The sequence below is a fragment of the Pseudonaja textilis genome, chromosome 4, assembly GCF_049901715.1.
Source record: "Pseudonaja textilis isolate UNSWEBS1 chromosome 4, rPseTex1.2, whole genome shotgun sequence".
Lineage (NCBI taxonomy): Eukaryota > Metazoa > Chordata > Lepidosauria > Squamata > Elapidae > Pseudonaja > Pseudonaja textilis.
The window spans coordinates 24,251,982-24,324,070 of NC_141993.1; the positions used below are offsets into that span (position 1 = coordinate 24,251,982).

The 72,089-nt window shown below is 40.2% G+C and overlaps 1 protein-coding gene across 2 annotated transcripts; it reads left to right on the forward strand.

Moving 5' to 3' along the window:
* The first annotated feature begins 541 nt into the window (after positions 1-541).
* On the forward strand, positions 542-27,959 carry FAS (Fas cell surface death receptor). Of its 2 annotated transcripts, XM_087932387.1 has the most exons (10): positions 542-614; positions 4,749-4,854; positions 14,917-15,054; positions 15,966-16,077; positions 20,077-20,153; positions 22,233-22,304; positions 23,471-23,529; positions 24,947-24,971; positions 26,908-27,208; positions 27,438-27,959. In XM_087932387.1, the coding sequence occupies exons 1-9, from the start codon at positions 579-581 to the stop codon at positions 27,201-27,203; spliced, it is 921 nt and encodes a 306-aa protein (XP_087788513.1). In that variant the 5' UTR covers positions 542-578; the 3' UTR covers positions 27,204-27,208; positions 27,438-27,959. The 2 variants fall into 2 exon arrangements, with proteins under 2 accessions (XP_087788513.1, XP_087788514.1); XM_087932388.1 differs by lacking the exon at positions 20,077-20,153.
* Positions 27,960-72,089: the final 44,130 nt, after the last annotated feature.

A 72,089-nucleotide genomic window follows, 5' to 3' on the forward strand; every position in this document is an offset into this window, starting at 1 on the left:
CTAACCTGCTTTCCAGCTCTGTTCTGCTGTGCAGGGCAAAAAAGAAGACCCAGCCAATCAGCTGGGACTCGGGAGGCAGAGAATAGATGGAGGCGGGGCCAGTCAGAGGTGATATTTGCTGTTTCTCTGAACTACTCTAACTTTCCGCTACCGGTTCTCCAGAACTGGTCAGAACCTGCTGAATACCATCTCTGATTTCTATTAAGATCTATCAATCTAATCTATAAAACCCCAAGTCCAAGTTACATTCTTTCCCACATCAAGCACGAAATTCAGAAACAATTTCCATGTGAAAACAAAAGTCAGAACAGTCAATTTTGCCATTTCAGCCAACGGAACAAAGGAATTCACCCATGTACCTAGCAAAGAAACCTGTTTTTGCTTAGGTACACGGGTGAATTCCTTTGTTTGCATTGATAGTACTGTTGGGCAGAATGGAATTTCCCTCTCCTAGAAGCACCGAAAAAAAGGAAGGTGTTGCCTTGTTGGTCTTCTACATCAATAACAACAAATGTTTCATTCTGGCAACACACTTCCTCGTTTTGCTTTCACTTTAGCTTAAGAGCTAGCCAGAAGACATGTTCCAGCTGCTGCTTTTCTTGATCATCTCCCCTGTAAGTATTTATCCATACGTAGAGCTTTTCTACCCAAAAGAGTTCACCTGAGGGGTATTCTTTTGGTAGCAGAAATTCAATTGCTCCTTTTGACATATCTGTCTGTGGAGTTTCTCTCAGGCACCCGGGTCACAGTTGTCTCAAAGGTGCTTTCCCTCCCCCCTTCTTCTTCTTCAAACAGCAACCTGACTATTCATTTGTTTTTTCTTGAGGGAGAAGAAGGAAATGTTTTGCTTCTCATCCAAGAAGCTTCATCAGTTCTGATCGCGGGTGGGGGGGGGGAATGGAAGGATAGGTATGGAAGGTTGAGACTGATTGATTGATTGATTGATTGATTGACTGGATGGTGGGGGCCTTGAAGGATAGGTTCTGACTGAATGGAGGGCGAGTTTACAATCTTTCCATTCCAGTCATAACTGTCAGTATCTATCCTTCTGTTCCCCTTGCCATCACCACTGACGAAGCTTCTCAGATGAGAAGTAAAACATTTTCTTTTTCTACCTCAGTGAACGAACAAACAAACAAACCAACCCAGTCCAGTTGCTTTTTGAAGGGGGGGGAAAGTATCTTTGAGATTTTGACCTATCATGTAGCTGAAATTATTCTATCTGTTGCTTTTAACAAGAGTGGTAACTTTATACACAAAAAAACATGTTGCATTTTTAAGTAGAAAAGAAAGGCGCTAAGAAGTCTCTATGTAACTCTCTATATGTTCAAGAAGAGGTAATTAAAGCTTTTTCTCTTTCAATTGTAGAAGTAGAAATTTACAGAGTGTCAGATATAGGCAATATATCAAATTGCCTTTATTACCTCAATTGCCAGCAAACTAAAATCATTTGACAATTTTTGATCCACCAGGAGGTTAAAACCTTGAAATATTTCAACTGCAATAACTTAAGATGCCATTCTAAGTTCATTCTCATAAACAGAAACTTTTTAAATTATCCTGCATCTCAGCAAAATATCTTTCAGAGGCATGACAATACTGAAGTTTCCTGTTCAAGGTGCTGCACGTTCTGTCTGCATAGGATATTCAAAGCTATAAAATTTTGAAGGTCTTTTTAATTGCTTACCATGCTAATTTCCTTTTTTTAAAATTAATTCTTTGGATAGGAAAGATATAAAAAAATATCACTACCAGTTCTGAGGATGTGCCGTTAAATTCAAGTTGACAAGAAAGGACCTCTTAATCTTTTTTGGTTCAGTGGTTCCCATTCTTGATCTTATTTTAGCTGTTTCTGGTCAACCAATTCTAATTTCAAATGTGAAACTTTTGACTGATCTTTCATGTGAAAAAGTCCCTGCAGTTTTAAACAAAGTAGCACACCTGGGAAGCTTTTTTGGATGAACTAGATTTTTATGAGAAAGGAGGTTTCTATTCGGAGGAGCAGTGTAGTATTCAGAAATGCATTTCTATCTAACCAACTTCTCCCTGCTTTGAAGTAATGTAGCCCTATACTAACGAATTACCTGACATTCTGTGGGAAGGAAAGCTCTTATACCTGAACAGTTCTCAGCTTAACTTCACCTTACATGAGAAAATAAAAGAGATCGTGTTTAAATGAATGAAAGAAAGAAAGAATTTTGTGTTAGCCTGTTGACTGAGGAATTAATGATGTCCATGATGGTGCTAGGAATAAGGAAAAAATGAGTGAGCTTCATCGCACTGCTATGGCCATTGTCTTCATACTTTAATCATATCCCCCAGGCCCAGACTTCCCAGAAGGATGAATTTGTACAGAATGTGCTGTGTACACTTACCTACCTCCAATACTGCTAGAATAAACACACAAAGATCTGAAAGGAGAATACGTGGGGGAATAAATACATGGCCAAAGGACACAGAATTTATGAAGAAGGACTGTGCAAGCCCTTGGGAAGAAATGTTTGGCATTTCTTTTCAAATAATTAAAACAGCCGGATTTTTTTTTCCAGGCTGTTGCTACTGGAAAACTGTTTCTGGGTGGAGTCGCGTGCATCTGAATGCAAAACCACTTCCTTTATATTCCTCCCCCCCACACACACACCCGAGTAATCTTTCAAAAGTCCAGAAATATTTCACAAGAAGAGTTCTCCACTCCTCTACTCATTGCAGAATACCTTATGCCACCAGACTTGAAATTCTAGATCTAGAAAACTTAGAACTACGCCACCTTTGGTCAGATCTAAGTATAGTATATAAAATCATACATTGCAATGTCCTACCTGTCAATGAATACTTCAGCTTCAACCATAACAATATAAGAGCACACAACAGATACAAACTCAAGGTAAACCGCACCAAACTTGATTGCAGGAAATACGACTTCAGCAACAGAGTGGTCAATGTCTGAAATACTCTACCTGACTCTGTGGTTTCTTCCCCAAATCCCAAAAATTTTAACCTTAGACTGTCTACTGTTGACCTCACCCCTTTCCTAAGAGGTCTGTAGGGAGCATGCACCAACGTGCCTACCATCCCTGTCCTATTGGGTTTTTTTCCCTGTGTATGTATCCATTTCATGTATTCATAACTATGTTTATTCTTATACCTGTTTTCTTAAAATCGCTTGACAAATAAAAATAAATAAATAAATAATCATGCATATGGAGATAGCGGAAGACTGTTATCCTGGGAAAAGATGCAATTACTTTAATGATCCAGAAACCAATTCTTTATATGTGCTCTACATATGTTGAAGCACTTTTTTTGTAAGGATATGCACAGCCATACTACTTAAGGACTAAAACTTGTCCTTGTTTATTATAAGGTTCATTATTGGTTTCCACAGTGAGCCATCTCAGAATATCCTAGAGCAGTGGTTGTCAACCAGTGGGCCAGGGACCACTGGTGGTCTGCAAGAAAATGTTGGTGGTCCGCAGAAAAATGTCACCCCCAAAGCACCCCCCAATTAAGAAAGACTTCTGCTGCTTTCCTTGCATGAAGCCAGAAGTCTCTCTCTCTCTCTCTCTCTCTCTCTCTCTCTCTCTCTCTCTCTCTCTCTCTCTCTCTCTCTCCCACCCTAAGAATGGAGCTGGAGACAGTATCCTGCAATCCCAAATAAAGAATGATCGATAGGTAGGAAAAGAGGGTGGGGAATTTTTCTGCAGACTTTTTGGGGGATTTTCCCAGGGTCTCTGCTGCTTTCTGCAGAGACCCTGGGAAAACATCAGTAAGCCACCATTAGTCAAAATGCATATTAGTGGTCCGCGGGATTTAAAATTATGAGTTTGGTGGCCCCTCAGCTCCAAAAGGTTGGCGACCCCTGTCCTAGAGACTGACTACCCTCATGTCAGGAGCTACCAGCCTGTCTGTTCCTTGGGCACTGATATACCAGATGACCACACTGGACCCAAGGGAGGGATCAAATGAATGAGTCTCAAGTCCCTCATGCGAACAGATCGAAGTCCAGCCCAGCTTGTATTCCATTGACTCTTATCAATTGCCAATTGGCTTTGACCATTAGTAGTTCAGATTTTTGTAGAAGGCATTAGCACACAAGAAACCTATATCCATTTGAACCGCCTGGACTCCTGATTTCCTGAGTTTGACACTTTTGGGGTACAATGTGTATGGCAAACCATGAAATGGCACAGCCAAATGCTGAAATTCACACACACACACACACACACACACACACACCAGTGCTATTATCTCACAAGGCAGGAAATTACAACGTGTTTATTCTTTACAGCAAAAAAGAGGTGTGCTCTCAGGATTACATCAGAAATTGAAAGTCCCCCCCAATACACAAATCAGTATTGCTTTTATGTATATTTGTATATATATTTTAACCTGGAAGTTCCCATTATCATGGAAAATGGTATTGAAGCATGTTTCTGTTCTTGGGATAGTTGTTATCTTATATCATGTTCTTTTAACTTGTGAAAGTGCCCAGAGCCATTTTGGAAATTAATAAATGAAATAATGCCATCAGAATCATTGTAGCCATCATCCTATTTCTATCAGTGTTCTTATCATCTGCTCATATCACTCATTTTTCTGTTTCTTATTAACTCTGCTAAGGAACTCCAAAATAACTTTAGAGATAGTTGACACAGAGTACAATTAGTAACACAGCACTAATCATCTCTAATAGTCTCTAAAACCAAAAACTGCAATGCAATAATACGTTGTTTTCCTCTCCGTTACAGATTCTTGATTTAACCGCTGCCAGATCCTTACACAATAGTTCTAACCAGAACTGTCACAGTGGGCAATATGAATTCAATGGTATCTGTTGTGATTTTTGTAAGCCTGGTAAGTATGATCAAAGAAAAATAGGGAAAAAAAAGATTAATGTCACTATGGAAAGGTGAGATGAAATCTGGATTTTGTGATTATTTTGCTATTAAGATATGCTCTTTTTAGGATGTCTCGGAGGTGCTTTTGAGAATGCATGAAATTAGTTGGAAGGCAGAGGTCACCAACAGCAATAGGTCTCCACTGCAAAGATGAACAGGCCAGTCTCTGATCCATTGATGCACCATTGTCCAGTTTGGTGTTCCTCAATATTGGCTCCATATTGTAGAAGTTGAAACCCAACATTTTCAAGTTGCCAGGTTTAAAGCTCGGGTCCTAGTGATGGGTTGCAAAATAACATGATGCATTCCACTTTCTGTGATTGCAGAAACTCTCCAGTTTTCAAGGTTGGTTGCAGAATTCAGGGGAGTTGAAATTTGTTGAGGTAATTCCCTGTTAGGAGAATGAGCGCATACAAGGAGGCGTATTTGAGAGAAGTGTTTGAATAATACACACACAGCACACAGATACACTATACAGTAAATGTGGGTTTTTACTTCCAGAAAGGTTTAAGCAAAGTTCAAAATACAGTCCAAAGTCACTCTCAGGTAAATCAGTCAGTTTTCAATCCAGGGATAATCCAATAACAAAGTCCAATGTCAAAAGCAGTTCGGTATCAGACTTACATCAAATCCATGAATATCAGTCAATTAGGAAAAATGGAGGAACGGCAATACTTTCCAACAGAAGGAAACAGAGATATACTCACACTCTCTTCTGAGACTAAAGCTAAGATAACCCAGGTTTCTGGCTCCATCTTATGGCCGTTTGAGAAACCACACCTAATTGCTCTTAAAGAGACAGTATTAAAATGTCTATCCTGGTTTATATATTTCTAACCCAAATACCTGTTAGGTGACTTATATTCCTAACAAAATCCACACTTCTTCAGGCAGCCAAGCTTGAGAAAAAACCAGTCTAGCTGAAGCAAAATCCTAATGAAACTATATTCCAATAGCATGCAGACTATAAAAGTCTTCTGAACATATTTTTCACCAAGTGCAAGAGTTAAACAGAAAAAATACACAGGGCGACTCCATATGGGCTGCTCATATGCATCCTCTGTGTACTTCTGCTTTGCTTTCTTAGTTTCAGATCATGACAGGATGGGTCTCAACAGTTGAAATGTGTTTCTGTTTAGTAGAATGGGAGTTAAAATTCCCTCCATGATCCATAATTACAAGGAATCTTCTATTTTCAGTCAACTAATGGAGTAGTGATTCCTTTTGCTGTTGTTTTCCTGCCAGCAAATAATATCTGGAGGCTCCCCTCATCACTTTCCTCAAGTTAATCCCTATTACTTCTCTAAGAGCAACACCCATTACCGACTTAGTCACTGAGGCAGGATAAGGTTTGGTCTAGCGAGCACAGCACAAAGTGTGTTGCAATATTTTTATATTGCTTCAGGGATTGGAAGAAAGTACATATTGACACAGCAATAAAGAAGCCGTGCTTTTTGACTTTTCTATAGTTTCAGGCAGCTCACACAAAAAGAAATCTTTTAAAATAATAACATAGCCTAAGTTACTTTAAGGACAAAAACTTGGAAATTCAATTTAGCCATAGCCAAGTTTCTAGCGAAGATCCTGGAGAGCATTTAGTGGTGTTGAGATGGCCCGAAAGCTGAACAGTACCACAATGGTGTACTTTGCACAATCAAAAGTCTGCTATGTGGTTTTCATTATATTAACTAGAAGACTGACCTTCTTTATAAAAAGAGCTATTTATTGCCGCTCTATCTTCTCATTCTTTCTCTCTTCTCACCAGAAGAGAAGCATCCCCTGCCAGCATTATCCTGGTTTATTTAATGACTATCAAGGTGTTTCCTCAGAGCATCAGAACATTTGACCATTCCAGAGAACTGCAGCAGCTCCATATCTGTCTTTCTCATGAGCTTTGACTGATATACTACAGGGGAAATGTGTCTCAAAATATTTAAGGTGGCTTACTCAGGGCTCTAATGCCACAACTTCCGTCTTTATTGTCTACCCCATCCCTCCCTCAGTGCTCATTTATGTTATTCATGCACACATGCAATCTCTCATTCTGACTGAAGACGGTGTGGCATTGCTTCAAAGGTAACCTGATCACCTATGTTTGTTTTTTCTTGGAGCAAACGTTTTGAGGAATCGCTCCTTAAGACAGTTCAAAGCTTTTCTCAAAACACTGAAACATTAATACACAACGTAAATATGTAGTGCTGTGAATGGAATGTAAAGATGGAGAGAGAAGCATGCTGGTGGCAGCATATTTTTCCTCTTCTGTTCTCCTGACAGGTCTATGACCATTTGCTGCAGCCAACTTGCCATGGCCAACTCACTATGGGGCAACTTAGAGCAGGACAAGAATTATGCTAATATCAAAGAAATGGTGGAATAGAATAATTCAAGAAAGGATGAAAAAGGAGGGACAGAATGAAATGTGAATGACAAAAATTAAAATAATTTTTATTTATTTTAAATAATTAAATTCAATTATTAAATTGTCCTATGGCACATTGTCCCATGGTGACTTGGCCATGGCAAGTTGTCTGTGTTGAGTTGGCCATGGTGAGTTGGCCACAGAGAGTGGTTGCAACAAGTTGTCACATTTCATCTCCTGACAAGGAAATGGGAATAGGAAGTAAATGAGAAGACCATCATACTCACTTTTCATCCTAGTGGATAAAGTGTCATTCCCACAATCTTCTTAAAAGAAAATATATAAGTAAATCTTCTTTTGCAAACTTAGTTTAAGTCATGTGGTCAAATAAGATACTAACAAGTAAGCTGTTTAAGCCCCATGTATTTAATAAGCCTTCTTCCAACAATGTATTCCATTAGATGATTGTGCATAGATCCAAGTGAGTCAGGAAATCCAAAATGGTCAAGAAGGGGACATTCTTGGACTTGTACTCTCACTTGAGGCTTGCAAAACTCCATTTTTCTACAGATATTATTTCTTTCAAATGCACATTCTTAAAATAATAAATGGGAAGCAAGCACTAAACAATGTATTAGTTTGAGGTATCATTTTCATTTTTCAGAATGCCTCTGGGTCTTAGATTAAACCCCAGTAGAGGTATGTTTAGAAAAGGAAAAACGTGGATATTTTTTTCTAAACAGAGCAGACCAGGAAATGAATGAATGAATTAATGAATGTTAACAGCCTGAATTCAGGGGTGGGATTCTACTGGTTCTGTCCACCTCTGTAGAACCGGTTGCTCTGAAGAGCAGCAGACAGAGAGCATACATCGAACCAGTTCTATGTCTGCTGCTGTTTTGGCCTGCCCACCTACCTGAGCTCTTACCTGACCTTTATTTCCTGCTTTTTCAACCGCAGCTGCTTTGCGTGACACAGCTGCAGTTGAAAAAGCAGGAAAAAAGGGCTTTTTCAACTGCTGCGCACCCGCATGCAGCACTGCTCATCTGTCCAGGTAGCTAGCTGATGACGATATACACGATATACATGAAGCATGCATGCACATGCAAAATGTAAAATCACCGAACTGATAGTTACACTGGTGGGATCCCACCCCTGCTTGAATTGCAAGATGAAGGCCACTGAAGGACTCAGTGATCATAGTCTACCATAGTCTACCATCCTAGTCTATTGCAAGTTGGTAGACATAGGTTTTTCAACTTCTGTCAATCTTTTGAGATAGTCCAGATAGGAAACTAATACTATGAGTACTAATACTACCTTTCTTTAAGGTTACTGTTAGGAATGATAGTCACCTAACAGTTGGGTTGGAAATAAATAAACCAGGATAGTAATTTAATGTTGTATCTTTAAGAGAATGCTGTAATTGTGATTGGCTGAGGTTCCTCGAACGGCCATAAGATGGAGCCCGAAACCTGGTTTCTTTCTTCTTGCATTTCCTGTTTTGCCATATTGCCTGATCGTCGTTCTACTTGGATTGCTGTGAGTCTTGCAACTGGTAGCAAACTCCATTTACTGAACTTTGTTTATGATACTTGACTTCGTTTTTGGATTATCCTTGGACTGATACTAACTGCTTTGACCGTGTATGATTTGGACTGTTCGTTAGACTTTGTTTACCTGTTTACTAGAAGTAAAACCTACATTTTACTATTTAGTGTATCTGTATGCTGGTTGTGTGTTATTCAACATCACTCTCACTACATTTCCCTGAGTGCACTCATTCTCCTAACGGGGAATACCTCAACAGTATCAGTATCAGCAGTATCTTGCAAATCTAAAACCGTATCTCTCTCACCTTGCCTTTACTTTCCAGAGAACTAGGGAAAGTCCCTTCTGAGGTGTTTTCCACGCCTCCATTCTTTCCATGGGGTGAGGTATTTCTAATTTAAGAATTGCCTTAATTGCAGCTGTTCCTCCCCATCTTTTGAAACTATACCCAAGGGCCATTGTAGCTTCTCAGTGCAAGGGTAAGAGAGGATGACTGTGCCAAAGTCACCTAGATAGTTTCTGTGCCTAAGGTCTTTCCCCACCTAGCTCTGCACCATTATACCTACACCATGGTGATTCAGACTGACTACTGCCCCAACTCCTTGGGTCATAAGGCAGAAGGCAGGGAAAACATAGGCAGAACTTACAAGACTCTGTAACCATAACCTATCTTGATAAAGAATAATGTACCCAAAGCTATTATATCAGTCATTTTGCTCATCTAATTTTCCTCATAGGGCTGAGACACATAATATGTAAACTGATAGTACAGAAGTCCTGTTGATAGACTGTTGGAACAGTCGCATCAATAATAGTACCTGTTAAGTTTGAGCAATGAGAGGCTGAACCAGAGCATGAGTGCAACAGTACTTTATTTACAAATAAAGGGCTGACCGTGCTTGCCAAGCCTGGAACTGGCTCGCAGCAATCAGCAGCCAGTTGGACCCCGCAGCCTGATTTTATAGCTGGCTGCTGGGGAGAACTGACCAATGGGAATGGGGGAAATAACGCCCACACAAGTGAGTGGACCTGAGTGAGAACTCCTTGAGTCCTCAGGACATAACACCCCTTCCTCCCAGATGCGAACACGCATAGTCCTTGAGGTAGATGGGGGGTTTGTGTTGGCGCCCGGAGCGGCGCAACTCGGGAACATTGTCTGACTGTTCGGCATCAGTCTGTGACGGTTGAGCTGGCATAGTGTCACCAACACTCTCTCTGGACTGGGCATCCTCGGAAACCACCGGGTTGGTTTCTGGAGTCAAACTCTCGTGGGTTGGATCCGGTTGATCAACTCTCTGGGCACTGTTGTCCGGGTTTGGGCTGACCGGAACGACTGCTGGCGCAGACTGGTCACTGGGTGCGATGTGGCTGGGTGGTGGATGGGACGGTTCCCCTTCGACTGGAGACTCTGGATCCTTGTTTGCGAGGTTGCTGAGGCGCCTTCTGAGTTGGTCTATGTGTCTCCTCCAGACGCGACCATCCTCCAGCCTGACTCTATATGATCTCGGCCCGGTGAAGGCGATGACTTCGCCCGGAATCCAAAGTGGGTCCCCAGCGAAATTCCTGGCGAATATCGGCTCCTGTAACATAAAATGTCTAACCCCCGAAGTGGAAGCGAGGGGAGAGTCAGGGCAGTATTGTGGGTGCAGTCTATCCAATACAGTCCTCAGGCGTCGGCCCATCAGAAGTTCCGCTGGGGACTTATTGGTGACTGCACAGGGGGTTGAGTGCTGGCTCATCAGGAACCGTGAGAGTTTGTGGTGCCAGTCATCTCTGCCAAACCTAGCGAGGGCCTCTTTGGTGGTCCTGACGGCCCTTTCAGCCAACCCATTACTCGCAGGGTGGAATGGGGCTGTTAAAATGTGGCGAATGCCTAGGTTGGCTGCAAAACGGCTGAATTCTACTGATGCGAACTGTGGGCCATTATCGGAGACCAAGGAGTCGGGTAGTCCATGGGTAACGAACAGGCGCGTTAACACGTTGGTGATTGCTAGTGTGGTTGTCGTGGATAGCTGCGCCACGTCTATCCACTTGGAATAAGCGTCCACGACCACTAGGAACATCTTTCCATGCACGGGGCCGGCCAGATCGATATGGATTCTAGACCAAGGGGCGCTGGCGCTCTCCCATCTGGTAGGGGTGGCGATGGGGGGAGCAGGACGGGATTCCTGGCAAATGCTGCAGGAACTTACCCAATTGACAATGTCCTCGTCTAGACCCGGCCACCATACGTAGCTGCGTGCCAACGCCTTCATTCTCACAATGCCGGGTGTCCTCGTGCAACGCCTCCAGGACTCGGGTACGCAGCGAGGTCGGAATGATCACTCGAGTGCCCCACAGTAGACAACCCTGCAAACTGGACAGCTCCTGCATGCGAGTCTTAAAGGGTGCGAATTTGTTATCAACATTGCCTCCCGGCCACCCCCTCCTCACCCAGTCGAGCACCTGGGCGAGTGTTTGGTCTGCCTTGGTTTTGGCGGCGATGTCAAGGGCGGTGATGGGCAGGTCCAACTGGGTGATTTCAAAAATGGCATTGACAGGAGCTGGGTCTTCAGCCGGAGCGGGTAAGGGGCAGCGACTGAGTGCGTCAGCGTGGGATAGAGTTTTGCCCGGGCGGTGGATAAGTTTGTATGAGTAGGCCGCTAGAAAAAGCGTCCACCGTGTCATCCGAGGGGAGAGGACTTGAGGTGTCTGTTTGTCGCCGGCCAATAGGCCCAGGAGGGGTTTATGGTCGGTGACCAGTTCGAAGAAGTGGCCAAAAAGGAATTCGTGAAACTTTTTCACGGCTGCAACAGCTGCTAGGGCTTCCTTGTCTATTTGGCTGTAATTTCGCTCCGTGGCCGAGAGCGTCCTGGAGAAAAAGGCGATGGGGGCCTCGGCGCCATTGGCGAGTCGGTGACTAAGGACCGCCCCAATTCCAAAGGGGATGCGTCTGCTGCCAGTACTAAAGGAAGGTTGGGGTCGAATTGGATGAGCACTGCCTCTGACGTAAGTAGTGATTTGACGGCGTTAAACGCCTGGTCTTCTTTGTGCCCCCAGTGCCACGGTGACTTTTTGTCTAGTAATCTGTGTAGGGGTTCGGCTACTGAGGCTTTATGGGGCAAGAAGGATGCATAAAAGTTTAGGAGTCCCAAGAAAGCTTGTAGCTCCGTTTTGGAGGTTGGTGTGGGAGCTTCGTGGATCGCCCTGACCTTGGACTCCAGGGGGTGAATGCCAGAGGCGTCAATTTTATAACCCAGAAAGTCCACCTGTCTAGTGGCAATGGCGCATTTTTCTTTTTTTAACTTGAGGCCATGCTGTCTGAACCTCTCTAACACTGCTCGCACTCTCTGGAAGAGTTGGGGTCTGTCCCTGGCCGAGACCAAGATGTCGTCGAAGTAGGGTACTACACCAGGGAGGCCCTGTAAAATCCGCTCCATGAGGGATTGAAAAATGCCCGGGGCAACACTTACGCCAAATTGGAGACGCTTGCATCGGAAGGCACCCCTGTGAGTGACGATGGTCTGAAGTTCCGCTGTTTGGTTATCAACAGGGAACTGTTGATATGCTTGAGACATGTCCAATTTAGCAAAAATACTGCCCGGTTCGAATGTATGCAATAAATGCTGAATGACGGGCACGGGATAGGCGCTAACTTGTAAATATTTATTGATTGTTGTCTTGTAGTCCGAGCAAATTCTCAGGCTACCATCTTTTTTTAGGGGTGTGACAATGGGCGTCTCCCACTTGGCGAAATCTGTTGGCTCAATGACCCCTTGTTTTAGTAGTTTATCCAATTCAGCGTCTAGTTTTGGTCGAATAGCAAATGGAACTCTACGTGGTTTTAATCTGATTGGGGCTGCCTGGGGGTCAATGGTGAACGAGATGGGGGTTCCATTATAACACCCCAGCTCCTCGCTGAACACATCTGCGTAGTCAGCGAATAAGGAGTCAGTGTCTGAGGTTGAGACAGCATGGACTCCTGTTAACCCTAGGCCGAGGTGGGGAAACCAATCGAGCCCCAATAAGGTGGGTAGGTTGCCGTTAACTACCACTAGAGGTAGGTGGCCTTTAAAAGCTCTAAAACTGACAAAGAACTTGCCTCTGCCGATCACGGGAATGGCCTTCCCTGGTAGTCCTTCAGACCGAACTGGCATCTCTGAAGCCGGGTAGTAGATAGGCTGGGGTGGAGTCTCTTGAGGGTGTTCCACGAGATTATTGAGAGCGCGGACCCTGTGTCAACCTCCATGTGGCACGGTTTACCTTCTAGGGAAACGGAGAGAGAAATTTTACTAACAGAGTGGCAAGTCGCCTGGCAAGGCGGTGCGTGCGACAGTTTAATACTTGCCTCTGTGGTCCCGAGTGCGAGGACGGGGGTCTTTGTGCAGCGCTTTGGGGGCTTGGCAGACTCTCGCAATGTGCCCCCTCTTATGGCAGTTGTTGCAAACGGCTCCTTTAAACTTGCAGGTGGCCCTTTGATGTGATCCCCCACAGGCTAGGCACAGGGTGATGTGCTTGGGTGGACCGGTGTATTCTTGTTTGGCCCCTACCTGCGACCGTCTGTCATTGGTGAGGCGATGGACATCGTTCTCATCGTTGTGGCCTTCCTCCGCTTCCACCTCTTCGGAATGGACTGGGAACGCTGCTAGCTTGGCGCTTGGGCCCTGAATTTCGGTGGCTGAGTTCGTAGCTAGCTCGGCTGCTAGGGCCTCCTCTACGCTTGCGCGAGGTTGAGGTCTTTCTTAGCTAGCAGTCGCCTCTGTAGGTTGAGATCCTTGACCCCACAAACCAATTGATCGAGGAGCATGTCCTCTAGGTATGTTCCAAACCCGCAGTGCAGGGCTGCTGTTCTGAGGGTGGCCATATATTGGTTGATGGTCTCCTTACTTGATTGCTTCCTCATTCGGAACGTGAACCTCCTGGCGATTTGTGAAGGTCTGGGAGCGTAGTGGTTTGTGAGGATCTCAAGCAACTCGGACCACGGAACATTTTTAATTCTCTCGGCGCCACGAGTGCTGCAGCGGTATCGTAAACGGTGGCTCCACAGTAGATTAGGAAATAGGATTTTTTCCGATGCTCTCCCGCATCCGACAGGCCGACCGCATCGATGTAATGATTGAAACGGTTCTTATACGATTCCCACTTCTCTTCGTCTGGTTTAAACGCCGGGAATACTGGATTGGAACTCATGGTGCTGGAACGGCTGGGCTACCTGCGGAGAAATCTCTCTGGGACTACGAACGCTCGTGAGTTACAAGTGATATCAGCTCTGGAGAGGTTTTTTGCTACCCTCTCTTTCTCTCTCTCTGGGTTACCACGTTGGCTGCTAGCCGTTGGAGGTGTCTTGATTCGCGCCAAAAAAGTGGGCGTTAGTGACTCTCTACAGCGCTGTGCTGTGATTCCTACTGGCCCGAAATTCAAATGACACCCGTTTGAATTTCGCACCAAATGCAGAGCGGCTGCGGCTCGCAGCGCTTCACTTTCCCCGTAGCGAGGCTAACAAGCGGCTACAGACGCTTCTAACTATTTGACTCAGACCGCTTTCCTGGCTGCGGATCTGCGTTTGCTCTTTTTGATCGCTCGTTTCGCTAGCTGACCGCTCTCTCTGGCTGCGGATCAGCGTTTCCCTTGTTGCCAACCGATCGCTCTCTCTGGGCTGTAGATCGGTGGCTAGTGACTCAGCGGTTGCAAGGTGCTTCTGGTAGCCATCCCATCCTCGTCGCCAGTGTTAAGTTTGAGCAATGAGAGGCTGAACCAGAGCATGAGTGCAACAGTACTTTATTTACAAATAAAGGGCTGACCGTGCTTGCCAAGCCTGGAACTGGCTCGCAGCAATCAGCAGCCAGTTGGACCCCGCAGCCTGCTTTTATAGCTGGCTGCTGGGGAGAACTGACCAATGGGAATGGGGGAAATAACGCCCACACAAGTGAGTGGACCTGAGTGAGAACTCCTTGAGTCCTCAGGACATAACAGTACCATTTGTAGTTACCTATGGATTTCACAGTAACTAATCTATGAAAATTCTTACAGGATGTTCTCCATGTTTCAAATGTCTCCCCAGGCCAAAATTTGCCGTGTTCCTAATCAGAAGGATTTTACTGGCCTTTTCTGAAGCATTTTCTTTTACAGGTTCTGTTGCCAAATCATCAGATTGCACAAGGAATCCTAAAACCAATTGCAAACTTTGCACTGAGGGTAAAGATTATATGGATAAAGACAATTATATGTCTACTTGCCTACGATGTAATTACTGTGATGCAGAACATGGTATGTATGATCAACAATATGTTATTTCGATCTCAATGTATTTCACACAAGAGAAAAGGATATTTAGTTCATTTGGCCCTCACAAGCTGCCAATATCTGTGAACACCAACAGCAAAATAGATTGTTCTGAATACAACTTAAAAACCTGTAAGCATGTTTGTGTCAGTGGTGGGATTCAAAATAATTTTATCACCGGTTCTGTAGGTGTGGCAGGGGAAGGATACTGCAAAATCCCCATTCCCTCCCTACCCCATTAACCTACTTTCCAGCTCCGTTCTCCTGTCTGGGGCAACAAAAGAAGACCCAGCCAATCATCTGGGACTCAGGAGGCAGAGAATAGATGGGGGCGGGGCCAGTCAGAGGTGGTATTTGCCGGTTCTCCAAACTATTCAAAATATCCACTACAGGTTCTCCAGAACTGGTCAGAACCTGCTGAATACCACCTCTGGTTTGTGTACTGATGTATGATAGCTGGAAAGAAATACAGTCTGATGTTTGGTGCAGACTTTAGCATTTTTTAAAAACCTGACAATCCCAGAATTGGAGACCAATTTGAAAACCACTTTGTTCAAGCCCTGGTTTGATGCAGGAAGTACAGAGTTAAAGGACCTTCATGAGATATTTTTCCAAACACACAGGCATGTTTTCAAGTCGAGATTGGCTTTGTGGATGACATGTTTTGGATTTAAGAGTTTCTCTGAATGTTCAGTCAAACATCTATTACATTTTACACAGCCAGTGGATGTGCAAAGAATAACCTTATGTCTTTTGTTTGAAATTCTTTCATGAATTTGAAGAAGAGTATTATTTTCCTTGAGAGGGTGCGTGGTCTTCAAAGCTTGGCAGGCATTTAAAAATGGTTTTTTTTAAAAAAAAATATTTGAATAACAAAATATTTCCATTTATTTTAGGGATGGAAACTGAAAAAAACTGTACCATCACCCAGAATGTACAATGTAGGTGTAGGATTGGTTTCTTTTGCAATTCTCCTAAGCCGTGCCGCCACTGTGAGAAATGTGATCAGTAAGTACACCTACGAAGTGTGACAAAACTAGATACTCATATATTTCAGTTCAGATGTGACAATTTATCTCTGTTCAACCTACCTGAAGGTTCACCTCTTGTTTTGCTTATTGCAAACAAGAAGTCCTAGAAAGATTTCTTATTGCAGAACTCAGAAATCAATCTGATAGATCACGGGTGTCAAACTCACCACGTCACGTATGATGACTTTTTTTCCCCTCTGGCAGAGCTGGGGTGGGTATGGCATGTGTGTGATACATCTGGCCTGTGTGCCACCAATTTGACACCCCGTGATAGATGGACATGTCACATCCACATAACACTCACACATATTCCATAATTGTGTGTCTCCCCCCAGGATTTAATCTCTAAACCATTTCTTTTCCCCTTTCTGAGTCAATGGAAATTTGGCTATTCTCTATCAGGCTTTGATATTGGGAAGAATCTGTTCAATCAGGTGAGGATAGTAAGGATCTTATTCAATCAGGAAGAGGTAGGTAGGAATACCAGAGGAAATCTATAAGCTTCCGAAGAGATGGAGATCTTCTTCATCCCTTGCATTTCTCAGGCTGAAGGAGGGAGGGCTATGAAACCTGAAAATATTTGGGAGGGAGGGGCAGGAAGCACCAGTAGACAAGGAAATGGAAATGTGGAGGATGACCTCTAGCTGCCTGTAATCATTAGAGGAAGAAAAGGGAAATAGTAAGGAAACTCAAGCAGATGCCTCAAAGATGCTTTTTCAAAAGGCACTGGGCGGTGTTTTTCTTTTCCTTTAGGAAGAAGATGTTTCGCTTCTCATCCAAGAAGCTTCATTGGTTCTGGCAAAATGGTGAGGGAAGGATTAGTTGGAATCTTCCTGGAACTGCTGAAAGGACTGTGTGGTAGACAGGAGATAGGTAGTGTTTTATGCCTTCTCCTGTTGAGAGAGGGCTGCTTCCAATCCTTCCAGCAGTTTCAAAAGATTCCACCCCCATTTGCACTCTGATATAAGTGACCTTGAGTGCACGGATAAATCCCCAAGTGGCCTCAAGAGCTCTCAGCTAATGTGTCAGTATTCCAGAAAAACTCCACTCTAACAGATAACTCCGAACCAGACATTTTCTCAAAGTTCCCTTTTATTAGAGTAATAAACTGGCACATCTGGGAAATCCCAAATCTGAAAGTCCCGGGTTTCCCTCCAATAAATAAAATATTACAAATCCACCCCCTGCATTCCTCATTGCATTCACATGCCCCAATCACCATCCTTCCCAACTTGAGACGTCCCTTCTACTACTCCTCAGCCAGGTGCAGGAACTACATGACCTTGATTCTAAAGAAGAATGCTATTATTGTATCTAACCACATACATTCCATGAAATTCCCCCCTCCCATCTTCCCACGCTCAAGAAGATGGCAGCGTGGAAGCTTCTGGTGCTAATATGCCTTCCAAAGCTGACATAATGACCAGATGACTGCAAAGAAACATGATCCTTCTAACTCCACCCCATCCATCCTTCCATCACCCCCACCATCGCGCCAGAACTGATGAAATTTCTTGGATGAGAAGCAAAACATTTTCTTTTTCCTCAAGGAAAAACACAGTCCAGTTGCCTTTTGAAAAAGCATCGTTGAGACAACTATGACCTGGATGACTGAGAATCTCCACAGACTGAAGCAGATGGGTGAGGGATTTTGATATCCACACATTTAGCACAATTATTCAGACTTCCAAAAAAGCTGAACAAGTATTTGTAGAACCAGGCCCCACACTTCTGGCCTTTGCAGTATTTCCATAGTCATATGATAAAAAAAAAATTATATCAAGAAATCAGAACTTGAACAAAATTAAATGTTTGAAGCATTAAGATGTACTTGCAAGTCATGAAAATTAAGCCATAGCCATATAAAAGTAACTTCCTATAATAATTATACTCTCAGATATATGTATTATCCACATGGGAAGATTGTAAGATAGGTAGATGGCCCTAGGTACTTTTTCTGACTAAGACCTTCTACTTCTATAGGCATTTCTGATAAGGTGAATAACTCGGTTTTCCTTCAGCATCTTCTATTACATTAGACTAGTGTACATGGTATAAAATAACCATCTAATACTCTCCGTATTGGAATTCTTCAACTCCACTGTATAACACTAGTGCCTCTCTCTCTCTCTCTCCCTCCCTCCCTCCCTCTCACTCTGTCTCTCTCATAACTACTGCTTTACTTTCTCTAAATCTTAAATGTTAATGTCTTTTCTAAATCCCCAAGAACAGTAGACTTTATGAGATTCTGTGAGATGCCTCCTTCAATCTGTCATTACCTCTGGGACAGAAGATGCACAATAACTTATCAAACACCAGGAGGCGCATTATGGTTGAGAATTAATCTCACTTTTGTGTCATGTATTTTACTATTTCAGGCGAGTCTGTGGTTTGGGGTTGTTGAATTGTTGTTTGAAAAAAGGTTATTTAGGTAGTTCTCACATATGGCCACAAATATGACTGAAACTTCTATTTCTAAGTGCTCACATTCAGCGAGTCATGCCTAGCTTATGACTTTTTTGCTGAAATACTTAAGCAAATCACAAAATTGTTAAGCAAATCACAAAATTGTTAAGCAAATCACAAAATTGTTAAGCAAATCCAGCTCCCCCCATTGACTTTGTCTGTTAGAAGCTTTCTGGGAAGATTGTAAAAGGAATTCATGTGACCTCAGGACATTGCAAATGCCCTAAATGCATGCTGGTTGCCAAATTTTGATTACATGACCATGGGGCACTGAACAGTCAAATTCAAGGACCAATCATAAATCAGTTTTTTCAGCACCTTTGTAACTTCCAAGGGATCATAAGGACTTCCCATATCTACAGCTGTGCAAATAGTTATGATGGAGATTAAAGTGCAAGACAACTTCATTAAAAAGAACCAGGTGATTGAACTGGAGAAAATTTATTCTAATTGATGGATTGAGTGAGACACCTCTGCACAGACACAAAGGCATATTTTCCTAAACCAAATCAGCAGTCAGAATCAAATCAAACCAATGTCATGTTTCAGTTTGAAGTTTTAAATCAAATTGGAATCAGTTTTCTGATTCATATTATTCAATGTACAAATTCAATTGTATCATTGTAAAATCTGACAAGATTTCCCATTGGCATAATCTGAATTTTCCTCTTTTCTTTTATCATGTGAAACCTGGAATGGTTCCATTTTGGGAAATTCCAGATATGTCACCTGATCTTATCCGTGACATAAAATCTGACTCTGGGTTGCGAAGAAGTTGCTCATCTCCATTTCTTAGCCAAAGGAGCCAGCATTTTTTGAAGAATGTCAGCGGTCCTGTGACCAGCATGATTATATGCTGATGGACATAGAATTTTGTTACTTTCCTACCAAAGTGATACCTATTTATCTACTTGCACTTCCATTCTTTCAAACCCACTAGGTGGGCAGGAGCTGGAGCAAGAAATGGGAATTCACTTCCATTTCTTATGCAGCACTCGGGTCTCAAATCCGGACTGTCAGCTTTCCAGCTGACAAGCTCAGCATCTTTAATAGTCATGGGTTATCACATGCCTCTTCTCTGAGTGTTGCAAGTTCCTTCTTGTAAATTTAAATGTAACATTTTTATGGCAAAGGCTCTGATGTAACTTTTATAAATAAACGTTACTTATCTATTTATTGAATTTATACACCACCAAATCTCTTGACTCATATCAGCAACTGACAGGATAAGCCAAATCCTAAGGTTGATTTTGGATGCTCAGAACCTTTTTTTTAAGCTGAGAAGGCAAACACAAGCAGAGTGTACAGTCTTCACTTTCTTTTCTTCATATATTCACATTGTGGGAGATTGTGGGAACCTTCCTTGTCAGCAGGCATTTCATTGTACCTCTCACCAATTTGATCCATCAAGACTGCAGAATACAGCAAAATTCAAGAAGGAAGCATTGGATCAGATGAAAAGCTTTCTCTGTTTGGACCTCTTCATTATTATTCACTTTTTTATTTGAAGGTGTGAAAACGGGATCATTGAAAAAGACTGCACCCCAACACAAAACACGGTTTGTGGAAAAAAAGATAGCGCAAAAGGTAACTTGATTTGATTAATGAACAATGTTTAATTAATGCTCCAGAAAGGAAGGGATATAAGGGGTAACTGAGGAGGTTGTGGCAGCACAACTACCATGACGGAAACCTCACCTCTTTTTGTGATTCATGTGATGGGTCTTTGATTAATGATTGTAACTTTCATCTTGAGTTTGTTTGATACTCCTCCCTGTTGAAGCCCATGGGAAAGAACCTAATTTGAACGTATGCAAGGCCATGTTTCAGCTCATTGAAACTCTTAACAGCTAGTCTGCCCAAAGCACTTTCTCTGCTGTTACTTCCTTTCAGTTCATCTACTTAGCAAGCAAAGGGGACCAGGAAAGTAATGGAGTCCAAAATCAGTTTGTCTCTAAAATTGAATAATATGGTTGGATCTAATCTTGTGCTGGATTAAACCTGGTGTTGGATAGACTTCTGCCAGTCTGAAGACAGGGATGCCTTCCAACATGGCTTCCCACTAAAGACCACTGGAATGACCAGGCAGTGAGGCGAAGGCAGAATTGATCAATTGTTGTGCTGCCTCTTCTCTTTGGATGGAAGCCTGGGTCCTTTATCAATCTTTCCCAGAAGGCATCAAACCCACTCTTCAATATCAGTAAGCGTTGAATAACACTTTGCATAAATAAATGTTTATTGAGGTTCAACCTCCATCTCACCTGCCTTTGATTCCTCTTCTGATCATTGACAATTGCAGAAATTTGGCCCCTCATTATTTTTGCTGAATATTCAGCCTGGGTGAATCGAATGGAAGCAAACAGTTTTGACCTAGTACTCATTTTTGAAACAATTTAAAATCTATTAAGAGTTAAATGACTCTTTCCATGACTCTTTCCATGGTTGTAAGTACGAGGGCTGGTCATAACTCACCTTTTTCAGTGCTATTGTAAGTTCGAACAGTCGCTTGTCAAGGTGATGAACGCCCAAATTTGGATTTCACTAAGTATCTGGATTTTGCAGATACTTGGCCAATTGTCAGAAGAATCACTGTCAAACTTGCTTCATCTTCCAAAGAGTTTGAGTATGTCTATAGAGTTTGAACAACATTATAACTATCTAGGATATGCCTATGAATCATCAAAAATTAGTTCAAGTCAAAAGAGATCTTACCTATAGAACAGGAGTGTCAAAATCAAGGCCTGGGGGCTGGAACCAGCCCTTGGGTTGCTTAGGTCTGGCCTGCAAGCAGTGAAGGATTGGCCCACGGTGCCTCTGCCAGTGAAAATGGAGCTCGGAAGGGCCACTGTTGCAGCCAAAAATGGAGCTTGGGAACCCATTTTCTCTGGAAGAGCACTCAGGCCACCACAAGTACCCCCAACATAAGTGACGTCGAGCTGGCCATGCCCACCCTGACCATGCCCACCCCAGCTCCCTGAGGTCAAACACAACCCTAGATGAAATCAAGTTTGACACCCCTGCTATAGAATGTATACTATCACTACTATATGTCTGTTCAGCACATAATTGGACATCAGCATGGGATTAGCAAATGCTCATGGTTTGAAATGGTAGTATAAATGGGTAATTAATTATACCATTAGTCCTTGACTTAGAACCTTGACAAGTGGCTGTTCGAACTTACAATAGCACCGAAAAAGGTGAGTTATGACCAGTCCTCGTACTTACAACCAGCATAACATGCCCACAGTCACATGATCAAAATTTGGGCACTTGGCAGCAGCCTCTCAGATTCATATGACTGCCATTTGTGACTCTCCCAGATGGCTTCTGACAAGCAAAGTCAATGGGCAAAACCAGCTTTGCTTAACGTCTACATGATTCCTTTAACAACTTCAGTGTTTTGCTTAATGCAAAACTGATCAATTCATTTTACAACCCCCTTGCTTAGCAACAGAAATTCTGGCCCCAAATTCTCTCTGTAAGTCAAGGGCTACCTGTATTCTGTTTCATTCAAAGGAATGTTGACAATTCTGCCAGGTGTGGTTTCTGTTTCCATTTTTAGCACTGCATTTGTTGCTTTGTTTAACAGAACAGATTCAAAAACCTGCACATTGACCCATATGGATTGGAAAATGTGATGTTATTCAATATTCTTCTTCACAGACGATTTGCGATGGCTTTGGTTAATTCTGCTTCTTGCAGTGATTGTGGGACTGATTTTATGGTGGTGCTGTTGTAAGTGGATATCACTTTCCTTTAAAAAATGCAATATAAATTTTATTATTATTTTAAGTCAGCAAATATGCAGAGGAACAACTATCTCCCAAAGCTTTCATCCTACATTTAAAATCCAATTGTTTCAACAATTTTGGAAGTCAAGGTTCTTCTTTAAGGTAGAGAAAAAATTCTTATCTTGGACAGCAAATTGAAGGGAATCCAAGAATATTGTCTACTCGCTTTATCCTATCCTTTGGCATCACCTGATTTAAAAGTATGGTCCCTTATGGAATGAATAGAAGATTTATCATGGCAGCATTTGAATCAACTGTCAGATCTGCCTGCACTTTATCCTCTAAATAGAAATGATCCTTGGCTCCATTTGTTGAGAAAGATTTTAATTTTATTAGTAGTCAAGTGTATTGCAGTATGCCAGAACTGAGAATTGCATGCCCAAATCCCGAAGTTCAACATTTCCTTCCCTTAACTGTCTCCTATCGCTGATCCACCCCGTAACCAATCAGGTTCAACCACTTCAAGCATAAGTTGGTATTCAGCTGCCTTCTTCTCCCAGCCCGGTGACTTTGAAGCAGTGTCTCAGGCAGATACAGCAGTTACTTTCTCTTTCCCTCAAGAATTCTCCTTCCCATCCACCCTCGCCAAAGCTCATGGCAGACTGTCACTGCCTGGTAACAAAGTATACCAGCACCCATATGTGGCAGCAGATATTTGCTTGAAGGCAAAATTTGGGTCAGATACTTGTTGCTCCTATTCTACCAGCTCTCATGTTTGTATACCTTTATTGTGTCAAGACTACACCAACCAGATTTTGTAGCTTGTGCATTAAATAAAAGATGGAATTAGATACAGACAACATCCCTAAAAAATAGGAGTCAACCATAAGCTCCTTGTCAGGCACTGGCAACTTGAGATCCCAGTGCCATATACACCATCTCAGTTCTATGTTTGGGTGCCTCTTCCAACATCCTTTTTGAGCATCCTGCCATTTTAAGGTGTCAAATAGAAGTAAATTAAAAGTAAGTTTAAGAAATCCAGTCATCATAAATTCCAGAAATTTCACATGAAATTACTGCATTTCATACTTAATATAAGCACATTCCTAATATGCCATTTCTGGTTATTTGAGGACTGTCTAGAAAATAATTCTTTGTGTTCCTTTGTAGGTCCAGGGTACAGAATTCAAAGGAAGCGAAATCAAAAGGGCCCTAACGATGAATCATATGTGAGTCTCCTTTTTTGAAGTAATCCAGAGAACTAAGAAGGGTGATAGAGACTAACCCAAGGCATTGAACCAACAAGTACATAAAAGTTTCTGTCGAGCTCCTAATGATAGTAATAGTGTTTTTCCACTGCTAATGCTTCCTTGTGGTTCTTATCTTTAAATTGCCCAGTGGTTTGGGGAGGAGGTTTCCTCCAGATATCCTTACTAATCCTTGAGGTAAGGTATGAGACCCGCTTAGTAGAAATGATCATCTGTGCAGGGACATCTACTGAAGGGTCAAAAAGTCAAAATCATTGCTATGACCATGCTATCTAAGTGCCCCATAAAAATAACATGGGTCTCCATACACATCCCAAAACTGTAATACCCTTTTCTTTGTCAAGAAAAGAATGGGTTCTGTCAGACATTGAGAAAATTTTGAACTACATACTGTACCTACTATGCCTGTATGCCTGTATGTATGTATGTATATGTATGTATGTATGTATTTGTTTTTTATTTGTGTGTTTATTTATGTATTTAAGCAATGAGTTTGTTTTTTTAACTTTGCTGCTTGTTTTGTTCAATGATGTGACATTTTAAGGCCATAGTTATTATTTTGAATTTTGTTTCTCATTTACTTGTGCATTAGTAACCTCATTTACTTATGGGTAAGAGATGTGTGCATGCATAAAATAGGATGCCAGAAAACAAAATAGAGACCTTAACTTCAGACATTTTGTCTCTGCTGGGACAGTCCTGACTTAAAATTATTCCTGAATGTAAACTAGTACTTGTTTCAATAAACTGTTCCCGTCTGTAGAGATTCTTGTTGCTTATTTACTTTCCTCGCCACAAATTGAAAATTAATTTGATTAAAAAGAGAAGTCATCAGTTGAACATAATGGGTACAGGCCAATAAACACACATGTGGAAATCTGATGAAATGGATGGGAATGAAGTATAATTGTTAAATGTTTTCAATTTCCTGTGAATTCAAAGCCATCCCTTATTTGATAATGTTTGGTTACATCAGGACCCATCTCCTTTATTACAAAGAATAAAATCAAATTCAATCCATATATGCTGCTTTTGCTGAAGTGTTCTTTAGATATGATAAGAAGCTTCACCGTTTGGGAGCAAAAGGTATATTTTGCCTCGTGTTAATAAAAAGTGCCATTTGCTTTACAGAATTTGCACTAAGGAATATTGGAAGATGCTTCTTCATATTCTTTCTTGTCTGTTTTTCTTTAACCTTTTTCCTTTTCTTGCACCTTTCCCCTTTTCTTTGATTTCTTCTTCCTGACTTTCTATTAATTTATGTTAGCTTCAATTTTCTGGTTTAAAAGTTTTAATAAAAATTAAATATTGAAAAAAAAAGAAAGCAAAGCTTGGTGGTGTGAATTTGGTTCATCTTTTTTTAATTGTTTCCTTTTAGGAACTTAAGAAAATTGAGTATCCAGGTACGTAAAAAACTAAAACACAATCGTTGCATTATATATATATATATATATATTTATATGCTTCTCTGCTTGGGCTTTATTGGGCTATAGTAACAGCTCAGTTATGTCATTCTACCTGTTGTTTTGCATGCACAGTGAGAGTTTCTACACAAGAGACAAATCCTTGTGTGTCCAATCACACTTAGGCAAATAAAGTATTATATTGTATCATATTGTATTATACTGTACAGAGTGGCATTCTACTCTACTTCTATTCTATTCTGTTAACATTTGCTCTGTACTGAATGGTCTTTCATTGATGCAAAATGTAGTAATTGGGTTGTTCGTCCCACTTAACTTGACTAGGGCTAAAGGTCTAGTAATGCTTTGCTAGAATCTCACGATTCTATTGATTTTTTCCAATCCAAGTTTGCTATTCTAGCTTGATAGAGGCAAATAACTCTAGCATTAATTGGTTTCCACTTTCTTTCCAAGTTCAATTAATACATGGCTTGTGGTGACCTTCTAATATAATTTACAACTTGGGACCAGATGAACCCAAGGGAGAAGTCCTTCCGAGCCCTAAATGAATTGGCTGGCTTGCTAAATTTGACATTGCAGTTCTTCCATGGACATGGCTACTCTTCTTGGTATTCTTAATGTTCTAGGCTCTAGAATTTGCTCCAGATAAAGCATTTGCTTCCTCTCAACTATCCCACTGAGCAAAGTATGAACCACATGCAGCATCTAATACCCATTTTGCAGCTCAGCAAAGATTATCAAAATTTTCTCTCCTTTCACTGACATTGTCTTGCTAAATGCCATTCTCATTTCCAGATCAGATCTAGAAAGAAAGCTGCACAGAAAGTCGCATCCAATATAGCTTTCAAGTTTGTAATCTTGCACAATGTTATTTATTGAACACATGGGAATGCTATATCTAGGCCTTTGCTGCAAATATTCTATTATTCAGTTGCCTCTGATACTTCATTAGCTGATAAACATTATTTCAAAAGTATTTCTGTCAGAGACTGCTTTGAATTCTTTTAAGCTCATTCTTCAGCCGTCAGTGACAGTATCTAGCTACTGTCCTTTATTGGGTATTTTAAAAACTGCTGTTGGGTCTTCTCTAATAATTATTAGCTTGCATTGGGTTTTTGGAAAATATTTAAGCTTTTGTTTTATAGCTTTATTACCCATTTTCTCCAGCATTAGCTTTGTTGCTGCTACTATTGTTCATCTTTCCTCATGGTCTAGTTTCAACAGCTATATGTTACATTTGCAAAAATCATGGCCTTAACAATACATTCTTCTTCCCTGCCCCAAAAGTGTTTGTTATCTATACAAGTTTTAATATTAATTAATGTTAACATCTCCACTGTATTTATACTCTATGTCACAGGTGTCAAACTCTTGGTGTCACATGATGTATCACAACATTTTTTCCCCTCTGCAGAGCCGGGGTGGACGTGGCCTGCATGTGAAATGTCTGGCCCGCAGCCTGCCAGTTTGACACCCGTGCTTTTGTTCTCATTCTCTCTCTCTCTCTGTGATAATAAAAAGAAAAATAGACTAATGGAGCAAATTTAACAAGGATTAAAATACCACAAGTAGAGAAAGAGAAAAGAAGAACATTAAAAAAAACCTGAATAGTTTTCTAACTTCTCCTTTTTCTATGTCTGCTAATTTGCAATATTTGTAGACATTTAGAACCCCTTAGAAGCTAAACTGTAAGAGATTATATTGGCTATGCTGTGTGATACATTCTATGTTTGGGAACCATTTTTGTTTAAATTTAGCTAAATATATAGCCATAAATACCTTGGTTGTTAGAGTGATGTCTTTTCACTTCCTTATGTCTATGGATCACACTTAAAATTGATTGAAGACAATGTTTTTACTCATTTGTACATCATTGATTATCATAATTGCATGCTGTTCTTATTTTCCTTTGCAGATATTAACTGGAAGCCTCACATTCCTGAAATTGTATGTAATATGGAAGTGAACCAAGTCAGAAAGCTTGTTCGGAAATTGGGTATTTGTACAGCTCAAATCGATGAGATCTCCCATGACAATGTACACGATTCTTCTGAACAAAAAATAAAATTACTGGAACGTTGGCACGAAATGCATGGGATAAAAGGTTCTCTTCAGACTTTAACCACCAGTCTGAAAGAACTTAAATATTATGATGCAGTTGATAAAATTAATGAACTAATTGAGAGAAAATTGAGCCATCCAGAAGATTAAAAGAGGTAATCTTTAAAATGCTTATCAAAATGTAAGGCTTTTCAGATAAAAGCCACAGTTGTGTTAATTTTTTTAATTATTAAATTTATATGCTACCCATTTCATGATCAAGCAACTCTGCTACTCTTATGTAGTAGGACTGATTCAACAGATGGTTCTTTGGGGAATGGACCTCACATTCCCATTTTTTTCAGTCCTCTATCTGAAAAGAAAAACTTTTGTTTTGTTTTCCAGATGACACTATGTGATCAGATTGGACTGTTTATGTTGACATGGCATATTTCGGCATGCATAACATCAGCAACAGGACTAGTTGATACAGCGGACAAACGTCCTTCAAAAATTACACTTTGCTACCTCAGGCGTTCTTTGTCAATTGCAATATCACTGCTTTACCAGAACATAAGACATTACACAATTCACAAAGGACTTCTTCTAATTGAAGTATGATAGTGTGGTGTGTAGGCAAACAAAATAACCTCCACAAAACTTTTGCTGGTGGCACATTGATCATGTTTCAGCAGGGGGCAGTGTCTGATTACAGGATCGTGTCTGGGCTCAGAATCTATGTACAAAGATGGAAGATCTCCAGTGATGTAGACCAGGGGTCAGCAATCTTAAATACTCAGAGCCATTTGGAGCTGTTTCCCACAGAAAACACCAGGAGTCACAAAACCCTTCCCATGCTTGACTATTTCCTGAGTGGCCACAAAACTAGCATCTGTACTTGAATTAAACATTCTGTTTTCTTCTGAAGCTTTTATTTTCTTGGATTTATTCATGGTTGGCCTACTGGGGTCAAAAAGCTCAATAAATCATGCGCCGGCAGGTGTCATACATTGGCAGTTGTGACACACATTTTGAGTGATGGAGCTGCAGCTGAGGGATGAAAGAGCCACATGTGGCTCCAGAGCTGTGGGTTGCTGACCCCTGAGGTAGACCATGGTTGTCAACCATTTCTTCATCACAGAGCCCCTTTAAATAGCTTTTGTGTCCATGGACCATGGCCAGGACCCCCAAAACTTAACTCAAGATTTAAATCATAATATTTCCTCAAGCCTTCTCAGACCCCCTACGATGAAGTCAAGAGAGGTCCACGGTCTACAACTTAAGAACCACTGATGTAAACTAAACTAGGAAGTTTTTAAAATCCAGCAAAAGGGCAATTGTAAACTGCTTTTGTACTGTTGCTAAGCATATGCTACATGGTTATGTTCATGAATTCAACAACAGTTGAGCTAACTTGAAAAAGCCTAGCTTATTCCCTTATAAAATGCTTTCTCTGCAAATAGTACCATTTCTGGTATTATCCATATACTTCATGAATTTTAAATATCTGGTTTTAAAAAAGAAAATCATCTTTAGTTCCAGTTCCTGCTGTTGAAATGTTTATTTTTGTATAGTTTTGTTTGGTGTCATGGTAGGCTTTGCACAGAAAGGATTCTATAACTGAGTAGATATTAACAAAAATGAATGAATGTAGAGCTGTAGTGGCACAGTGGTTAGAATGCATTATTGCAGTCTAATTCTGCCAACTGTCAGAATTTCGATTCTCACCAGCTCAAGGTTGACTCAGCCACGCAAGGAGTCTAAACTCGCAAGTCTTTTCACTCCTCTCTTCACTGGAGCTGGAGATTCCATAATACTTTAGGATTAATTTATCTGTGGAAAATAAATTTTGGTATATATATTATTGGCGTATAAAATTAAATATTTCTCATAGGATGTCAGCACTTCAAAATAGTCCAGATAGAAGCCAAATTTATGATGCAATTTTATTACTAATGCAATTTTATCATAAGTTGTACTATGCACAACTAAGTTGTACTATGTACAACTAAGTACAATATACATAGTTACAATAACAGAATACTGCAAGTCTGGGTTTAAGTGTTTTATTAGTTTATCAAAATCAAAATGTAAAATACAGAAATAAAAAGAAAAATGAAAATAATGGGAAAATAGGAGGAATGGGGAGAAAGGAAGCAATGTAGATAGTGGGAAAGGAAAAAGAAAAGCTTCGACTTCCAACTCCCTTTGTGCAATAGAATAAGGTAATAACATAAGTTTATATTCTGTGGTGCAGTGGTTAGAATGCAGTATTGCAGGTTAATTCCGCTGGCTGTGAGCAGTTCGATCCGCACTGGCTCAAGGTTGACTCAGCCTTCCATCCTTCCGAGGTCGGTAAAATGAGCCAATTGTTGGGGGCAATATGCTGACTCTATAAAACGCTTAGAGAGGGCTGTGAAGCACTGTGAAGTGGTATATAAGTCTAAGTGCTGTTGCTATCAGTATGTCTTGAAATATATACCTCTGCAGCTGGGATCACATTATGGTTGGATTGACACAACATGCTTAATTTGATTTCACAAGTAGCCCATTTTCTAGATTGCACAATATATTGAAGCATAAACTAGCCTGGGTTAAAATAACCAAGGCTTGCACCCCACATGAAACCACACAAAAAATCTACCACACATTAAAACTAACCACGTTTAATATGTGGAGCAAATATAGCCATTATGTTAGTTAATGACTTGGTTAAGCATGTTGAACAAATACATACTAAGCAGATGTTGTATTAGACCTATGTATAAAATCTTCACAGCTATATAAGTGCTCAGAAAGGCATTCTGAAAACTAAAAAGAGTTAAAGTCCCTCCCATAGCAGCTACTGAAATTCAATTGCCAGCAATTCGATTCTCACCACTCAAGGATAACTCAGCCTTCCCTCCTTCCGAAGTCAGTAAGATGAGGACCCAGATTGTTGGGGGCAATATGCTGACTCTGTAAAACCTCTTAGAGAGGGCTGTTAAGAACTGTGATTCTGTAACAACAAAGCTATCTGATCAGCAAAACCCAAAATCAAAGTTTCATTTTTCCCCTCCAGTTCAAGCACAAAGTCCAAAAGAGGTTTCCAAGTGGAAACAAACGTAATTGTATTCTTTTCTTTAATCAAAACTGTCAATAGAATCTTGCAAGTCTGGAAGCACATTCTGTCCCTGTTAAGTATGGTCGGTGGGTCCCATAAGAACGAGGCTTGAGTAGTGAACAAACAGCTCTTTATTTAACAGGAAGAATTCTGAGACAAAAACCCTAGCGCGCGGCAGCTCTTCTTATAGAGCCAGCCGTGGCTAGGCAGCCAATGACAGTTCTTTGAGTTTGCCGCGCTTGGTTGTAGCCAATCGCGGCAAGCCCTATACAAGCCAATCCAGGGTGTTTAAGACGTCCAATCACGGTCCGGCTTTTCTGGACCAATAGGAATGCAGGTCTTCAAGCCGGCTAATATGGAACAGTCCCCTTACCTTTATTTTCCAGGGAATCCCTTCTAAGATGCTTCTATTACTTCTGTGGGCTGAGGTGCCTCTTATCTGATTGTTGCCCTAGCTTCAGCTCTTCCCCCTCCTTTTTCTCAGGGATATTCCCACAGAAAATTACAGAGGACAAAGAGCCCCTACCTCTTTCTTGATGGTTGTGATAATGGGCACTGATTAAGTCTTTTGTAAAACAGAGTTCTAGCACACTTGATTTTTCTTATGTGTTATGTCAATATTTCTCTAGACAACCACAAAATAAAAATGCCCTTCTTTACTCTCCCCTTCCTTTCATAAAAACTGAACTCCACTTGTATTTGCCTTGTGCAGTGAACTACATCTCTGTGCATCATGATAGATTCATGCCCTGGCCTGAAATAGATTCAGAGCTGTGTGCTGTAATTTCTACATGGAATTTCCCTATCAATTAACTGGTCTTAAAATATTTTGTTCAAAGAAAAAAGAGCTTTGATGTATGACTCATGCCATCTGATCTCACAAGAGCCATTTCAGGTAGAAGAAATAAGTTTTCTATACTTAATAAACATTCACAGAGGGGAAAGTTGTGAGAATCACTTAGATATTGTGTCTATCAATGATTTCTTATAAAACTGGAGCTTCAATTTGGCGCCACAAAGATCAATCCTCAATCTCATAGTCTTTTTTTTTCTGTTGGCCTAAACCAGGAGTGGGGAATTATGAGACCTTTACAATGTGTTGACCAGCTCCCAGAATTCCATGCTGGCTCAGGAATTCTGGGAGTTGAAGTCTACAAGTCACAAAAGGGTCATAGTTCCCCACCTCTGGCCTAGACAAAGAGGTGGAAGAAATGTTTACCAATCTTCAAGTAACAAAAGCCGGGTGGGAGCCTTAAAAGTCGGTGGGTGGGAATTCCAAACAATCTTGATATATTACAAAATAGCCTGAAAATAACAGAATGAAATATTGCTGAGACAAATGCAAAGTTATGTAGTTAAGATACAGAATTCAAATATGCTGGTATGAAGTGGGAGATAGTTGACTTGGGGATGATACTTGGGAATATATAGAATATACACTAAACTGCAGACTGATGTGGCTACGGGGAAAATGAAATTATGGACCAAATTGTCTACAGTGTAGTTTCCAAATCTCAGGAAATAATTGTTTCACTTTATTCTGTGTCAGTCAAGGTCTACTTTGTGTCTTGTATTCATTTTTACCGTGCTTTAAGAAGATTTCAGAGAAAAAAGGAACAGGTTTAGAGAAAGGTCATAAGAAAGAATGATCAGGAAAAAGGAAGTCCTCTCGTGAATTTCTGAGTTCCATTCTTGTTGGTTGTAATAAAACCTCCTTGGCTATGAAGTCAGATGGGAAGACTTGAGAATGATTAAGTCTTGAAAAATGAAAATGAAGGAGCGGAGTTCGAACACCTGAAAAGGATTGAACAAGATTGAGAACTTTCTGCAGGGCAGCTCATTTAAATTATAGGCGTGGAGTTTCCAAATGTACTTTAAAAAAGTCTTTCTGAACTAATTATGCAGAGAGGTTTTGGATGCGTAGCTCAACAGATAGCATTAGACAAACAATGTAATAATAAGTGCTAACACATCATGGTGATCAATCTTATTTTTACAAGGAAACGTTTATTAGAATAAAAGAAAACTGACACTTCCTGTTCTAAGTAAGAAGCATAGAAGTCTTCAACAGAGAAAATGATTCACTAGGGGAAAAAAAAACAAAAAACCCGGAACTATGTTGCAACATACCAGCAATTCAGCATTCCTTTTGGAGAGCGAAGCTGCTCTTGATGAAAACACAAAAATGGAAAAATCATTAAGAATTCCCCTCGCCCCGCCTCCCGTGGAGTTGGACTCAGATTCCACCCAGAGAGTTACAGATGCTGACAAAAGGAAACATGTCCATGAAGATTATCAGTCATCCATATGTAGAGTTACCTGGAAGTTGAGTCATGTCAACTGGATTACTTTCCTTTTTGGTTTGAAACGTTTTGCTGCTTGTCCAAGCAGCTTCTTCAGCCTGCACAAGTTGGTCAGGGGGACACCATAGATGTCCTCCAGAATGGTTTCATTCCTCACTTTCCCAATCTTTTCTCCTAGGTTGGATTGTAACGGGAACCTGTGAACTGGTCTTGATCTTCCTGGAGACTGATGCAAGAGCAGCATAAAAAAATGGGGGAGAGGTTGTGTCTGATGTCTTCACCACCACTACAACTCCTCCTCCTCCTCCTCCTCCTCCTCCTCCTCCTCCTCCTCCTCCTCCTCCTCCTCCTCCTCCTTCTCCACATATTCCTGCAAATGCAAAGTCCACTTTTCAGATCACTGAACAGCACTTTGTACAGTCAGCTGCATCTCTGGGGCGCAGGCTTGCATGTCTTTGTTGATGGTGTCTCACCATCTCTGTTTTGGATTCCCGTAAGGTCACTGGCCATTGACTTCTAGCTGGTAGGCTGTCTTGGCAAAGGTCCCTGTTGTTGCTGTCCAGCATTCAGTGCCATACAGTGCAACAAGACAGATGGTTGTCTTGTAAATCTTAGATTTAAGACGAGTTCGCATTCGTCCGTCACATAACACACCGTGAGTTCTCGCCAACACATCCAGGCTGCATTTACACTTGCTCGCACCTCACCATTGCCTTGGAGATGGGATCCCAGATACCAAAAAAATGTCCACCTTCTTTAGGTTTTCTCTACTGATTTGAAGTGTTCCAGGGTAGTAACAATCTCTAAGTACTCAGACCTTCACTTTTATTGAGAAAAGGATTTTCCACTTTGGCATAAATGGATGCCTTCATTCCCCTCTCAAACCATCTATCATCCTTGTCCCAAATATGAATATTATTGTTCTCAAAAGAAAATCTTTTTTTAAAAAAAATGAAGGAATGTCACTGATTCTGGTCCTGTGGTGTCATTTCTCCTATGCTGAGCCAACCTGTCACGTAAAGGTGGCTTGGTTTCTTGAGTGTAGCTGTAGTGGGCTGCATATACCCATTAAGGACATATACTGCATTAAGGACATGATAGCCACATTCAACCTGGATGAGGATCAGAAACGAAAAGACGGTGTGAGGTCTGTGGTTCCAATGTCTAATTAAGTTAGTAGGTCTGTGTGGTTTAGTTGGAACAATGAGACTGGGAGACAAGAATTGATCTGTCCCAAATGACTTTTTTCTAGTTATACCGTTCAACTGAAATGCTCTCCAGCTCCAATGTCTACTGTTTACCCCCATAAAGCAAGGGACTGAGTGGTTCTTTTTTTCTGTAGGGTTTAGTTGGGAACAGGACATTTCAGCGAGAAAAGTTTGATGGGAAAGGAAGTACTAAATCATAATTATACTTGCTTTTTCCAGAACAACTTCCTTCCTTCCTTCCTTCTATCTAGTCATCCAACCACCCATCCATCCTTAGATTTTCTTACTCATTGTTTTTATTATGAACAACCATTGCTTCTGTACCCTTTTTTTGTTTGTGTCAGTGTTTTTGGAATTCACATAAAGGCAAAAAAGGAGAAGTAACTGAGTAACTTTGTCTTTTTAACTCTGTTTTTTAATTTTGTATCTTTTATGGATTTTATTGTTTTTTAACTGAAAACTGCCCAAAGTCATTTCAATAGTGAGATGAGCTATGTACTGTATAAATGTGATAGATAATGATAGGAGGGAGGGAGGGAGGGAGGGAGGAGAGAGAGAGAGAGAGAGAGAGACTTTGAGGGCAGCAGTACTATGAAAGTGTTTAAAGAAATTCATGCTGGCACCAGCAGCTCTTGATAGAGTTCTTAACGATTACAGAGAGGAGCAATTGGCCTGCAATTCCTAAAATTTTGAGAATTAACTGGGAATGCTAAGATTTACAATTGGAGGATCCCTGACTGGAAAAGACTGGTGTTACATCTCACCAGTCATTTGGGCATCATTCACAGAGTCCTGAGAAATAGGTTTCAAATTCCAATGCATACTAAATGTTGGGACTCTTAAGGATTAGATCATTTGCATAAAATATTGTACAATGGGCAGTGAAATCCAAACTTCCGGTTCCAAATCATTTTTGCTGTCAATTCAACTGACCAATACATCACACCGCATGTAGCTGGCCCTCTGCTTTCTCTAACAAAAGTGCACACATGAGAGAGCTCTTGTCTAAGTGATGACAGCATTAAAACTTTCCTGGGCTGCTTTATGAAAATACCATTCCCACACACATACATAATGTGCCAAGTGAAAAAAAAAATTTTAAATTTATGTATAGAAGAAGGATGATGACAGGAATTTTGCAGAGCAAGTGACTACAGGACCATTGGCATTTCTATCTGAAAAATGGTTTGCATATACCTTCCAGATGTTTGTTTTTGTATTTCAGAAAATATGAAGTAGATTTTGCTTCCATTGCAGAAAGCCTATTTCTGACCATTTCAGCCAGACATCAACTGTCTCAAAAGTTAGAAACAGGAATTGTGCTTAATGCTCAGAAAAGGTCTACAGGTTAGGAAAAGCTGGCTGTAGATACTCTTTGAATAAAACCCCGCATGGAGACCAAACATCCTGCAATAAGATCCTTGATCCTGTTCTACTGAGTGCCCAAGAAACATCCTTGCATTATATAAAGAGGTTTTGAAGGATGGGTTATTATTAATTTTAAAAAACAGCATTGATCTGGAAGCTCCTATTTCAAGTTTCAATCTCTCACAATTAGAACCTTCAGTTTGAAAACTGTATAATTTGGAATTAAACCTTCATGTTGTTCAAAATTTGGAACATTTTTTTTTAAAGTTTTATCATTAAACAGTTTATCCTTTTGTACCACCTTCCGGGAATGTGCTCCTTTGAAGATTCATGAAACAGATCCATGTATATTTGTTGCTTAGGCATGCCAAAGGTGGTTTTTCAGGAGGCAACTGGACCTTCTTATTTTTCCTTTTGAAGACATTTTGCTCCTCATTCAAGAAGCTTCTTCAGCTCTGACAGTGGGGAATGGAATCCTGAAAAAGCAACTTTAGGTCCACCATGACTTAGATGACTGAGAATCTCTACAGACTATTGCTTAGGCACTTTCCACAATTAAATGAAGATGGCTATTGCTATGTGTGCTCACACTCAGCCATCCCTGAGACAATATAAAGCTTCAGTATTTTTATTTCAGTGCAACAGTGGTTGGATGATCATGCCCACATTGATGTAGACTAAAAGACCCACCAAAATCAAATATTAAATGGGTACTAAATAAACTGTGCCCTGTTGGGTTACTATTTCAGAGACATTTCCTTACCTCAACAGAGAAACAGAATGAACACAGGTGTATTGGAAGCAATATCCTTCTGGGTTTAGTTCCAAGTGGGGGAAAAGACACTGAAAACATGGAGGCTGTTTGGGAAGATGGTTTAATGGTGGACAGGACCATATGCCTTGGAGCTCCTGGGCAAAAAGGGTAGAGATGCTGAGAATCCCTTGGTTTTACACCCTCTGTTGGGCCCCACCTTAGTGTTTCCTGTTCCTGTGTAAGAAATGTATCCCATTGGCTGTCAAGACTCCCAGGGGCGGGGGTCTTAGCTAACTTTGTAGGCTTTGTCTGGACCACATGGCTTCACCTGAGTGCTGGCTGATGCAATCTTCCCAGGTGCCATGTGGTGAGATGGGTAATCCTATCATTTCCTGAGGGCCAGGTCTTAATCCCATCACCTTGGAGCTGAAGGGGGTGGGGTGGGGCAGGGAGCTGCTTTGTCTTTAAAACATGTTTCTCCTTTCCTCATCCAGGGAAATATAATATTCTGCCTGTTTAATATTTACTAGAATACTAGAATACTTCATTCTTCTAGGAGAAGGGTGGGTGCTAACTTTCTACAGGTGATTTAAAAAGAGGTGGAACAGAAGTGACTTCTTACAGACTTCCCTACTGAGCTTCCTTACGTGAAGATGGCAAGAAATATCTGAAATCTTCCTTCCTTCCTTCTTTCCTTCCTCCGTCCCTTCCTTATTCCCATTTCTTCCAGCGTCTGCATTTATTTTGCTTGTGGGAAGCATTTTGTAAATTAGTCCAATTGAGTTACCTTAGTTCAAAAATGGTTGCCCTGTGATACACTGTTTCAGCCAGTTAAAAGTCATGACAAGAAAAGTTCTAGTTACTATGTAGGTAAGATTGATGTTACTGAATCTTTTTTTTTCCATTCACAGAAATAGCCAATAGATGGCAGGCAATCTACTAGATTTGCAGTAATCAGGATGCAAATGAGGACATCTGTATCAGAGCTGTCAACTCAAATACTTGGTATAAACTTCTTAATCGTCAGGAACATTATGAGCTCCTCTTGTGCAATCAGTTAATGATGTAAGGCCTACCACCTGATTGAGAGGCAAATTTCCCAGTCAGTAGCTAAGAAGATGGCTCCATTTCCACATGACTTCAACTTTAATCAACATGTTGAAAGAAGCAAAGTTCTTGCTTTGCTTTTTCAGGGGGCTGGACTAGAAGTCCTCCAGCTCTGTTCTGATTCCATAAAATAAGGGATATGAAATGCCTCATGAAAGGCCAATTTCCCATAATTCGAAGGCTGTAGGTTGGCTAAAGCCTTATCTGGCATCCTTACAATTTTGCCCTGAAATGTAATTTTTAAAATAGTGGAGAAATTATTTAAAATGATGGAATCTGTGGAGACAGACTATACTAACTGCATTAAGTCAACTGAAGTTTGGAGAATTATTGCTGGCACGTGACTCAAAAGGTATGGCCGCCTCAGACAGAAGGCTGCAATTTTAACCAATTGAGTGGCCTGATAGGATGGAGATATTTTCATCCACATGTTTCCTCAATTAAGTGAACAGCAGATTTAAAGGAAAGGTATTTTAATCAAAGGAACAATGAGAGCTGGGTTGTTTTGATATGGATTTCCTGCCTTGGCTGCGATACAGGAAGGACTACCTGTGGTAACAACAAAGATTTTTCAAATGCTTACTTATTCATTTACACTATAAATTCACTCACCAAAACCAACACCAACCATAAGAACCTCCGTTGTCACTCTGACCTAACCATACAGCAACGTCCCCGTTCCCGTGTACTCCGCACTGAACTCAAAAAACGTCTAGACAATGGAGAGAAGGACCTGTACATTGACTACCATGCTGACTGTATCAAAAGTAAGTCACACAACCCGCAACTCAGTTTTAACCTTCAACCACAACCCTATCTCAACCAATCCACCATCACCCAAGACTAGGCACGCATGCCCCTAACTACCTCAATTCCAACTACTGCTGGCCTTAAATGCAAGCTACTCAATGCAAGAAGCCTTGCAAATAAAATACCCGAATTTCTCCTCTTACTAAATATGGTTAAATTCGACATCATATTTATCTGTGAAACATGGCCTCGATCTCATCTTCTGCAATAGTTTGAATTTAATTTACGGAATAAAAACTAAAGAACCCTTTTCCACCAGTAACCACAATATGATTGACTTTTGTATCAACATACGCCCACACAAAAATCATCACAATGACGTAACCCCCAATTATAACTTCAAAAAGTAACTATGATCTTATAGACAACGATCTCTCATCCCTTGATTGGCAATCTCTATTCACTGGATGCAATACTGTTGAAGACCATTACAACATATTTTTACTTGAAGTCAAAAGAGTCATCAAACTATATGTACCAACAACAACTCCCAAAACAGAAAAAAACAGATTACCCATAACAATAAGGAAACTTTAATCCAAAAAGAGATCACTCTGGCGGAAAAACAAATCTGGTCAAGTTGCCAATTTCAAAAGCTGATACAAAAATTTATGCCACCAGATAAAGACTGAATACACCAATTATCACATTAAACAAGAAGAAAACCTTCTATGCACCAATTCCACCGGCACTTTTTACAAGTTTGTAAACAACAAGCTAAAAGACTCAAGGTCCATCCCACCCCTGATAAGACCTAATGGTAAAGACTGCAACGATGACACCATTAAAGCCAATATCTTTAACACATGCTTCGGCTCAGTATTTGTAAACAGCAATGGATCATGCCCAGTATTTCCTAGCCGAACCACAGATAACTACAATGATCTGATACATATCGATTTTATAGAAGACAATGTTGAAAAAGCACTGCGCAATCTAAAACTATCTCTATCTATTGGACCAGATGGAATATGTGCCTACTTCTTAAAAAAGCTATCCACTGCCATAGCCGAACCTCTAAGCATAATCTTTGAAAAAATTTTCAGGACCAGCTCCTTACCTAACCTATGGTCACAAGCCACGGTCATCCCCATCTTCAAAAAGGGAGACCCCAGCCTAGTTGAAAATTACAGACCAATCTCCTTATGCTGTGTCACCTGTAAAGTCATGGAATCAATTATTAACCAATCCATTATCCTCCATTTAGAGACAAACAACCTACTCTCTAATAAACAATTTGGTTTCAGAAAAAAACTATCCTGCAATCTGCAACTCTTACACTGCAAAAACATATGGACTACACAACTCAATCAGGGCAAAGCAATAGATGCAATCTACATAGACTTCTGTAAAGCCTTTGATTCAGTGGTACACGACAAACTACTCCTAAAACTAAAATCTTATAGTATCTCTGGACACCTGCATAACTGGATAAAAGCATTCCTGTCAAACAGACAACAAATGGTCAAAACTGGGAGAGTCTAATCAAATTCTGTACCTGTCAATAATTATGTCCCCCAAGGCAGTGTTCTAGGACCAACTCTCTTCATACTCTACATAAATGACCTCTGTGATCATATTAAGAGCAACTGTGTTCTTTTCACTGATGATGTAAAGCTGTTCAATACCACAGACAATACTGCTACCCTTCAGAAAGATCTTGACTATGTATCAGAATGGTCAAACAAATGGCAACTTCAAATCTCAATAAATAAATGCTCTGTCTTACATATTGGCAAAAAAAAAATCAGAAAATAAAATAGTCAAGATCTTGTTGATGATCCAAGCTCTGTAAAGGACCTTGGAATACTCATCTCAAATGACCTAAGTGCTAGAGCCCACTGTAACTACATAGCCAAAAAGGCATTAAGAGTTGTTAACCTAATCCTACGTAGCTTTTTCTCTGGTAATATCACACTACTAACTAGAGCATACAAAACATTTGCTAGACCAATACTTGAATGCAGCTCATCAGTCTGGAACCCACATTATGTATCTGATATTAGCACAGTTGAGAAAGTCCAGAAATATTTCATAAAAAGAGTTTTCCACTCCTCTACTCGTTGCAGAATACCTTATGCCACCAGACTTGAAATTCTAGACCTAGAAAACCTTGAATTACGCTGTCTTCGGTCTGATCTAAGTATGGTATATAAAATCAGTTTGAACTTTCCCCCATTACAGGAAACTGAGAAATGTCCAGCTAATATGGGGGGAGGGAGGATTTTTTATACTCCAAATTAGTGACAGCAAGCAAGTCAAGCTAAGCCATGATATTTTCTCGTCTCTTACTATCAGCATTGGCTTGGGATTCATTGGGAAGGGTCAGACATGACTTAGCGACTGAACTACCAAACAACAATAGTTTGCCATGAAAATAAATTGAAATGAGGTGGAGGAGGACTATTTCAGAAATAAGATTGTGGTCTCTTATTTTCCTTATTATTTTTAAAAATCCCATTAGAGTAGGGCAAGAGGCCAGTTGACCAGACTCAGTGTGTCCATGCCATCTGCATCCCTGCAATGCATTTGCAGTTATTATTCATGACAGTTTGGTATATCGCCCCCAAATGATTGTTGTTGTTTTGTTCTTCAGTCACCAAGTCAGATCTGACTCTTCACAACACCATGGGCCACAGCACACCAGCCGGGGATCCCACAGTTTGCTCAAATTCATCTTCATTGTATGGATGACTCTGTCAAACCGTCTCATCCTCTGCCATCAAAAGTAGCCCAAATCAGCCCCCCTAAAAATGCAACCCACAAACCCCCCAAATTTCTCATCAGTGATCTCCAAAACTAGTGCAACTGGATGAGAAAACAAACAGTTATGCCTTTTTTTAAAAAAGAAAACCAGTATTCAATGTTGGAATAGGATAAACATAATCTTCTGCAGTCTGTTGGCCTTTGCACTGTTTTCAGGACTTCTTTTTAAAAAAAACAAAACCAATTTACAAAAAGGTGTGGCTTTGGGGGCATTTGTGGGATTGAGGGATAGTAGGGGGTAGCCACAAACAGAGACCAAGAGGTGCCAGTGGTTCTTCTTAATCTAAGGGTAAATTGTTCTCCTGATTAAAAGCAGCTGTGTGTGGTTTTTCCTTTCTCAGTTTAACTGCTGCTTGAGGGGACATAACAACTTTGACAGCTCTGGGGTAGGATTGGCTTCAGGCTTCGTAAATAATACTTTCATTGCCACAGACTTATTTCTATTAAAACTCAAAGATCCAACTTTTCTCCAAACTGGCACGTTGTTCCTACAGTCTACGTGACATAAAACACCATACTGAAATTGTGTCACTACTCCATAAGTAGCTGAGACTTTTCTCACCTCACCTGGAGGAGGTGTTAGTACTATTACTATACATTTTAAAGGACAGGTATTGTAGTCTGAGTTGGAAGGTGGGATTCTATATGTTATCAGTTTGGAGTCATTGCATTGCCACAAGAGACCCAAGTCCAGCCCTTAGTGAATTCAATTGACCCTTATCTAGCACCAGTTTAGTTTTGACCATTGATTGACCAAATTCTTGCATATAGGTAGCAATACGGAAGTCTTTGAAATCAATGTATATTCCTGGTTATTTGCACCTGAAGGATATTTGACATATAGAGTTCACATGTTTGAGGAGGGATAATGCATTACTTTAAACAAAGTAAAATACTTGGGCTTTTGTGAAGATTTTCCAGGTAACTAACATTTCTTTACAAATAAAAGCCACTGTGGAAGATTGTAGCAAAATTAACAAAAGGAACTACAGGCCAAGCTCCAATTCTTGGAGTTGAATTACCTGAAATATCTGAAACCGGCTGATTATGTAATTTGGCTCTAACATGACTAGCTCTCCTGACTGACATAAATCGCTATTTAATTGGCCTTTTTACTAGTTGCTTTCAGTATACAGATTGAATCTCGTTCTTATGTCAAATATCTATATTGATTACATTGAGATCAATGGGGGGACAACTGTGAGAAAACAAGTTCTCAGACAGGTGGGAGTGTGTTAACAAAATATGTGCTAATTAAAGCAACATTGAAGTACATACTTATAGAAGTTTCTATGGCAGTGTTACTGATATTCTACAGTATTAATGTCTATCTAATCTTTCTCTTAGGACAACACTTTCTTGAAGACAATAAAAGTAGAAGGGTGAGAAAATAACCTGAGGTAAATTTTAAGTATCTATTATGTTACGTAAGCATATTAGAGTATGTCTGTATCATTTTCTCTTCCTTTCCTAAATATATATAATATTCTTTTGCCTATAGTAGTCCCACCCATTATTTTCTGTAAGGAATTCCTCCAGTACACACTGTTAAATAAATAAATACTGCAGTGAACCTTGGCTGTTGATTTCAGGGGTCCTGCATTCGATTTCACAATTTCATGTAAAGAACTTGCAAATCCAGCAATGGTGCTTGAAAATTTTATGCACAGGTAGTCCACAACTTACGACCACAATTGAGTCCAAAATGTCTGTTCCTGTGTGAGACAGTAGTTAAGTGAGTTTAGTGCCATTTTACCACCTTTCTTGAGTCAGGCATTAAGTGAATCAGTGCAGTTGTTAAGTTAGTGACATGGTTGTTAAGTGAATCTGGCTTCCCCTTTGACTATGCTTGTCAGAAGGTGGCAAAAGGGGATCACATGACCCAGGGCATTGCAGCCATCATAAGGATGAACCACTTGCTCAGTATCTGAATTGCAATCATGTGACTATGGGGATATTGCAACAGTTGTAAGTGTGAAAAACAATCATAAGTCACTTTTTCAGCGCTGTTGTAACTTTGAAAAGTCATTAAAGCCAATAGTTGTAAGTTAAGGACTGTATAAGCATAACATATCATCATCTTTTAACGACCCCATAATCCCTTGCGGGGTGGAGTCTGAGCAACTGAATGGAGCAGACAGAGTGTTCAATGGCCGGATGCCCTTCCTGTCGCCAATGTGGAGTTTTGTTCAGCAGATATATTCTCATTATGCCCAGAGAGAGAAATATCTGTCTCTACCTAGATATACAATCAAGGCAGATAAGACCTTGTTGATGACCCTCACTTTGTCAAGGACCTTGGAGTTCTCATATTGAGTGACCTAAGCGCCAAAGCTCATTGCAACAGTATTGCCAAAAAGGTTATAAGAGTTGTAAATTTAATTTTATGAAGCTTCTGCTCTGGTAATATTGTTTTGCAAACTAGGGCATTCAAAACCTTTGCTAGACCAATACATGAATTCAGCTCCACTGTCTGGAATCCGCACTGTATATCAGACATGAATACAATTGAGCGAGTCCAGAAGTATTTTACCAGAAGAGTTCTACATTCCTCTGTTCTCAACAGAATACCCTACAGCACCAGACTTGAGATTCTTGGCTTAGACAACATTGAATTACGCTGACTAAGATTAGACTTAAGCATAGTACATAAAATCATATGTTACAACATCTTACCAGTTAATGAATATGTCAGCTTTAACAACAACACAAGAGCACACAACAAATATAAACTAAATGTAAACCACTCCAAACTCGATTGCAGGGAGTATGATTTCAGCAACAATGTCTGGAATTCACTACCTGATTCTGTTGTCACCTGCTCAAACCCCCCCTCCTTTACCCTCAAACTAACCTCTATTGACCTCACCCCATTCCTAAGAGGTCTGTAAGGGGCATTCATAAGCACACAATCCTGCCTACCGTCCCTGTCCTATTGTCCCCAATTATTAGTTCCTATTTCTTGTATTTAACTTATGTTTATTCTTGTTTTTGTTATATAGCGAGCTTTTGACAAATAGACAAACAAACAAACAAACAAACACCTAGGACTTACAGCCTGCTGATTGTGAGGTGAGAGTTCCACCACTAGGCCACCACACCATTCCTGTATGAGCATAACATATGAGCCCAGGCAATTGTAATTTATTCTTTAAAAATGATTAAGCATATCTGTTGTGTAGAGTCTTTCCATAGTGCTGCATTGAAATGCTTTCCACCCTTGCTGAATGAGCAGAAATCTCTACTGGTATAAAATTTCCCCATTTGCTGATCTCTATCATGTCTCTTTTACATGTATTTCCAGTTAACTGGCTAAATTATGTTTGACGGTGCATTACAGATTTTCGTTGAAGGCTGTTCTTGGACAATATTGCAATAAGAAGGAAAATAATATTTTGTACAGCTAAGAAGTCTCTCAGTCATGAGCTGGGGATGGAATAAAAGCAACATCTGGTAGACATGACAGGGGGAAAAAAATTATGCCAGACACATTTGAGGTGGATTTAAGTGCAAGGAATTCAACTGAATTTGCAGTTCCTCGTTAGTGATCCCATCCCAAATACCTTAAGGCAGGGGTGTCAAACTCATGGCCTGCAGGCCAGATGTGTCACGCACTGGCCATGCCCGTGCCCGATTTAGCAAAGCGGGGGGGGGGGAATTGTGATACGTCACATGACAACATTGTGATAATGACAGTTTGACACACCTGGCTTAAGGCTACTAGCTCTCAGGAGCACTGAAGAAGCTGCCTTAGGGGTCTTCTGCTGACCCAATGGGACCAGGTGTGGTATTCGGCTCTGGAGTAGAGGAAATTTTGAGTAGTTTGGAGAACCAGTGGTAACCTTCCCCAGGAGTGTGGAGGGAATGAGGATTTTATAGCATCCTTCCCCTGCCACGCCCACCAAGCCACGCCCACAGAACCGGTAGTAAAAAAAAAAATGAATCCCACCACTGAGTGGGTCCCTGGTGCCAGGTCATTTTCCTGCTTCTTACCAGAGAGTAGAAAACCTGTAATCTCATGGTTTCATGAAATCTGTCAACTCCATTTCTCCTGCTTTTGAAAATAGGCTCCAACTGAAATGGACAATAAGGAAGGTCATAGTTTTGTGTCATTTTTAGATAGGGAACCCAAAATATTTTAATCCCTAAGATATTCTTAACATCAAGACTACAAGTTCTGAGCTGTAAAAATGCAGGCCACTTGATGGAAACATTCAAAGAATTTGAGTTTTCAATATCTCTTGGCTGCCATTCGGGGCTTATGTAGCTGTAGGCAGGTCACCACTGTTAGCTACTTAACATTGGCCTTTGAACTTCTAACTCCAAAACTCATTGGGAAAAACCCCACAACAAAATTCTGCCCCCCATCCCCATGTGTCGTGCATGGTCTCACCTTCTTTCCTTATTGCCCTGCTCATTGTAGGCCTCACCTTTAGTATGAAAATTATCTGTGCCTCTATTGTAGCAACAGTAGTAAAAGTGGAAGTTAATTATTTATTTAGCACTCGTAGCCAAGTGCATTAAAGCTGTACACCAAGAAAATAAAACACCTTTAAATTATGCTTCAATACATCAATCATCTTAGTTCCACAAACTAAAATTTAGAAGATGTATGTCTTATATAGATACAATCAGCTACGGTTTAATTGACATATGCATCCCATTGATATGATACTCATGCAATTTTTTTAAAAAACCCACTAACCAGCAGAATGCATATAACCTATTTTTAAAAATGTCAACCTCCACCAGCTTCCACAAAACAAAATGGCACCTAATATTATGAGACCACTGTAAAAAAATGGCAGTTGGGTAACCCCATTTTTAACTTTTTCTTAAATGTTATTAGTTTGACACCTTAAGAATCGAGCTGCCATCTTTAGAATGGCAGACTTCAAGAAGATAGTGCTCCAGACCAGTGGGCCCCAAATTTTTGAAGCAAAGGGGACTGGAGGGGCACAGTTTTGTGCACTACCTGGATCTCACACATGCACAGATGAAGCCTTGCTTGCTTACTTGCTTGCTTGCTTTTGCTTGCTTGCTTGTTTGCTTACGTGGCCTGGTTCCTTACAGGTCATGGACTAGTGCTGGTTCACAGCTCAGGGATTTGGGGGACCCCTGCTCCAGACAATACTCCAGTTTATCTTCTATATAACAAGCTTAGCCTTTTGTTGTGCCTTACTAGCAATGTAATTAACCAAACTCATCCAAGAGATTCTCTCCTTCCGTATTGGGGAAGGCAAGAAGTTATAATATGAAAAAGTGTTATAATATGAAAAAGTGCAAAAAAAAAATGGTACTGAGGTTTACATGTAAATACAATTGTGTTTTTTTCCCCGGTGTCAGAAAGAAGTGGTGTTTTCAATTGCAGGAAGTTGTTCTAGCTAGTTAGGAGGCAAAAGCCTTCTGGGTGTAATTGATTAAAATCTTGTCAATTTCAGGCAGCAGCACAAGCCGCCCAGAGGGTACCTGACAACTAATTGAGGTCTCGAGGCAGATTTTTTTAACCTGAAGTTAGCACATATTAGCAAAGCACTAGGCATAAAGAAAAGTTGCTCAGATGCCTTGTTAGATACTCAAAAAGCCTGAAAATAATCTGATTTTAAAGCTATGCCTGCTGGACAGAAAGCATGAAGACAAAAAGCAAGATATGTTCTCCTTTTGCCAGATGTCTGACAACCCTGTTTGGAGAATGCTTAACTGGATTAATTCTAAAACAATAGCCTTCTTAGAAGTGATAAATATTCAGTTCATTCCCCCAATTCATCAGTCTATTGGGGAAGTTTTATCTCAGGAAAGTATCTTTTTTTTTCCCCCTTGCAAAATATTTTGATTTCTGGAAATATAGTCTAGGATTCCTGTAGGCTTTTGAAGTAGAAAGAGGAAGGAAGGAAGGAAAGGCAGCTATAATATATTATTATGTCAAACATTCTGTTGAAATATGCCCTGTTTTCCTTTACTAGGTTGGTGAGAAGAACATTAACATCCAAGCAGGGTGTTGGGAATAATAAATACCGTGTCGGCCTTGATATTTTTTACGGGTATATTTTACCGCCCAATAACCATACTAATATTTTACTGAGCATCAAGTCGTGAGTGACCCTACACAAAAATGATCTGAACTCAAACCTTCAGCTATTCTAATGCCTAGATAGGTGACTGTGCCTCTAATGTTCCTGTTAGTTTGGTATGACACAGAAATATGGGCACAAATCAACATGTCTTACCACAGTCTCCAGGCTAATGGGAAGTAGTGCAGCACACTTCCCCTGTGTTCAGGCAGACAATTTTATGAGAATCTGACATTTCTTTGTGGTTTAAAAGGTCACATTAAAAAGAATTCCTCTCTACATATAACCACTTGATTGTCAGATGACAGCCTGGGGGCTGGATTAAGGAGAATCTTTCTACATTAGTCAAGTGAATAAGAAACCTAAATCTGGCTTTCATAATATGATGACTTGAAGATTAGCATCATTTCATTGATGATTGTTCTACAGAACTCCTGAAGTGGCTAGTATCAAAGCAATGTTTTTCTCATGTGGCCATTTTAGGAGACTCATGTTGAACTTTCTAAGTTAATTTGGAGTCTTGGTAACACTATCAAGAGAAGCCTAAATAAATATGCAGCTCTAATGTGTTAAATGAAATAGGACACCAATAATGCAGATGGGGTAGGATGAGCTAAAGTAAGCAGCTCTCAGTTGGAGATAAAACTTATTCAAAATTAGTCTTCAAAAGAAAGCAATACAGTCCATACTTAATGAGCAGATAGAGGTGAAATAAAAAAAACCCAAACAAACTACAATGAAGGAAATTCCACAATGGACTAGGATAAGTAATTACCAACTTCAAGGAGATAACAAGGCACAGTCTGTTGGAAGGACGCCAACCAAGATAACGTCAGCCCAAAATAAAACACGCTTTCCTTCTGGCAATGCTGTGTTTTAACCGTCTCTTTTATATACTATTCTCCCCAGCTGAAACCAATGAGGGGGATCATGGCCGCTTCCTCTCTCATAAGCCAAGTTGTTTCCTTCTCCATTCCTCCCTGCCTGTCCTAGAATGAAGAGGGGATGGGCCTGACTGCCCAGCTGGCATCTGCCGTTCCCCAGCCTCCTCCACAAGTGGAGCCACACCTCCACTCCCTGTCGGCTGTTCCTTCTCTCCTTCAGAGTCTGACTCTAACAAGGGCATGACAGTCTTACTTGTTAGCATTTCACCATCTTCAATGAATAATGGTATAGTGGGACTTTTTTTCAGAAGTTGTAATATGGCTGATTGCCCTGAAGCTCTGGATGAAGATAGGCCTCTATCAAGCATGGAAAATCAGGGATCCAGGCAGTTCGAATGAATATAGGTTTATTGAAAGCTAATGCTCTCTACAAGAATCTGAACTCCCAAAGGTCCAAGCAAATTGGCAGCGGATAAGAGTCTTAGATCTCTTGTAGGTTCAAAGAGACTCAAAACCAATGACACATTTGACCCCTCCCTCAGGCTCAGCCTGGTCATCTTCTACAGCTTCTTTTGAACAGCACCAGGGTTATTGTCTCTCCACATGTCCACATCCCAGAAGCCTCTACTAGCTCTCTGAGTTCACTGTCTTGGGATATCACCTGTTTTTCTTGGGCAGATATGATTCCACAGTCTCACTAATAAAGCAAAGAGGATGAAGTACATATTTGTTTATAGTTGCTCATTCAGCTAGTATGGTATGTTATGTGGGGGGAAAAAATCTATTCAACCAGCTACCCATCTTACTGGTGGCTGTAATTAATCATTTGCCTTGTCTTGGGCAAAACTGAACACACTTCTTCATGCATAGGCTGTCAATCATGTGGAACACATTCCTCTATACAGCATATTTTTTATTCATTTCTTCTCTGTTTTAGGCTAAACGTTAATTGAAAATTATCATTAGAATGAGGGGAAATGTGATGATAAAAATATTTTTTTATTCAAGAGTATTTGTTCTAGATTATTACAAGGGTTATTTTTCTTTTCTTCTATTCAATTGTGTCCAATTCTTGGAGTCTGTTTGGACAATTCCCTGCAGTTTTCTTGGCAAGGTTTTTCAGAAACGATTTGCCATTGGCTCCTTGCTACGGCAGAGAGAAAGTGACTGACTTTAGTCACTGGTTTTGTACCGCAGATGAGCGTAGAACTCACATAACCTTGTTTTGTAGTATGATGCCTTAACCACTAGACCAAACTGTCTCCCTCGTTGCAATTATAGTCATTTACTATAACTTACTATAAGAACTGTGGTAACACAATGGTTAGAATGCAGCATTGCAGGCTAATTCTGCTGACTGCTGGCTGCCAGCAGTTGAGCAGTTCGATTTTCACCGCCTCAAGGTTGACTCAGGTTTCCATCCTTCTGAGATGATAAAATGAGGAGCCAGATTATTGAGGACAATGTGCAGATGGAGAGGGCACTGTAAAGTGGCATATAAGTGCTATTGCTACTATATTATTGTTACTTGAAGCTATATCTCTTGTTCTGTGTATCTGTTCTGATCTAGTTTACTAAATGCACTAAAATATGTTCTTATTGTTTACTGAATCTTTTCCTTTTATTTTAAATTGACATAATTCAGCCCTTTTAGCTTAGCATTACAAATATTCCATATAGTTGCCCTTGGCACAACATTTCAATGTCAGGTGATCAGCGGACAGCTAAGATTATGGCAGAGAACAAAGCTGTATCTTTAGGCAATTAATTTGATATAGATCACAAGGAGAACATCTCTAATCAGTAACCCTCATGCAGAAAGCTTAATTCAGAAAGTCAGTGACTGTTATTTGATTTGCTATTATTGTAGGAACTGTTACAGGTGATTCTCAACTTAAAATCATTCATTTACTGACTGAAGTTACAAAGGCACTGGAAAAAGTGATTTATATGACCATTTTTCACACTTAGGACTGTTGCAACACCCCCACGGTCATGTGATCAAAACCCAAACTTTTGGCACCTGGCTCATCTTCATGCCAGTATCCCAAGTCATATGATCACTTTTTGTTACCTACACAAGCAACGTCGATGGGAAGGCCAGATTACCTTAACAACTGTTTCACTAACTTAACAACTGTAGTGATGATGCTTAACAAGTGTGGCAAGATAAGTCATAAAACATGGCAAAATTTACTGAGGAATTGTTTTGCAAACAACAAAAGTCAGGGGCTCCATTGTAGTCACAGGTCGAGGATTACCTGTATGTTCTTTTGCATAACATCAGATACTTGTGTAATTGTAAGTTTTTCTTTATTTTTTCTTCTTCTGTAGACTGGGAAAAATATGGGGAAAATGGGTGTGTTGAACAGTGGAACTCTATAGCCTCTTCCTCTTTTCCCATCATCCTTGTCATGCTTCTATTTAGCTTATTATCCAATAGATGGGTTTGATTTTTAATTGATTCGTTGTTGTTGTTTTTAAAAGGGTTTAATCTACTATATTCTCTCTCTGTATCAGTCAGAAAGGAAACAAGCAAACACAGGGTGCACAGACAGATTATCACTCAGAGGCACCCAAACCTCAAGTATTTAACAACAGACTTAAGTCAGACGCAGCTAGACTCGCAGCTAGACTCGGGATAGAAGGAAGGGAAGTGGCTTACGTAATATTGAAACAAGACACAAACACTACAAAGAATAAATAAGCATTGGAATGCCAACAATTGGATTCCAGGAAGGCTTTTATCTTGGCTGAAATAAAGGGATCACACAAGTACAGCCAAAAATAATTCATTCAACATTGCTCCTTCTATGAAAATCAACGTCATCGAATGATTACAATTCACATCATGTAATTTCTGATACCTTATTCCATCCTTTCCCAAAATATCTGCATTTGGTAATTCCAGGTAAGATCAATCATAGACTGTCACTCCTTTCAAAAGGCATAAACCCATAATTTGTTCAAAAAGAGCTAGTTTGATATGGTGGTTAAAGTGCTGGCATTGATTGATTGATTAAGCAGCTGGAGAAAAAATATATGGATCTTTATTTTTATATGTGATGACTGCAAAGAGACCCTTATAGTTGTGGATTTCAAGATTCAACTTTACTCACAATGGCGGAACAGAAAGTGAAGGCATTGGAACGTTGACTTGGTCAAATTGTCAGCTTTAATTAGAGTTAGAACATTGTCTAAATTTAATTATTTAAATTGTGGTGTTGCAGAGGTTAGAATGCAGTACTGCAGATTACTTCTGCTGAGTGCAGTTCAATTCCCACCAGCTCAAGGTTGACTCAGCCTTCCATCCTTCTGAGGTTGGTAAAATGAGGACCCAGATTGTTGGGGGCAATATGCTGACTCTGTAAACCGCTTAGAGAGGGCTGTAAAGCACTGTGAAGTGGTATATAAGTCTAAGTGCTATTAGAATAGAATAGAATTCTTTATTGGCCAAGTGTGATTGGACACACAAGGAATTTGTCTTGGTGCATATGCTCTCAGTGTACATAAAATAAAAGATACATTCATCAAGAATCATAAGGTACAGCACTTAATGATAGTCATAGGGTAGAATAAGCAATCAAATCATACTAGGAAACAGTCAATAAAAATTGTTAGGATACAAGCAACAAGATTACAGTCATACAGTCATAAGTGGGAGGAGATGGATGAAAAGAAGGATGAGAGGATTAATAGTAATGGTAATGCAGACTTAGTAAATAGTTTGACAGTGTTGAGAGAATTATTTGTTTAGCAGAGTGATGGCGTTTGGGGGAAAAACTGTTCTTGTGTCTAGTTGTTCTGGTGTGGCGTGCTCTATAGCGTCGTTTTGAGGGTAGGAGTTGAAACAGTTTATGTCCGGTATGTGAGGGGTGTGTAAATATTTTCACAGCCCTATTTTTGACTTGTACAGTATACAAGTCCTTAATGGAAGGCATGTTGGTAGTAACTGTTTTTTCTATTGCTATTGCCTACTATTGCAGTCAGACTCCTGCTCACTCTCAGGATATGGATCTTGACCAATTCAAGATTGACTCAGCTAATTGCTAAAGATGAATGAAACTTATTGACTTGGGGCGGGGGGGGGGAGAAAGAAAAATGAACTCATGATATATAGGGTTTGATGATTAGAATACAAAGAATAAATCATAGAGAAAATGTAAAGAATGACATAATTCTAAAGTAGGATGTCATTTTATATTTGTACTCATAACTGCAGTAAAAGAAAACCAAAAGTCATTGTTCTGTATTTCCTTTTTTTCCCCCTTTTTCTTTGACTTCTTCAGTTTTGTCTTTGTTCATTTTCCTTCTTTTTCCTCTTTTTTGTTCCAAGTATTCTTAGTTTTTCATTTTCTAAGTATTCTTGTTAGTTTTTAGTCTGTATTTAAAACTTTACTAAACAAAATAGGAAACTGAATAAGGAACTCGTCATGAGCTTTACAAGAATTCTTTTTGGATTGTTTCTAAACAAGGAAATTATTTAAAAATACATAGCTCAGCACCATACAGCAGCAATCCTAGAATCTTGGCTTTCTATTAATTTAATTGCTGCTGAAGCATAATTATTGCCAAACTCATCTGCAAATTTAGTAATTGAAAGAGAAGCCATTTGGATTTTTACTAAAAGCGATCTTGTTGAATAGACCAGCAGGTAGAATATTGAAAATAGGCTCCCAAAATAATTTTCCAATTGAGAAACTAGATTTTGAACTTTTAGGGATGAAACAGGATCCTGTTCAGGGAGAAGTTAATCAAATAGATAGGTAGGAAATTCACTAGTTTCAGATACAGTGTATAAATTACAGAAATATCCACTTAAAGATTTAAGGCAAATTAGACTAATTGTTGCATCATTTATCTTGCGTAAAAATCAAAAGGCAAGTTGCCAGAATAAGCAACTGTTTTTATTTTATTTATTTTTTAAAAGGTCCAATCTGCTTCAATAATTCTCAACAGCATAATCATGCTTTGTTTTCCTTGAAGTTTCTTATAGTCCTTTTTTTAGGAAGCAAAAGATTTCATATGAGGGAGAGTCATTATTACCGAACAAAAAAGAGTTGGAGGGGACTTCGGAGGTCTTCTAGTCCAACTCCTGCCCAAGCAGGAGGCCGTCCTGTCACTAATGCACACAAGCAGATTGATCCTCTAGAATAGAGATTCCTCTTCCTGGGAGTTCAGTACAGTTTAATTTGCCCTCTATATTCCATTTCCTCAGTCATGTCTCAACTGTTTTCAGTGCCTTGCCTCTGATGGGGAAACAGAAGGAGCTTCACTGACTTGACTATGTATCAGAAGGGTCAAAGAAATGGCAACTTCAAATCTCAACAAATAAATGCTCTGTCTTACATATTGGCAAAAACAATCAGAAAATAAAATAAAAGCTGAATAGTCAAGACCTTGTTGATGATCCAAACTCTGTCAAGGACTCATCTCTAATGATCTAAATGCTAGAGTCCACAGTAATTACATAGCCAAAAAAGCATTAAGAGTTGTTAACCTAATCTTACGTAGCTTTTTCTCTGGTAATATCACACTACTAACTAGAGCATACAAAACATTTGCCAGACCAATACTTGAATACAGCTCATCAGTCTGGAACCCACATTACGTATCTGATATTAACACAGTTGAAAAAGTCCAGAAATATTTCACTCCTCTACTCATTGCAGAATACCTTATGCCACCAGACTCAAAATTCTAGACCTAGAAAATCTAGAACTACTCTGCCTTCGGTCTGATCTAAGTATGGTATATAAAATCATACATTGCAATGTCCTACCTGTCAATGAATACTTCAGCTTCAACCATAACAATACAAGAGCAAACAATAGATACAAACTCAAGGTTAATCGCACCAAACTTGATTGCAGGAAATACAACTTCAGCAACAGAGTGGTCAATGTCTGGAATACTTATCTGACTGTGGTTTTTTCCCCAACCCCCCAAAACTTTAACCTTAGACTGTCTACTATTGACCTCAACCCTTTCCTAAGAGGTCTGTAGGCGGCGTGCATAAGAGCACCAATGTGCCTACTGTCCCTCTCGATTGTTCCTTTTTATTTTTCTTATATATATCCATTTCATGTATTCATAAGTATGTTTATGCTTATACCTATTATCTTGTAAGCGATTGACAAATCAAATAAATAAAAAACAAATAAATAAGGCAAAGTGACAGAGACATGATAGTGGAAGACAGTGGGAAAAGAAAGTAATACATTTAAATGATTTTTCGCGCTCTCTCTCAATCAGAAAACAATGCAGAACATATATTTCAATCAGTCTAAATGTGACAGGCTGAATAATTTTTGTTTAAAATTCATTGGTCTTTCCAGACCACTGTCTGGATTCAGAATATGTCAAAGTTGTGCCACTAAAATCAGTGAAATCTGGTTAGATTCAGTCCTGTTGGGCAAGGGGACAAATCTCTTTCAAGGTCTATCCTAAACACAGCCAAGTCTGCTTCCACTCCTGGATTTAAAAAGCAGACAGGAGACTGTTTAGTCACTCAGCAGTGGCTGAAGCCACTAGTGGAGTTTCTACAACAAGAGGCAATCCACATCTAAAGAGCTATGGGTGCCGTGCAAAAAATGACAAGCGGTTGGCTTGGTAGCTTCCTAGAGACCTTTGTGTGGCATGGGTGTAGATCACAAACGTGGAGGAGCAGGTGAATGTTGATAGGAAGATAAGAGAGAGGAAGGTTCTCTCCTTCGGAATTCTAATGGCTTTATGACTTCATCCCTGAAGGCTGAAGGGTCAGTTATTGTCAGTTATCAGTTATTAGCGTGAAGGTGCCTTCCTAGAGTTAGGTTGCTCTTCAGTGGGGCTCTTGGACTCTGGGGAAGCTTCCCTCTTTTTGTAGCCAATTTTCAGGGGGGTAAGTGAGGGTGAGAGTTTGGGTGAGTTTAGGGTGGGGGGGGTAAGAGAGAGAAGGTTAGGGGGAGGATGAAGGTGAGGGTGAAAGTTGAGGGACGGGCTGAGAAGGAGGGAGAGGTTGAGTCAGGGAAGGGAAGGGGCAAGAGAAGGGGCACAGGGAGGGGAATGAGTATGGGGAAGAGGGGGAGAGAAGAAAAAACTAGAAAAGCAGGGAAGGGTCAGGGGAGGGTGAAGGAAGATGGGGTACAAAGACATTTTTTTAAAAAAAAGGCTTTTCTGGAAAAATCAGTTAGGCTTTCCAGAAGCTGGCCTTCCTTAGACCCATGCTTAAATTTACCTCCCCCATTTCAGAGGCTGCAGCATTTTCATATGGCTAGAATAGAGTAGAGTAGAGTAGAGTAGAGTAGAGTAGAGTAGAGTAGAGTAGAGTAGAGTAGAGGAGAATAGAATAGAATAGAATAGAGTAGAATAGAATAGAATAGAATAGAATAGAATAGAATAGAATAGAATAGAATAGAATAGAACAGAGTTTATGAAGGAACCTTCAACGTCTTCTAGTCCAACTCCCTGAGAATGGCTGATGTCCAAACTGGGGTTGACAAAACATTCTTGCTGTGCCCCACAAACCAGGCCTACGTTGTGGTTTCTGGGAAACTCCCTCTCCGCCTCACCCACCTAATGATTGATTCTCGGATACAATGAATTTATTTTGAGGGCAATATTGTTTGTACATTTAGACTGTCTCAAATCAACAGTAGAGGGGCAATAAAAATTGAGATAAGTCATAGCCCGTTTATTTTTCCATGTAGATCTAAAGGTCCTGCCCGTAGAAGGTTAATCATAGGATTGCAATGAACAACTTGTACTTTTTTAAAAAATGACTTCCTTAACTGGAATTAACTCATTGTTCCTAGTTGGTGAATTTGCTGGCATGTACAGAATGCCAGTATCCTGTCTCGAACAGCAATATGGAACTCTTTGATGAAAATACAGTATATTACTATATTGTATTAAATGTATTATTTTAAGGACTATTTACAGAACACATGACTATAGGTCAAGAACACACTCATTGAAAAAAACCGTGAACCTTGGCTTAATTCTTAGAAAATGATAATGAGACAATGAATCACAGCTTCTCTTTTACAATATAAGTCTAGAAAAAGAAATCCAGGAAATTGGGTATCTTATGTCTTGTACTCTGTTAAAAAAAACAAAGAACTCTTTGTTGGAGGGGAGGGGGAGAGCAGTGGTGGCATTCAAATTTTTTTTACCACTGGTTCTGTGGGTGGGACTTGGTGGGCATGGTGTGGCTTGGTGGGCATGGCTTGGTGGGCATGGCAGGAGAAGGTTGTACTGCAAAATCTCCATTTCCACCCCGCTCCAAGGGAAGGATATACTGTAAAATCCCCATTCCCTACCCATCCCACTAACCTGCTTTCCAGCTCTGTTCTCCTGTGCAGGGCAACAAAAGAAGACCCAGCTGATCAGCTGAGAATCGGGAGGCAGAGAATAGATGGGGTTGGCGGGGCCAGTCAGAGGTGATACTTGCCGGTTCTCCAAACTACTCAAAATTTTTGCTACCGGTTCTCCAGAACCTGTCAGAACTGGCTGAATACCTCCTCTGGGGGAGAGCGAGAAAAAGGGGGAGGGGGGGGAGGGGAAGGAGAAGTGGGGAGAGGAGAAGGAGGCATTTCTTCCACATTTTGCAACAACTGTTTCACTGCTAACAGGTTCTGGGGTGTACACCCACCCCCCAAGGTTGTTGTATGCAAAACAGAGAAGTTTGGAGCATTACATAATCCACTTAATCTCCTGAAGAAAACCCAAAAGTTTTCAAAAGGCAACTGGACTTTGTTTTTCCTTGAAGATGTTTCGCTTCTCATCCAAGAAGCTTCTTCAGTTCTGAACCATTGCTGTGGTTTCAAGGACTTGCATGGGTGCAATGGGTAGAGAACATGTAATTGTTTCCTGTGCTGCAGTTGCATCAATCTGTCACTTTTGTTTCTGTTGCACAACTATTCTTTTAATATGTCAGTGAATTTTAATGTTCTAGGTAGGGAGAAGTTCTATAGAACAGGAAGTCGGATCAGCCAATCAGCACACATGGGGCACACCTCTCTAAAAGGCAAGGTTGAGATTTGGGAGGTGTGCACATTGGCCTGGCTGCAGTCATCTGGAACTTGCACTTGCCCGCCCACCCTTGTGACGAAGCTACGGACAGTTGCGAGCAACACTAAATCAACCTTAATAGAAAAAGGGAAAGACATTTTCCTGGTGCGGAGGGTGGGATATATTCCTTCGGGCAGAAAACATTCTGGCAAATCTTCTGGAAAATATTCTGGCCAATCATCAAAGTGTGTAGGAATGTAGGAAGAAAGATTTGCAATGCTGACACTCTGATCTTCAGAATCCCAAACTAATATACACTTTTCCAAATGCCTACTAAACCTAACTTGGATGAGACAAACTGTACTCAGTGAGTAGTCTTTAACAGTACTGCACAGAGGAGGGAAGTAAGCAGTGGGGTACCACAAGGTTCCATTTTAAGCCCAGTACTCTTCAATATTGTCATGATTTAGATGAGGGAATAGAAGGGGAACTCATCAAATTTGAAGATGACACTAAGCTAGCGGGAATAGCCAACACCCCAGAAGACGAGCTCAGGATCCAAAAAGACCTTGATCAACTTGAACAATGGTCTCTATCCAACAAAATGAAATTTAATGTGAAGAAAAACAACTGGGAAGGAAAAGCCAACAGTACCAGTACAGAATAGGTGAAACCCAGCTCAGAATCAATAACTGTTGTGGTTAGCCAGAAGCAGGTACAGACGGCTGAGGAGAGCAAGGACTCAGATGAGGGGCCAGGACCATAGGGAGTGGACTGCTGCCTTCAGAGATTGTGAGGCTGGCAGCAGTGATGAAGAGGTTCCCGAGGAGCCTGTGTGCGCAAGGTTGTTCACTGGAAAGAGCAGCTGCAGCAGCACAGGTGACTCAGGAGTAAGGCTGCAAGGTAATGGCTCCTCCTTCAAGAAGATAAAACATCTGTGAATCAGATGTTCTTTGTAGGAAGCAAAAACGTTTTGAAACTCCAGCCTCATGGACATTGCAGTATCTTAAGTTGGTATATGAAGACTCTTGTGTTGTCTTGGCAGCCTTACAAAAACTTGGCAAGGCTCTTCCTTGTTGGAGCTAATTAGTTGGAAGCAGCCTTTTATCTGCGAAGAAACAGAATTCTTAGCAGAAACATTAAAAGATTGTGCGGCTGCCTTTGTCTTGTGTTTGCTCTCTTGGAACCAGGTTTGGGTCAGAACAATAACTGTGAGAGGGACCTTGAAGTCCTAGTGGACAATCACTTGAATATGGGCCAGTAGTGTGTGGCAGCAGCCAAAAAGACTAAAGCAATCCTTGGTTGTATAAACAGAGGCATAGAATCAAAATCACGTGAAGTACTAAAACCACTTTATAAAGCCTTAGTGAGGCCACACCTGGAATACTGCATCCCGTTTTGGTCACCACATTACAAAAACAATGTTGAGACTTTGGAAAAAGTGCAAAGAAGAGCAACTAAGATGATTAAAGGCCAGGAGACTAAAACATATGAAGAACGGTTACAGGATTCGGCTTTGGCTAGTCTAGAGAAAAGATGGACTAGGTGGGACATGATAGCAGTATTCCTGTATTTGAGAGGCTGCCGTAAAGAAGAGAGGGTCAAATTCAGTGGTGGGATTCAAATTTTTTTACTACCGGTTCTGTGGGTGGGGCTTGGTGGGCGTGGCTTGGTTGATGTGGCAGGGGAAGGTTACTGCAAAATCCATTCCCTCCCCACCCCACTAACCTGCTTTCCAGCTCCGTTCTCCTCTGCAGGGCAACCAAATAAGACCCAGCCGATCAACTGGGACCCAGGAGACAGAGAATAGATGGGGGCTGGGCCAGTCAGAGGTGGTATTTGCCGGTTCTCCGAACTACTCAAAATTTCTACTACTGGTTCTCCAGAACTGGTCAGAGCCTGCTGAATACCACCTCTGGTATGAGTGGTCTCAAAGGTGCTTTTTCAAAAGCCAACTGGACTATCCCCCCCCACTTTTTTTTTTCTTTTCACTTGAGGAAGATGTTTCGCTTCTCCTCCCAGAACCTTCATCAGTTCTGGCTGGATGGTAGAGGAGGGGAAGGAGATGGAAGAATTAGTTCTGATAGGATGTTGGAGGTGGTAGAACAGGGGTGTCAAACTCGTGGCATCACATTGGCGTCACTTGATATATCGTGACTTTTTTCCCCTTTTGCTAAACCAGGGGTGGGCATGGCCAGTGTGTGATGCATCTTGGCCTGCGGGCCACAAGTTTGACAGCCCTGTGATAGAAGAATTGTATTTCTTTGCAGTCATCTGGTTATTAGCATTCTCTCTGAGAGGCATTGAGACTACTTGGAGGTTTATCTGTGCCCTCAGGGTTACCTGAATCAGAGTGCAAATAGGTGCAGAATCTTCTTGGAGTTGCTGAAAGTACTGTGATGTAGACAGGAGATAGCTGATGTCTTATCTCTCACTAAATGGGCCCGTAAGATGCCCAGATCTGCTCTAGTCTGAAGAATTTCTCCAGACTACCATCCAGAGTTACTGGGGGTTAAGACATACATGAATTTAATTACATTATTTGTATTAAGATTTTTTCTCTTGAATTTATCTGAGAAGGCATACCACAGAATTAAGCATATATACAGCACATTTTTATCACTTTTTTTCTCTAGTCCATTACATTTGTGCTAACATTTTAACTATAAACAAACTGACATTATTCCTTTTTACCAAGTGCTTCCAAATAGTACTCAGAAAATAACCTCCTCATTCTCAAGAAAGTGCCCTCCCACCTCAGATGCTTTATAATAAACAGCTTGCCTCTATTTGTCACATTTTCCCAAGAATTGGGGGGAATTTTGCAAAACACTGGAATCGTAAAATAAGCATAGAAAACACATCAGGAAACATATCTATATTTTTAAAAGAGGAAATCAAATAAACTTTGGAATAAAATTTGGAATACACTTTTTTTTTTCATTTACTCTCTTTGCAAACAGGGTACCTTACAGGTATGATTTGGGAAGTTTAAACTACATCCAACTGGGATAGGAAAAGACAGCACAGAAAATAGTGTGATATGGTAGAAACAGAGCTGGTTTTAAAAGAATTGCAAGCAAATATGTACAGCATCAAAAATATTTAGTAATGTAGTTGAAGACTCCATTCTAGGTCTTAAATAAATAGGCAATGGATGGATAGATTGGTGTGTGTGAGAGAGAGAGAGGGGGGAGGGAGGGAGAGAGAGGGATAATAGATTATAGATAGACAGACAGACAGGGATGGATGGATGGATTGATGGATAATAGATGATAAGAGAGAGAGAGAGAGAGAGAGAGAGAGAGAGAGAGTCACTGCAATAGTGAAATGGGCCATATATTAAGATGAGAGAGAGAGAGAGGGAGGGAGGGAGGGAGGGAGGGAGGGAGGGAGAGTGGGATAGATAGATAGATAGATAGATAGATAGATAGATAGATAGAGATAGATATGAGATAGATAGATTGATAGATTGATAGATTGATGGATGATAGATAGATAGATAGATAGATAGATAGATAGATAGATAGATAGATAGATAGATAGATAGATAGATAGATATGAGATAGATAGATAGATAGATAGATAGATAGATAGATAGATAGATAGATAGATGATATATAGATGATAGTTGAGATAGATAGATGGATGGATGGATGGATAGATAGATAGATAGATAGATAGATAGATAGATAGATAGATGATAGATAGATAGATAGATAGATAGATAGATAGATAGATATAGAGAGAGATAGAAGATGATGAGAAAGAGTCACTTCAATAGTGAGATGGGCAATGTATAAATATGATAGATGATGAGAGATAGAGGAGAGAGAGAGAGATGGAATAGATGGATGGATGGATGGATGGATGGATGGATGGATGGATGGATGTGGGTGGATGGATGGATGGAGGGAGGGAGGGAGGGAGGGAGGGAGGGATAGATAGATGGTAGATAGGTAGATAGTAAATGATGAGAGATGGTTTGTAAGAAATAAAAAATACACATTATCTTTGTGCAGATGGTACAAAGATAATGAGGATTTTCACAAGGTGGAATTATAAGTCAATATTAAAGTGATTACTCGAGATCTAAGCAATATTGGAGTGGCAATATTGTGTATATGCTGCATAGGGTGAGGGTTTAGGAAACCTAAACATAGTAGCAAGTTTGAAGTATTAGAGAGGATTAGTGTTAGTGTTGAAGGAAACATGAATTCCTCCCTCTAGTCAAGAGAATGGAATTGGAAAGACATCATCTTGTCCTTCAACCCAGAAGGCAAAATTTTGGTTGTGGTCTAGATTGGTTTTCATGCTGTGGACACCATGGAAGCATTTGGGTGGCTGTGATAAAAAAAACAAAACAGGATGCTAAATCTTCAAATTTCCTGCATTCTGGAAATATGAAGGTCTAGCATCCTGTTTTTTATATATAAATTTATATTGTTCTTAAAGTCATTTAATCTTTTTAAATTTAAATTAATAACCTTCCCTTTTCTAGTTCCTGCATATTTGACACTAGACCAGATGAAACCTTTACAAGGTCCAACTTCCTTCCTTCCTTCCTTCCTTCCTCCCTTCCTTCCTTCCTTCCTTCCTTCCTTCCTTCCTTCCTTCCTTCCTACCAGCCATTCTGTGTTTGAGTGTGGGTGGATGGATGGGTGTATGGAGGGGGAAATCTTCCAAAGAATGAGGAAGGAAATGAAATCTACATCAGGCCTTTTCTTCCCCATCTCACTTCTACCAACATCTTCATTGTTTAAGAACAATACATTCGGAGAAAAGAGGATACTTGAAGACTATCAGAAAATGTGTGTCAGTGATCGTCCACACATACATATGCTGTATGTAGCAATGGGCTTCAACAATAATTCCTAAAGACAGAAAGTTTCACTGACTTCTTTTTTAAATTGTGATTAATTAGGCTTGATGCCTCTTGTAAACTTCTTTGTAAGATATGTAGCTTGGAAGAATGGATGGTAAGAAAAATATGTTTCCTTTTCTTAAGGCAAACCTCTTTAAGATTACTTTGAGGTTGTCGGAAAGAAATGGACCTCTTGATTGTTTAATTGTAGGTACAGCACATAAGAGAACTGGTTTGGTACAGTGGTTATAGAATAGAATAGAATTCTTTATTGGCCATGTGTGATTGGACACACAAGGAATTTGTCTTGGTGCAAATACTCTCAGTGTACATAAAAGAAAAGATACATTTTTCAAGAATCAAGAACCATAAGGTTCAAGACTTAATAATAGTCATAGGGTACAATAAGCAATCAAATCATACTAGGAAACAGTCAGTATAAATCCTAAGGATACAAGCGACAAAGTTATAGTCATACAGTCACAAGTGGGAGGGGATGGGCAATAAGGAGTGATGAGAAGATTAATAGTAATAGTAGTGCAGACTTTGTAAATAGTTGGACAGTGTTGAGGAAATTATTTGTTCAGCAGAGTGATGGCATTCAGGAAAAAACTGTCCTTGTATCGAGTTGTTCTGATGTGCAGTGCTCTATAGCATGAGGGTAGGAGTTGAAACAGTTTATGCCCAGGATGTGAGGGGTCACTTTTTGACTCGTGCGTTATATAGGTCCTTGATGGAAGGCAGGCTGGTAGTAATGTTTTTTTTCTGCAGTCCTAATTACTCTCTGAAGTCTCTGTGTGTCTTGTTGGATTGCAGAATCAAACCAGACACTTATAGAGGTGCAGATGACAGACTCAATAACTCCTGTGTAGAACGGTATCAGCAGCTCCTTGGGCAGTTTGAGCTTTCTGAGTGGGTTCAGGCTAGAAACACTGAGACTGTGAGTTCTACTTCCCCCTTAGTCCCAACCCAGCAGGGTAATCTTGGGTCAATCACTCTCTTTCAGCCCTTTGAAGAAAGAAGAAAGCAGAAATAAATCACTTCTGAAAAAAATCTTTCCATGAAAACTAGTCCAGTCAGATTCCACATCATTATAGTTGTGCTTTTAAAGTTGTAGCAACATTTCAGCAGAATCTCATCTGCCATCATCAGGCTTCTAATGATGGCAAATGAGATTCTGATGATGGCAGATGAGCCTGATGATGACAGATGAGATTCTGTCGAAACGTAGCTACAACTTTAAAAGCACAACTATAATGACATGGGAATATGTGTGTGTGTGTGTGTGTGTGTGTGTTTCTTCATCCTGATTGGTTGGGAGTCTTGGTTGTGTTTATTGGTCTTGGGCACAAACAAACCCTCCCCATACAACCCCCCCAAAACACCTGGGCACAAACAGACTCCCTCTGATACCTCCAGCTCAAACACACCCCAACCAGGCACCCAGATGAAACCTAGCTTCCTAATAAGTGATAGCCATCCGTTTACTCGGAGCCAAGCTGCACTAAAAGCCTCCAATATAGGAAACACAATGTTGCCAGCCATTCAAGACAAAAAAAAAGCTACAAAACAGACAGAAGATATTAGAAACACCAATCAAACAGAACACAGCAAACTCCAAGACCAATAAACACAGACCAAGACTCCCAACCAATCAGGATGAAGAAAAACCGATTCTGGCACAGCAGTAGGCTAGCACCAAATTTAAAACAGAAACGGTTGTGAAAGTCTGACTCACAGATGAACACAATGCAGAAGCCTGATGATGGCAGATGAGATTCTGCCAAAACGTTGCTACAACTTTAAAAGCACAACTATAACTACGTGTGAAAATACCCGAACAAAGCTGAATACCATATACATACATACATACATACATACATACATACATACATACATATGCAGGTCTTGGCGTGTTTGGGTCTTTTCCCATGTAAGATTGAGAGCAACTTGGCAATGTTTTGATGAGGTCCCACTCGCCATCTTCAGGCTGGTGCTTTCGGCTTCGTGCTTGTGCGAGCAAAGCACGATCGGAGCTGCCGTCTCCCTATATATACTGACCATGGCTGCATCACCAACTGCCACACAACCCAACCCCCAAACCAAGCAAATAGACACACACCATGAACACATATCCAGGCCTCAAACTCAGTGTCAAACCAAAACCTGGAACATCACATCACAGCCACCTCCTCAGAATATCACATCACAGAACTCAGGAGGTTATGCCACAGGATGTTGCAACACAGCCAACGACCCAGGAGATTACAGTACAAGACCCAGGATGCCACAACAATAGGACTCAGAAGGTCATCACATAGCCCATGACCCAGGTCATTACGACCCAGGATATTACAGCACAAGACCCAGGATGTCAAAACAATAGAACTCAGAAGGTCATCACACAGCCCATGGTTCCCTAACCCTAACCCTAACCCCCAACCAATGAGAACACATCCCCACCCAATCAGAACACAGCCAAGACCCACCCAATCAAGTCACACACCCACTAGCAGTTAAAAGGAAGAAGCAGCTGCAAGCTCACATCACTCTGAGAAGCACAGAGCCAAAGACACAAGCCTGAAGATGATGAATGAGACTTCATCGAAACACTGCCTAGATACTTCCAAGCTTATGCAGGAAAAAACCCAAATAACCAAAGATACACATACAAATACCCGTGAGAACCTCAGAAAACAAACATATACATGTAAGTACCCGCGAAAACTTAAGAAAACATATATATGTATGTATGTATGTATGTCTGTATGGCATTCGGCTTTGCTCGGGTATTTTCCCACGTCATAGTAGTTGTGCTTTTAAAGTTGTAGTGATGTTTCAGCAGAATCTCATCTGCCATCATCAGGCTTTTGTATATATATGTTTTCTTAAGTTTTCGCGGGTACTTACATGCATGGCATTTGGCTTTGCTCGGGTATTTTCTCACGTCATAGTAGTTGTGCTTTTAAAGTTGTAGCGACGTTTCAGCAGAATCTCATCTGCCATCATCAGGCTTCTGTATAGTGTCTATACAGAAACCTGATGATGGCAGATGAGATTCTGCTGAAACGTCGCTACAACTTTAAAAGCACAACTACAATGACGTGGGAAAATACCCAAACAAAGCTGAATGCCACACATGTAAGTACCAAAAACTTAAGAAAAGTTAAGAAATATATATATATATATATATATATATATATATATATATATATATGTATATATATATATATATATATATATATATACACACACACACACACACACACACATACACATACACACAGAGAGAGAGAGAAAGAGAGAGAGAGAAAGAGAAAGAGAAAGAGAAAAAGAGAGTAATTTTCTGCAATCTTGTGTCTTTCAGATCCAAGTGGACTGCAGCCACATCCACCAAGTATTTTTTTCACATTTTTAAAAATCTTTTTTAATATTGTTAACTTACCATGTATTGAGAAAGGTGGCCATTTAAATCTCATCGATGTCAGTCATTCAGTTGTGTCCAACCTTCAGCCACTCTATGGATCAGCAATCTCAAGCCCATCTGTCTCGCACTGCCTCCTTCAAATCCGCCATGATCATCCTGGTTTCTTTTTTTATAGTGTCCAGTCAATGGGTGGACCCTTCTCCTTTTACCTCTGATCACTCCAAGCATGATTGACTTTTTGAGTGAGTCAGCTAACCTGACATGAAGTATGACAGTCTCTTTTTGGTGATCTTGGCTTCAAGTGACATTTTTGATGATGTTTGGTCTAGGACGTTTTCTAAATTACTTTTGAAGTCTGTGGGATATGTAGCAGTCACTTCCAGCAACACAGTTCAAAGCAGGGGTGGGATTCTACCAGTTCACACCTATTCTCTAGAACCAGCTGTTAACATTCTAAGCAGTTTGGAGAACCGATTGTTAGAAAAAATTACTGGCCTAATCCTGTAAGGAAGGCAGGAAGGAAACATTCTGGTGTTGCTTACAGAAACTGCCTCTTCGTTAACCCTTATTATATTATTGGCAGGACTAGACTTCCTGTCTCAGGAACTTCTCTGGAGTTTTTTTCTTCTTCTTTGCTGGAACTTTGCTTGTGTGGAGTGACCATTCAAAGTTACAATGGCACTGAAAAAAGTGACTTATGACCATTTTTCACTTACGACTGTTGCAGCATCCCCACAGTCATGAGAGGCCAGGCGCGGAGATGCGTGCCTCAATGTGAGTGATATTGAGTTGTCCACACCCAGCCAATAACATAACCACCAAGCCACGCCCACCAACTAAGCCATGCCCACAGAACCAGTTGTTAAAAATTTGAATCCCACCCCTGGTTCAAAGGCACCCACCCTTTTCCTCTCTGCCTTTTTCAGAGTTCATGTTTTGCAGCCATATGTTGCAGTTGCAAAAATTATTGCGTTAACTAATCTGCATTTGGTTGTGAGGCTAATGCCTTTATGCTTCCAGGTGTTTATCCAGACTTTGAAGTTCTTCCAAGTGCTATACACCTTCTGATCCTAAGACTGCAGGGACCACTTTGGTCAATTTTAGAACCCAGGAAGATGAATTCCTTTACTGTTTCGATGGTCTCATTGTCGATCTGCACTCTGAACCATGTGTCCTCTGCAATTGTCGTTATCTTTCTTTTCTTGATATTAAGCTGCAGTCCAAATTTTTCCCATTTATCTTTGACTCTCAAGATTAACCACCAAGATCCTCCTTGCTTTCCTCAGCAATGTCATATCATCTGCATATAGGAGGTTGTTGATAAGCCCATCGCTAGCAGAAAGCCAATTTGGCATATTTTTTATGTTTTGAGTTTCAAAACAACAAATCAGTTCTGCTAACTGTTAGTATTCCAGGCACAGATTCTAGATTATTTCCAAACCTTGCTGCTTATTTTTATCGTGAAGGGCAAAACCAAGCATCTTATGTTAAGGCTGCCTGAAGCCAGAAGGAAAGAATATTTTGTTACTTCCACCTGGAATGGCTTCAGCTAGCTTCTTTGCAAAAAAACCAAAAAACAGAAACGGAAAAAAATGTGGGGGGGAAAGCATGGGAAGACAGAAAGAACAAAGGGAATAGAAAAGATCACATCATTATTTTGTGGCCTTGTTTCTATGTATTCTAGCAATTACCTTTTGATACTTAGCCTTGGAAATTCTGAAGAGTTATCCAAGTGAGCTGTCAGCTGACAGTTGTAGGTGCATCCTAGTAAGACAAAGTTGATGTGGCCAGGTGACAGACTTTTAGAGATTTTAACATATCTTGCTCTGCGTATCAAACCTTCAGTTTGATAAAGCAGGAACGTGGAGTTTATGACTTAATTCTCTTCCTTGATGCTTAAGTGAAAGATGCATCAAGTTCTCCCAGCTTCCACTGCAATTGCCTGCCAACTGAATATCATAATTATCACAATCTCATTCTTTAGGCTTAGCTGCTTCCTGCAGAGTACAGAATAACACACCAGTTCTGCAACATATTATTCAGAACACCAGTTCTGAAACATATTATCTAGAACACTCATAGCAATATGAGTAAGCCCCTTGACTGCTGCACCTTGGTTGGGGGTAGAAACTTGCATATCAACCAGGAACCATTCCCTTGGGTGGGGGATGCAACATTGAAAATAAGCACAAGCTAGAAATAATATTCTTTTCTTTTAATTTCTTTTCTGTTCTTCAGTTTCCTTTCTTCCAGAGTTTGCAGAAGGGATAGGTCAATTTTCTAATTAATCTGAACTGACAGCTTACAAAAAAAAAGGTTTTTAAAATCAAACTGAGAACTGTGAGAAATTAGGTTGAAGCTTGACTTCTTTGGAAATTCACTCTGTACTCTTAGAATCATTCTTACAAGGCTGAATGTAGCTTGCTTCTTCAGTTCTTTTTCTGGGTGACCCAGCCTGTAGGGTAATTGAGGACTGTCAGATCTCGGGGTCCCTATCTTGCATTGTCTAATCTATCACCAGTAGGCTCACTGTTGTTGTTCATCAGAGATCTTCAAACCAAAATGAGACAAGTGTTGTTGGCTGGGTATGCTCTAAATCTGGATTTCCACCATCAAGAGGAGAACCATAGGACTCGATGAACCACAGAAAACCTACAATGATATGATTTTAAGATAATATTATGGATCACTATTTAGTGGGCCTATGTGAGTTGGCTATGCTTTGCATCGGTAATGAACGTTCTGCAGGAACAATACAGGTAGGATACAGGTCTTCTCGTCAAACCCCCTTGAGCAACGGTTTGGTCTAAAACACCTCCTAGGTCCTTTGCAACTCTGTTATTCTGTATTCTGTAGGCCTCCTTATTGACGTTAGACTGCACTTTATAGTAATATGATTCTTTGGACCATGGCAGTTTGCAGTTCCATTATTAGTAATAGGTTTCTGTGTATGGTGACTTGATATTGATATTGATCAACACAAAATGAAGCACCATGACCTTCATTTTATAAGTAAAGAGAGGCTTGTTTTAGGAAGTACCTTCAAGGATTTTGCATGAAGCTTCATTGACACGAAGCATACCTTCAACCTTTGTACAATCGAGCACTCTTCCTCTGAACCTTCAGGGATCTCTTCAGGAGGTTCTATAGCAATAGCACTTAGACTTATATACCACTTTATAGTGCTTTACAGCATTTTTAGGAGGCAGATTAAACTTGTCTTCCAAACCCTTCAAGTTAGTTCTCTGCATAGTAAGTGCCAAAACATCAGCAAGGAGGAAAGACGATGTATCTGGACCAACAGGTTGACCAATTTTAATACATCAAGGGCACATTAAATTAGCCATGTAAGGTTTTCTTCTCACAATTATTGGAAACTCACTACCCTTTGAAATTTATCCATGTCAAAGTCTGCTTACTTCCAGTAAGATCGGTGCTTGGGCTTCGTTTTCTGGATTGGCATTAATGAGAACACAATGAAGGAACTTTAATTTGACATGGTTTTTGAAAAACAAAAACCAGGATATGAATGACTTTTCAACACATTCTATTGCGTATTTAAACTTTATTTTTCCCAACATTCTGATGCCTGCGGTGGGAGTTGGGGTTCCTGAACACTTTAACAATGAAAAACATCTGCATAAAATGGAAACATGGGAATACTTTAAAATGAATTACCAGCCGTACTTGTCCAGATATGCAAATCACACTTTAATATAAATTGATCACAGGCAAAAAAAACCCTCATCATTCTGTTTCCTTAGGAAGCATGTCATTACAATAGTATGAGTTACTGGAAAGGCAACAAAATAAATGTTTTCATATTGCCTAACCACATATTTAAACTGAGATGGGATAGGAGAGGAATAGTCTGACAATATTTCTAAAGGCAAGTTTTAGACCAATAACCATTTCCAGTGTAAGCATGACACAGATATGGAACACGACACGGTAAAATTGATACCTGTGTTAAGTATGTACTTCTGACAAAAAACATTTACAAATGTATACAGTTCCAAATGACTACAATTTGTTGCCATTTAAGAATAAAATTTAGAATAATAGCTTACTTAGTGTCGATGACAGAAATAGCAGAGGTGACAAATTTTATTAGAGAAAGACCAAGAAGAATATTTATCAATGACTGGAAACCCCTTATGGAATTTATAATGTTAATTGAAATTTTCAAAAAAAAAATTTTTTTAAAAAAAGAAACATGTTCTCACATTTTTGCAACGTTTTCATAGCAATGTACATTTCTATTAGTGTCGATTAAAGTCATTTGCTACAAGTAAATCTATAACTTATTTCCTAAATCCTTACTTATTTATGTTATTATTGCAATTATAATACAATATTTATTTAATTATATTACTTTACATATATATATAGCTATATATACATTTATCTTTATTTCCATTTTCCCTTGTTGTTTGTTTAATCAATTTCACTAGACATCTTTACTTCCTTTTTATACAACCATTTGTATCATATATTCCAAATTGTAAAAAACTCCCCCTCTTGTTTTTTAGTAACATGGTTAGCCTAACCGTTTCTGCACATTGGTGGATTTTATTAGTTATTGCCAGGTCCGTGGGTATCATTGTTGATTTCCAATTTGGGGCAAAGACTATCCTTGCCACTGAGATGATATGTGATATCAGATGCTGATGTTTTTTGCTCCATGTCAGTTCTTTTTTGACATTTGACATTTTGACATTTTTGATGTTAGGTGTCCATTTGAGGTCATGTGATATAGTAGAACCTAGAAATTTGAAGGTCTCTACTATTGATACTGTGTTGTCTAGTATTATAAGAGTTGGTAGTATGGGTTTCTTCTAAAGTCTACCACTATTTCTATGGTTTTAAATGTGTTCAGTTCCAGATTGTTCCAGTTACACCATGAGACAAGTTGTATAACCTCCTGCCTGTACACAGATTTGTTGTTGTCTTGAATGAGACCAATCACCGTTGTGTCATCAGAAAACTTCAGTATTTTAATAGATGGATCGTTTGAGATGCAGTTATTGGTATAGAGAAGTGGAAAAAGCACACAGCCTTGGGGGGGAGGTCCCTGTGCTAATTGTACAGGTATCAGATGTGATTCTGCCTAGCTTCACTTGCTGCTTCCTGTCTGTTAGGAAGCTTATGATCCGCTTACAAGTGTGTTCAGGTACTGCTAGTTGGTTTAATTTACTTAAAAGAATGTCTGGAATGATGGTATTGAATGCTGAACTGAAGTCTACAAAGAGGACCCTTGCATAGGTATTTGGAGATTCAAGGTGTTGTAGGATATTAATGCAGAGCCAAGTTAACAGCATCATCTGTTGATCTATTTGCTCAGTAGGCAAAGTGCATGGGATCTAACAGCAGATCCATGGTGGTTTTCAGGTGGGACCGCACAAGCCTTTCAAAGATTTTCATAACTTCAGATGTTAGAGCAATTGGTCTGTAGTCATTCAGTTCCTTGATGGAGGCCTTCTTTGGCACTTCTTTGGGATGATAGTAGAGCATTTGAACCAGGAAGGAACATAGCACATCTTTAGTGATCTATTGAAGATTTGGGTGAAGATGGGGGCCAATTGGTCAACACAGACTTTTAAGCAAGTTGGAGTTATCTTGTCGGGCCCTGGTGCTTTTCCTGGCTTTTGTCTGTGTAATAGATTTGCACATCTTTTTCTGTGATCACCAGAGGTTGTGAACCCAATGGATTGGGGCCAATTGTAGGAGGCTTGGCTGTTGTTGATGTGTTTGAGATGTGGGTTGTGGAGATAGGTGGCTGTAGTTTCTTTTCAAACCTGCAGTATAACACATTCAGGTCACCTGCTAGTTATTGATTTTCTTCTGCCTGGGAAGGAGGTTTGCTGAAGCCAGTGATGTTTTTAAGAGTTTTCCACATGTTTACTGGTTCATTTGTTGAGATTTGATTCTTTAACTTTTCAGAGTAACTTCTTTTTGCTGCTCTGATCTCTCTTGTTAATATGTTTCTGGCTTGGTTGTATAGCATTCTGTCACCTTTTCTGTAGGCTTCCTCTTTGGAACGACATAGCTACTTAAGTTAAGCTGTGAACCAAGGTTTATTGTTACTATATATTTGCAGGTTCCTTGTCTTCACATAAGTCTTCACAGAAGCTGACATATGATGTTACAGTATCTGTGAGCTCATCTAGGTCTGCAGAGGCATCTTAGAAAACATTCCAATCAGTGCAATCTAGGCAGGCCTGGAGTTTTAGATTTGCCTCATCTGACCAAGTCTTTGCTGATTTAATTGTTGGTTTCATGGTTTTAAGTCTGTCTGTAGGCAGGTACAAGGTGAATCATGCAGTGGTCAGAGTGTCCCACAGCTGCTTGTGGTATAAGAACCTATAAGCATCTTTTACTGTTGTGTAGCAGTGGTCTAAAGTATTTTTGCCTCTGGTGGGACAATTTACATGCTGGAAATATTTTGGGAGCTCTTTCCTTAAATTTGCTTGATTGAAATCTCCTAAAATGATGGGAAGGGAACCTGGGTGTTCGGCCTCAGCCTCCATAATTTGATCAGCAAAACTTCATAATGCCTTTTTTACACAGGCTTATGGAGGAACATATACAGCTATTAGGAGAAATGAGGAGAACTCATGTGGAGAGTAAAATGGCTTGCAGTTGATGTGTAAAGACTCAAAGTTTTCATCACAGAACTTATATTTTATAGTTTTATCCTGAGACCATCTGTTGATATACACACATAATCCTCCACCCTTTGTTTTACCTGATGTCTCTTCAATTTTTAAGCATCTTTCTCATATTGAGAGTATATCTGCATTTGTGGCTACCATACGATTTTGAGGCTGTAATTCATTTATTATCAATTGTAGAACTACATTTGTTAGTGCCCCAGGTGACCTGGCCTCATGAAAAATGTTGCTATATGAAGTTCAACAAATTGGAAAGCATAGGTGCACAAACATTTCAATTTTATTTATAACAATAAGCTTCCAAAGTTTAAAGTTTGCATCCTGCTAGCACACAGAATGTAATCCACATTTCTTTACATGTGTACATGTTGCTGCTTCAGAAACACAGCACCAACTGGAAAGGTTATGTTTTATTTACAAAAAAAAACCCTGATCAGTTTAAAACTCTAAAATTAGATCTGAGTTACAATGGAGTAAAAGCAGCTGCTACAATCAGTTTTTGCATACTTTCATTCCAAAGTTCCCCTCTGAGCCCTGGCATTTCATCCTCTTTAACATAGCCAGTTTATTTGCATCTCTCTGGGACTTTCCATGACGTTGCAAAACTTTGTATGCTATTGTAGGAAGAAATATCCATCTGGTTCAGTTCCAAGCTGGGAGAAAGACACTGGAAACATGAAGGCTGATTGGCAAGTTGGTTTAATGATAAGGAAGAACCATGTTGGTT

Bases quoted from the DNA above. Each gene is read 5' to 3' on its own strand.
- FAS (XM_087932387.1), top strand. From the start codon at position 579: ATGTTCCAGCTGCTGCTTTTCTTGATCATCTCCCCT. The intron at 15,055-15,965 runs GTATGTATGATC...CATTTATTTTAG, and splicing joins TTACTGTGATGCAGAACATG to GGATGGAAACTGAAAAAAAC. The intron at 24,972-26,907 runs GTACGTAAAAAA...TTTCCTTTGCAG, and splicing joins TAAGAAAATTGAGTATCCAG to ATATTAACTGGAAGCCTCAC.